Source organism: Meles meles, chromosome 3 (assembly GCF_922984935.1).
Source record: "Meles meles chromosome 3, mMelMel3.1 paternal haplotype, whole genome shotgun sequence".
NCBI classification, from domain to species: domain Eukaryota; kingdom Metazoa; phylum Chordata; class Mammalia; order Carnivora; family Mustelidae; genus Meles; species Meles meles.
In genome coordinates, this window is record NC_060068.1 from 62,363,231 (window position 1) to 62,435,319 (window position 72,089).

Genomic DNA, 72,089 nt, shown 5'->3' on the forward strand with positions numbered 1-72,089 from the left:
TTATAAATTAATATAAAGTGTGACCTATTCAAAAATACCTAGCTCAGAACAAATCACTGTCTGTATTCCAAGCATTTCCTTATCAGTTATGTTTTACTTAATACCAAAATTCATTTACACTCCAGCATATATCTCAAAGGCACTAAAAGACAATGGCCTACAGCAGGAATGGCAAGTGTGTGGCAGGCTCGGTGGTGTTTGTACCAGTCCTACGTTCATATTAGGTATTTCTAACTGATCATAGTACACTCTTACCTGAGCCCCTGGGCAAAGATTCAGATTCTTTCTTAACTCAGTATTCTAAGTAGCTACTATTAATTAAACAAACACAGGTGATCCTTGAGATAAAATCTATTTGCCCTCCCTGGCCTGGAGTAAATAGGCCAGAAAATAAGCTTGTATTGTTCAGCAAAAGATAAGTCAAAAAATGGTCAGTAATAAACAATAACAATATGCATCATTGATAATTTCTAAGACCAATGCTTTTTCATGGGAAAAGTTATTAACTTAGATTTGAAAAGTCATTTCTTCAAGTGATATGATAGTCAAATGATTTCAATGTTTTTCAAGCCGTATTGTCTAATCTTCTATACAGAGTTTTTATATCCATTCTTATAAAAGTAATATTCCATAAAAAGTAATATACTGTGAATACCCTTTACAATGCATGTTTCTGAAGAAAGCACATGTGTAAAATAGACTAACCATGTTGCATCATATTTTGACATGTAAATGTATACTTCTTTGGAAATATAAATTCAACTTAAAAAAATTACTGAGTTTCTACTATTGGCAATAAAGCTGTAGAGATTACGGTGTAGTGATTCAAAACACGTGCTCTGGAATCCTAATGCCTGGAGTGAAATCCTGACCCCAACACTCACTAGCTGTGTGGTCTTGGAGCAAGTTGCTTCTCCAAGTCTGGATTTCCCCATCTAGAAAATGTGGTAAAAATAATACCTATGTCACTCTAAGTTGTGTAGACAAAAGAGCTATGCAACAAAACTATAGCATCTACCTCTAGTAAACACTCAACAATTTCAGGTATCATTGTTATTATTGTTCTTGTTATTATTATAAAAGTTACTATCACTATTTTTTTTAATATTTTATTTATTTGACAGAGAGAAATCACAACTAGGCAGAGAGGCAGGCAGAGAGAGAAGAGGAAGCAGGCTCCCTGCAGAGCAGAGAGCCCGATGTTGGGCTTGATCCCAGGACCCTGGGATCATGACCTGAGCCGAAGGCAGAGGCTTTAACCCACTGAGCCACCCAGGCGCTCCTACTATCACTATTATTACACAAAGACCAATAGGATTCATTTATTATTTGGCTCCTGCTTCAAGAGTCTGGAAGTATGGCGTAGGAGAGTAGGTGGAAATTGAGAGATGGGAGGAAGAAATAGAATATGTATCAGAATTATACTGCTAAAATATATAACAATAATATTGGAATATTGGTACAAAAAATGGCTATGCCAATTCAGCCTGGACTGTAAGAATTCAAGAAAATAGGTAAAAGGATTAAGAAAGTCCTCACTGAGAAGATAAAATTTGAGAAAGACCTGGAAAGATGCACACGTTTGGGTTTAATGAACCAAGATAACAATAGCAAGTAGGGAAAAATGTAAAAATATAATTTAAAAGGCATACTGAACCATATTTTGAAGGGCCAAGAATGTTGTGCTGGATTGAATTTTTTATTGAAATATAATTAACATACAATGTTTCTTTAGCTTTAGGCATACAGCACATTGATTCAACAATTCTATACATTACTGTAATGTTATTACAATATTATTGACTGTATTCCCCACTCTGGACTTTTAATCTCCATGGAAATTAAGTTAGAGACTCAGCATGTAATCTGGACCTAGAAGTCTGTTATAATACTAAGCCATAATCAAGTGCCTTTGTGAGACAATGATGACCCTGCCCCCAAAATTTAAGAGGCCAGTCAAGTGTACCTTATTATTTCTTTACTTCAAATTATTAAAAAGTATTATTTTAATTTACATTTTATAATTACAGAGAGTCTTGTAAAATTTAATTTTATTTCAGAATTTTCACAATGATACTCAAATCTGTTTTATCCCTCTCTAATAATAACCAATAAATACACGCTCTGTAAAAACATTTTTCAAAACTGATATTTTAAGCATATTAAAAATACCTGGGTAATAACCTATATTAATAGAAACATCTTAAATACCAAAAGACAATCTCTAAATACTTATTATAAAAGTAATTACTGAGCTCTAACTTCTATATTCAGCTAAAAAGCAATGGGTTTGGCTTTAGAGTGACTACAAAATGGGTGAATAACTTCCCATTAAACAATTTATCTATTTCAGGAAATAAGATACACATATTTTTTAAAAATACCATGTTAAATGGTAAAATAAAGATGAAAGCAAAGGAAGCTATTTTTTTTTTGAGAGCTACATAATATACACCTTGTAGCTCACTGAATCTACCCACAAGCCCCGGTTTTGCAAGAAGTCACAGTCATCTTTGCTCTTGCTGGCACAGGAGGCTAAGGCTGGGCTATGGAGCTAGAAGTTCCAATGCTAATGCTGCCCCTTAGAAGTCTCATGATCTTGGGCAGATGATTAAACTTCTAAGTCTCTATTTCTTCATCTGTCAAACTGGGAAAGTAATAGAATTTAATAAGCAGAGATGTTGTGAAGAGCAACTAAGGAAGTATGTGTGAAATAATAATGCCCTATGAGAACATTTATACAAAGTGTTCTGTAAGGAAACCTAGTCCTAGAAGATTATGACCAGAAAGTTTCTATAGTGTTATAGACTCATGCTTGGAAAATCCTATGTAGAATTTCTACATAAACTGTTCTATCATTTGATAGGTAATCTCCCAAAACTTACAAGTAGAAAAAATTAGAAGTACAATGTTTAATAAAACAAGGAGATCTCTTCATACCCAAAATACAATGTAAGAAGAAAATAGACAGACCTGTAATGCATTTAGCAAAATGGTCACTGTTTTACCTCAGAGATTTCCAAAGATAATAATTGGAAGAAATTTGTTCCACAGATCCATGATGATGTTCATATTTCAAACTCAGAGGTGATAAAGTTAAACAAGTTGGGGTGGAAACAAGAAGTTTGGTGGAAAGTCTAAAAAGGAACAACTAAATATTGAGGCCCCTACCATTAGCTCCTTATCTCTAAGTGAATCATTGTAACCACCACCACCGACCATCCTGAGAAACCAGCCTTCTCTGTACCTGTTGAACAAGAGATTCAGAGACACCAGGCACCACAGTGGATAGCAGAGCAGGGGAGCAGGGTGGCGGAGGGGGAAGAAGAATGAAATATAGGGAATATGGGGTTCCAATATAGCACAACTGCCTGAAAAAGAAAAACCGAAATAGCATATTCAAGTTTAAATAAATATCTCAAAATCATAAATTGAGGATAGTATGATTACATAATTTTAAAATATGGAGGTAAATATTTAAAAATAGCCAAGAGCTGAAAGTGATACTAACAGGGAAGACTGTTTTGAGGACTAAAAGAAATACAGCAGGAGACTGCATTTTTAAGTTGTAATCCCTTTAATACTATTACACTTTATTAAGTACTGTTCCATGTATTTTTTTTTAATTTAGAAAGTTTTTGAAGATAAGGGGCAGATCACAGGAGTCCCTAACCACGCCCTTACTCTGTAGCCTTCAGACATTAAAAACTTGGTAAAGTGCATTTTCATTTTCTTTCTTTTTTTTAATTAAAGTATAACTGACATATAACATTCTATTACTTTCAGGTATACATCATAATTATTTGATATCTGCCACAATAAGCCTAGTTAACATACACCACCATACGTAGTTACAAAAAAATGGGGGATATGTATAAGGATTTCTAAGATCTACTCTATTGGCAACTTTCAAATATACAATACAGTATTATTAATTTTAGTCACCATGTTGTACATTATATCCTCATGACTTAATTGGAGACAGACAACTATCATATGATCTCCCTGATATGAGGACGTGGGCATTTCGTTCTTTTTGATCTCTTTTACGTATTTCACCACCGCCAACCCCCACCACACCACCACCCCCCCCCCCCCCCCCGCCACCCTCAGACTCTGGCAGCCACCAATCTCTTCTCTGTATCTATGAACTTGGTTTTTGTACTTTTCGGTTTGTTTAAATCCCACATATAGCACTTTTATTTTCTTATGTGACCTATGAGCACTTTAAAGGACTTCAAATTTAAAATCAGAAAAATGCAAACTATTTTAAATATCAGAGAACTCTTTCATGATGGCTGACATTTGAACACCCATACGCTCCACATTTTACGTACCCACTGTCCCAGTGATGACATCCAGGTTTATCTGTCCCTGCCCAGATAATAGACATCCAGGGTGCTTCCGGCTCACCTCCACAAACATTTCCACAGAGAATATCCCTTCAATTCTCCTTAGATATATACTCAGAAGTAGAATGGTGAGTTTACACTCACACTTCTTCTAAATAAGTCATGCTACATTGTTCTCCACTAACACCAGGAGAGCAATAGAATTCTTACACCTTCAGGTCTCAGTTGCTAGTATCCATCTTTCTAATGTCTGCCAGTCTAGTGATTTAAAGTCATAGCTTCAGTGTTTCTTTAATTGGCATTTCTTATGTTACTCACTATTATGACCATCTTGTCACAAGCCTCTTACTTTTTTAAATTTGCTCTTCTTTAAGTTTTGTGTCAATCTATTTTTACCTTTTTCTTGAGGTGTATTTTTCTAGTTGATTTGCAAGAGTCACTTGCATATTTTAAATATTAAACCCAGTTATTATTGGATTTTGCAAGTAGCTTTCTACTTCCAATCAGTGACTTTTGTCCAAGGAGTCCCTAATTGAACAGAATATTTAATTTCAGGCAATGTTATCATTCCCGGTTTTTAAGTTTAAGAAATCTTCTAAGTTCTTGACACAGACTACAGAATTGTATGCAGTGGTTAGAAGCTACATTAGATGCACAATTAACAACATGAACAATCTCAAAAAGGAAGACTCAATTTTAAAAGAAAGAAAATGAAAAATATAAGACAATACTACTTATATTGAGAATATATTCATATAAAACAATATGCTTTGGGGGGAACATATTCAAAATTAAAATACATAGATTAAAAATATTTAGTTTTCAAAGAGGGGGAAATGAAAGTTATGTATGAGAGAAAAATGAGAAAGAAGGAAAGAGAGAAAGCTTTGAAGAGACCAATGAGAAAGATAAGCCATGGACTGAGAAATAGCATTAGTTCAATTCACTGCACCTAAATTTCAAAACAAAGTTGATCCACATAAATGAAATCCAGAAGTCTGACCAATAGCTACATCAGGAGGCACCTGGGGGCTCTGTCGGTTAGCTTAAGCATCTGCCTTCAGCTCGGTTATGTTCCTGGGATCCTGGGATGGAGCCCATCAGGCTCCCCACTCAGTAGGGAGTCCGCTTCTCCTTCAGACCCTCCTCTCTCTCATGCACTGTTTCTCTCACTCTCTCTCTCTCTCAAATAAGTAAAATCTAAAAATTAATTAATTAAAAACTGTATCAGTACCGAGGACCAACTCTACCTTAGAATATAGATAAAAATGAGGATTTATAATTACTAGAATCAGAATTGAACATTTATTTTCAAACTGAGTTTTTATCACTATATGAACACAGATTTCCTTTAGGTGAGCTTTTTAGAATTTTTTTTCTTTGCTTAGGATTTTGAAGAACTACATAATAATTTAATTAGTAGTTCTTAATCCTCTAAGTTTGAAGGACTGGTGAAATTCCAAAATTAAATATTTATAGGTCTGACTAAGTGTTACAGACGTTTTATTTGGTCAAATAAGTATATATTATAAATCTATGCCAACCACCATCTATTATCACCACAATTTCTAAGTAACAGGACTATGGAAATTCATAACAGTACGAGTATAACCTCAAAATAGAGGCTACTTCATTAATCATATAATCATGTTTCTTAAATCATACAATCTCAAAATAGAGGCTATTTCTTAAATGTATGATTTAAGAAGTAGGACTATGAAAGAGTCCTGTTTTGCTGTATTATGAACTAGTGAAAATGTATTATGGTAGAATGACATTTAAGAAATACTGAATTAGAAAATATCCATAAAATCACACACTCCAGGAATGCAATTCTACATTACAGTCACAGAGAGAAAGAAGATGTAGCTTGTTTCTGTATTAAGGGTTATGCAAAATCCAAAGTGTATGCTAAAAATAAATGCTTTATCTATCACTAATACTTAAGTGAACTAATCATTAACTTTGAATATGTTAAAGCAATATAAAATAATTTTCAATTAATATCTTAATATTTGATCTTCAAAAATTCTTCTGAAATGAAACTTGTCAATATTCGGCTATTCTGAATTGTCCTTTAAAAATACCAGCAAAATCTCTAGAAAATGGGGCTCTGGGTGTGGCGCTACAGTGCTGGGAATGTCTGGGGTCCAACTAGCTGAGATGCATACTCCGCTGCACCCGGTGGGAGTGGTATCTGCACTGCCTGAGGCTGACTGCGTTCTGAAAGGGCTGGGCAGTTGGACCAGACTATCAAGTACTACACCCTGGAAAATATCCAGAAGCACAATCATAGCAAAAGCACTTGGCTGATACTATACCGTAAGGTGTACGATTTGACCAAGCTTTCACAGGAGCACCCTGGTGGGGAAGAAGTCTTAAGGGAACACGCTGGAGAGGATGTGACCGAAAAATTTTGAGGATGTCGGGCCCATTACAGATGCTCAAGAAATGTCCAAGCATACGCCACTCATTCAGATGACAGATGAAGGATAACCAAGATTTCAGAAACTCTCATTACTACTTGTTTCTAATTCCAGGAGCTGGACCAACTGGGTGATCCTAGCCATCTCAGCACTGCTGGTAGCGTTGATGTATCATTTCTACACAGTTCAAGACTAAACACATTCTCAGAAGCCAATGAAAGAAAAGACTGCTTTGGAGCAGGGAGAAAGAAGCCAATGTTAACTGTTTCAACTGAGAGAAACCGTCCCCTGACAAATAGTTTTGTTTTTTTAATTGCAAAATATGTTTTACTATTCAATTCTTTAAAGATTACTTTTGTTGTTCAAGTGAATTGCTGGAAAAATGCAGTTGAACCACTTACAAAAACTTCGATCAGAAGGTACTTAGACGGCAATAAGAATTTATAGTCTTTAACCCATAGTTGTTGACTCATGCCAGCCAGAGGCAAGGTTTACCAGATATCAGGCCTTTATGAAATGTGTTGATTAATTCCTGTTTAGTTTCCATGATTATGTATAGTTAAAAAAATAACCCAGGTATATAACTTAGTTTTTTAGGACACAAACAGTTATGCAACTATACACACATAATAGGTCAAACTTTGGGGTTTATATTTACGTACCTTTGCTAGATGAATGCCACACAAAGTAAATTAAGTTTGTAAAATCAAAAAGCACAGAAACCAACTTAAAGGTATTTCCATAAATAGTTATTTCTTAAATACAATGGAGAGAGTTAGAAGATTGACTTTGCTAATCTGGGGGGTCTCAACTTCTATTTAAATTCTAGTTAGTTAATATGTGGTATAATACTGGTTTCAGGAGTAGAATTTAGTGAATAATTACTTTCATGTAGGACACAGTGCTCAACACAAATGCCGTCCTTGATACCCATCACCCATTTAGCCCAGCTGCCTCCCACCAGCAACTCTGTTTATTCTCCATAGTTAAAAAGTCTCTTATGGTTTGCTTCCCTCTCTATTTTTTTCCCTTCCCCTGTGTTCATCGGTTATTGGGGGTTTTTTTTCTTAAATTCCACATATGAGTGAAATCATATGGTACTTTTCTTTCTCTGACTTATGAAAATAATTTTAATACATCTATTTCCCTTTTCTCCTATATTAAAAACAAACCAAAAAGAACTCTTCTGGGGTACCTGGGTGGTTCAGTTGGTTAAGCCGCTGCCTTCCATTCAGGTGATGATCCCAGTGTCCTGGGATCAAACCCCATGTCAAGCTCCCTGCTCAGCAGAGAGCATGCTTTTCCCTCTCCCTCTGCCTGCAGCTCTGCCTACTTGTGCTCTCTTCATCTCTCTGTCAAATATACAAATAAAATCTTAAAAAAAAAAAAACTCTTCTGTTCTTTCTACTCCTGAACTCCTAGAATATGCCTTTTTGTTCATCAACTATTTTCTGATGTTCTATCACTATACAATTTACTTATTGTTGGCATGATCTTTTAAAAATATATCTGCCTTTCACAATGTATTTTTAAAAATTTCTAGAAAATGGAATGATCATAAGGTTATTCATCTTTTAAAATCTGAGTAATCAATGATAGCTTGACAATATTAAAATCTGCTGACTTATTCTTAGACAAAATTGACCATTTACTTTGTGCTTTATTGTATTGAAGATGATAAATCCCACCGAAAAATTAATCCACTTAACTCCCATTTCGTCCTAAATAAAGATGAGCTAGATGTTCTCATTTTCCCATTTTCCCATTCATATCAGAAAGGAAAAAAGTCATTTATGTGGTACTCATAGGTTTTCTGTTTTAAAAATAAAAACAATTAGCAAAAAAATTGCTAATGTAAGTTACAAAAAATTAAAAATAACTTTAAAAAGGGGCGCCTGGGTGGCTCAGTGGTTTAGGCTGCTGCCTTCGGCTCGGGTCATGATCTCAGGGTCCTGGGATCGAGTCCCGCGTCGGGCTCTCTGCTCGGCAGGGAGCCTGCTTCCCTCTCATCTCTCTGTCTGCCTCTCTGCCTACTTGTGATCTCTCTCTGTCAAATAAATAAATAAAATCTTTTTAAAAAATAAATAAAATAAATAAATATATATATATATTGCTGAAATCTCATTTCTAGCCAGTGTAATTATTAAATAACCATTAAGGACAAACTTTATGACAATTTTTTAAGATAGATGGCATATAGATAAACAGATGACAGAGAGAGAGAGAAATAGATACAACACCTTAGGTATATGTATGAATAACTGAATATGTGCTAATATTGAATTTTGGCAATTTAAAAAAATAGGTTAATGTTTAAATTCACATTCAAAATGTATTTGAAAAAAATATTATTATTAAAGATTTGAGACACCAACAAACTTTCCACTTCAATTGTAAATGTTCAAAAATTCCACATAAAAGCGAAGCTGTCAGAAAAATTATGCAATTCAGTGAGATTGTCAACACAGAACAGAATTTTTCTTCTACTTTATATTTCAGAAGTCTTCTTACGAAGTTGAGTTTTATAGGTGACCTACATTTTGCAGTCACCCCAGTCTGACTTCTCACAATACAGAATAAAAGTGTTAGTCTCATATTTGAGCACTTTATAGTCAACATTTATAAGATGAAGAACTAGACTGCCTAGTATATCTGGCTCGAAAGGAGTATCAACTCACAGGAAGCGTTTTATAAAAATCATGGTATTACATCACTTTGAGTTCCATTTCAATGGGAACTAGTTTCAGGGGCACAAGAAATTCTGAATATACTCTGATCCTTATCACATCATGTCTCACCTACAATTGCTTCCCATTTAGCCTTTATTCATAAATATTTGCCTTCTGTCTACATTCAACATACATCTACAGTAACCAGAATGAGATTGATGAAATGCAAACCAGATGTGCTTCCTCAGCTTAGAAGTTTTCAGTGATTTTCCATTATCCTTAATTAAGATAAATCTAAAATTATCCACATGAACTGTAAAGCCATGTGATCTTTCCCCATCTCTCTCTCAAGCTTCATCGCAAGCTGCACACCTTCTCATTTCCACATTCCATCCACATTGGCCTTCCTTCACTCCCCATCCATGCTCCTTCTCACTCCAGTGTCTTGCACTTCTGTTCCTCCTGCCTGTAGTGGTCTCCTCTCTCCTCCTCTTTCATCAAGCTAACTCCTAGCCATGCTCACCTCAAGCTGCATTTCCTCAGGATGATTTTCCCATCTATCTAAGTCCCCTGTTGTAAACTCTCAGATTTTTCTGCAGTTCTCCATCATGGTACCTACCATCCTTGCAATTTCTTTTCTGATTTCCAACTGTTCAACAAAATTATGAATGCAAAAGGGCAAGGATTATGTCTATCATGTTCACTGTTGCTTATCCTAGTACCTTCCATGGAGTAGCCAGATGTTTTATGAATATCTGAAGAATCAATAAAAAGAAATGGAAGGTACTGATATTTCAAAGCATAGCTAAGAATTTATATAGTAAATGAAAGGGCAGGAGAAAAAATAGATTTAGTTTGTTTCAATGAATTTTACTTTAAACTAAACAAAAGGCTCAGTGGGTTAAGCCGCTGCCTTCGGCTCAGGTCATGATCTCAGGGTCCTGGGATCGAGTCCCGCATCGGGCTCTCTGCTCAGCAGGGAGCCTGCTTTCCTCTCTCTCTCTGTCTGCCTCTCTGTCTACTTGTGCTCTCTCTCTGTCAAATGAATAAATGAAATCTTTAAAAAAAAAAAAAACTAAACAAAAGGAAGAAATAACAAAGATAAAAGCAGAAATAAGTAAAATATTAAAAAACAGAGAAAATCAAGAACACCAAAGCTGTTTCTTTAATAAATAGATAATGTCCTAACGAGACCAATTAAGTATATTACCAACATCAAAAATGAAACAAAGACATTATTACAGATCATACAGTCTTTGAAAGGATAATAAGATGCTATGAAAAATTTTATGCTGATAAAATGGGCACATCTAGAGAATGGATAAATATATTTTGTTATGTTGACATTATGGGTGTATTACATGATATGTAGCAATATAGAGAGGAATGTGCTATTGATACATTATATTGAATGACAGAAACTATCACAAAAGAAAATGCAGTATCTATTTCCATTTATATGAAGTCTATAAACAGGCAAAAATAGTTAATGGAGATAAATAAAGGAATTATGGTTGTCATTTGGGGCTGGTATTGACTAGAAAAGGAAATGGGGAAAACTTCGAGGACACTTTTCCTCAACTAAGTGCTGTGAAAGAATCAAGTCTCACGTAAAGTTATCTGAGTGACTATTGTTCCAGTTCTCCTAATATTAGGAGATGCACAATGCCAACCTAGATGCACAAGAGGTAAGTTAATTCATTAGAAATAGTATATGCCATCAGCTTTAGGGTTTAATTCTCTCCTACAGCCCCAGTTGAGAACCACCTAGGGCCCTACAGTCCCATACCGTAACCACGAGTAACCACTGCAACCACTAGTACATGTGGTCATACAAATTAAATTTAAAATACTTCAAATTATATTAAACATTCAGTTCCTGAGGCAGACTACTACATCTCAAATGCTCAAAAATCACATGTGTGTCGTGGCTACTACATTGGCAGCACAGATACAGAACATTATCACCATCACAGAAAGTTCCGTTGGACAGTGCTGGTCTGTGGTGGGGTGATGGTTATTTGGGTTCTTACAATTGTCAATGTTTATTGAACGATAAACTTAATAACCATGCATTTAACTGTATGTCTATTTTACCTCCAATTAAAAAATTTTAAAACTAGTAAATATAGTTTTAAATCATGTAAGAATAAGATTTAAAGTTCAATGATAGTAATGTGTTATTGTCCCATGAATCATGGAAAACAAAAATCCATTTTCTTATTTTCTTTTATCAGTTTTCATAATATAACAAATCTAATGAACTACAGCATTTCATATGATTTCCAATCTTGAGTAATCACTTTCCATGAAAAGGGCAATTTGGAAACGTATATCTGAGCTTGAGTTCATTCTGTAATATAATTAATACCCCCAGGGCTGGTCAGATTTGTATTACATTCATTTCACCCAATTTGTCTGTAAAGGATTACAGGACCAGAGTATATTGTGGCAATACGTGGACTAAATACTTAATATTCAAGATAGGATTTGACACAGCACAGTTAGTGAAAAGCATCATTACCACTACATATAACAAAATATCTTCTATTAAATTAATATATCAACATTTTTCATAAAGTCAAGCAACCAGACTTAATATTATAAAACCACAAGACACTATTAATTGGACTCTAAAATGAACTTGCTAAATAAGAATTCCAATGGGTTAACCTCTCTCCCTCTGCCTGCCTCTCTGCCTATTTGTGATCTCTCTCTCTCTGTCAAATAAATAAAAAGAAAAAAAGAATTTCAATGGGTTAAAATTAAAGAGAATATACAGATTTCAAAGGTATTGGTTTAGACCAAAATGTCTTAGAAGCAAAAATCAAAGTCATCAGTGGTTGCTCTCATCAGTAAGTATCCAACTTAAAGTAAAATGTGATATTCATTCCAAATAAACAAGCAAAAACAGGAAAATGAAAGAAAAAATGTCTCTGTCTCCTGGATTATCCTACAGTTAATTTCCTATCGAGACCATATTCACCTTAAAAAAAAAAAAAATCCCGGTCATACAAAATTTAATAGCTGAATTACTGTCCATGATCTAAGCACATATGCAGACATACGATTTGGTGCCCATATGCCTAAGTCTGCCTTAAGACTCAGGAGGTGCCCTTAATATTGTAAAGATTAGTTCTAATTTACACAGCTCAGACACAGTGGGCTCAAGTGAACTAATACTGTCTCACAAGAGCCTACTACACACATCTCTTCCCTTATATCATCTATCAAGAAATTCAGTAGATGCTACTTTCAAGATATATCCAGAATTCAACTACTTGGCACACTGTCACTGTTACTGCCCTGGACCAAGCTACTAAGCTCTCCCTTGCTCTTCCCTGTTCTTGAGTCCTGACTAGAAGGGCATTCTAGCCCCCTGCTGTCTATTCTCAGAACAGCAGCTCCAGGGGCATATCGTTCATGTCACTGCTTTGCTCAAAACCTTGTCATGGTCCTTGATCTCATTCCTAGGAAAAGCCAAAGTCCCTGTAGTGGCCCATTCATCTCTTTCCTCTGAACACAATTTTAGTAACTTCTCTCACCGTTTCTACTCCAGCCGCATTGCCTTCTTGGATATGCCAGAACTCTCACTTCAGTGCCTTTGCATGAACTGTCCTAGTGGTTAGAATGCTCTGCCTCTAATATCTTACATCTTACATCTTACAGCTACCTCTTTCACTTCCTTCAAGCCTTTGCTCAACTGTCAGCTTCATAATAAGCCCATAATCAGACCATGTCTGATCATACTATTCCAAACTGCAGTGCCCTCTTGATCTGTCATCCCTTCCCCCATCCCAGCATTTCCACTCCCCTTTACCCGACTCTACTTTCTCTTTCTTCACAAAGCACTTAACAACTTTCAACATATTTTGTTACTTGCCTATTTCATGTAAAGAAAGGTAAATAATGCCCAAATACTTTATGAAGGAATAGGCTATTGTCTACTTTATTCACTCACGTTTCTAGAATAATGCTTGACACATTATAGATGCTCAAGAAATGGTTGTTAATGGATAAACTAATGGCTAATAAAACTCTAGAATACTGAATGGCTTCATAATTTCTCCCTTGATTTTAAAATATGACAACATGATAACTTGCTCTGAAAGCTACCCAGTGGGTTGTGGGTCTGAAAATATTTGAAATTGTTTAATCGTATCTGTGATTCCATTCTGTAAACTAAAATCTGTCAGAAATCTAATGCCAGAATTGTTATGGGATTTTTCTTTCCCACTGCATCACTTTCAAGAGAAGTTTGAATCATTTCCTGAGACCATGAAGGCTATAAATATTCAACCTGCTTTTTAACTGGTAAAGATACTCTAGGTTTGTGAAAAGGTTTTAACCAACTTTTAGGGACACAACGACTAAACCTCTGGGGCTAAATCTAACCTCTGGTTTACAGGAGTAAAGAAATAATTGAAGCACCTGGTGAGATTTTATGCTTGTCTACTACATTATCTTATACCCACACATAAACTACTTTCCATTTTCTCTACTGGATACTAACGAAGTATAAATAACAATTCAAAATTTAGAAGTGTAAAATTTTTATACCAAAGAACCAGTAGAATTAGTGTACTTTGTATTGTTTAATGGTGTAGGTGGGGATGAGAAAAATTATATCATTATCTCCGAATATTAAAATCCCAAAATTTTATGAAATGGTTAAAAATTATATGGAAATGATCATATGTAGTGAAGCAAATTTTTTTTAAGATTATATTTATTTATCTGACAGACAGAGATCACAAGCAGGCAGAGAGGCAGGCAGAGAGAGAGGGGGGAGGAAGCAGGCTCCCCGCGGAGCAGAGAGCCCGATGTGAGGCTGGATCCCAGAACCCCAGGATCATGACCCGAGCCGAAAGCAGAGGCTTTAACCCACTGAGCCACCCAGGCACCCCGTGAAGCAAATTTCTAAAATGCCTTCCAGACATAATTGTTTACATCTTCTAGAGCCATGGAGAGATGTAAACTAAAAAATAGCCTACCTCTGTTTAAAAAAAGGTGTTGCAAACTATGTATACTTAACATGTGCTTAAAAAGCTTACAGTTCATTGCTATCAGTGGCAACCACTACTCCCAGCTTTAGCACAAATTAAAGGAATAGAAAGAATTTTTATACCATCATGAATGCCTGAATGGGAAGAGGTAAGAGAAGAACAAATACAAGGGGATACTAACTTCTCCACGCTTCTGGAGGGTAAGGAGTTTGTTTCTGTTTGTTGCCATTACTCGGAAAGGAAAAGTAATGATGCTTGAACCACATTTTTATCTGCCAACTTTTGAGAGAAATATCTAAAATAAGTGGTGCAATAAAGAGTTTTGGATCCTGCTGTCATGGCTGATAACCACAACTATCAGCATTGCACGGTGACACAAGAAATAGACTAACTGTAGCAAAATGTTCATCATCTCTACCCAGCCCATCCAAATATAGCTCCACAGGCACAGTTCTCAAGGGCAAGATAAGCAGCCTTGGAGTACACGTGACCACAAAATATAATGGGACCACAGACTTTAAAGTGAATCTTTACTGGTTTGAAAGTTCAAATTGGGAATGAGTCAGCTAAAGGGGAAATATCATTAAGCAACAATGCATATAAGTAGCATTGTTCTATTATTAATTAACTCCTTAGATATTTATTAAATTTTCTGGTTGCTTTATATCGTAACTAGGAAAAACTTAGACTTCTCTGGGCTCTAGAATTCTTGTTTCACTATGAACAAAATATTTAGGTACAACATATGGAAGTTTTCCAGTTTTGCTATATTTTTCAATTAAGTAACAGATATTTAGTGACTGTCTACACTTTGCTAGACACATGGTGAGAATACAACAATAAAGAAGACAGGTAATGGGGCGCCTGGGTGGCTCAGTGGGTTAAGCCGCTGCCTTCGGCTCAGGTCATGGTCTCGGGGTCCTAGGATCGAGTCCCGCATTGGGCTCTCTGCTCAGCGGGGAGGCTGCTTCCCTTCCTCTCTCTCTGCCTGCCTCTCTTGTGATTTCTCTCAGTCAAATAAATAATAAAATCTTTAAAAAAAAAAAAAAGAAGAAGACAGGTAATGCCTGGGGTACATTACAGAGCATAAACCCATAAATATGTGGCCCTCAATGTAGGACCAGATGGGTCAATGTATACATTCATGGCTTTCTAGACCAAAAAAAAAGGAAACAAAACAAAACAAAAAACAAGAGTATATTTAAAGCCTGCTACTACTATGAAAGCAGAGCTCTGAAAAGTAAACACCTTAAGGTCTTGCCATAAAACCTTAAAACAAAAAGTGAGGGAAAAGCAGGTAAAAATACCCACTACATGTTACACTCAGTGTCTCAGGATGATATTTATCTCCACAGTAAATTTCAATTAAATCTCATTTTCTGTGATTTATATTCTTCCACCAAAACATCAAATAATATAACTTAGGAATTCATTGTTCAAACATACTTGTACATGTGTGTAAATGTGTAAATACAAAGATGTTTATTAAAATGATATTTGTAATTTTTTAAATAAGAGAAAAAACTTAGTATCTAAAATGTGGGTTTAGTAAATACTTATTTGTATAACGGGATATTAGATAGCTATTAAAAAGAATTGTGTCTAATTCACACAAACACATAGAACAGTGCCTTGAAATTTTGGAGGTTTTTATTTAAGATTTGATTGATTGATTGATTTTATTTGAGAGAGAGTGAGCAAGAGAGAATACACACAATGGAAGAGGGAGAAGCAGACTACCTTCTGAGCAGAGAGTCATACACATGCCCATCCCAGGAACCCAAGATCATGACCTGAGCCAAAGGCACACATTTAACTGACTGAGCCACCTGGACACCCCAGTGCCTTGAAGTTCTGTTAAGTGAAAAAACACAAGAAGCAAATTATATTCATAGTTACAGTGCATTTGTGTTTTTTAAGTATATGCATATAAACATTTATATACAAATAAGTAAAGTCTAGAAAGGCAGTATCTAAGCTGTGAACAGTGCGACAGTTTCAAATTTGTACACTTGGTGTACTATTTAAAACAGTGAAGTGAACATGGATTGTTTTTCTAATAAAAGATAATTTTTCATTAGGTAGGTCTCTCTATTCTTTGCCAACCACCTAATTATGAAGAAATGGCTTGAGATCCTAGTAAAATGAACTTAGAAAAACACCAATTATAGAATAAAACCAAACAGGAAAGACAGAAAGAATATATTTCTGACACAAACTTGCACTCAAAGGCCTGTGTCCTAAATGTCACACAGATACATATTTGCAAAGCACCCGCACACACACCAGCATGGCATTGCCAATCTGAATGCACAGGTTGGCCTATGATTCCCAATAAACAGAGAAACTGGTTCCCAACTTATAAGAACTAATCAGATAGTTCTTATAAGGCACTGAGGGGTGCCTCGGTGACTCAGTGGTTTAAGCCTCTGCCTTCAACTCAGGTCATGATCCCAGGGTCCTGGTATCGAGCCCCACATTGGGCTCCCTGCTCAGCGGGGAGCCTACTTCTCCCTCTCTCACTCCCCCTGCTTGTGTTCCCTCTCTTGCTGTCTCTCTCTCTCTCTCTCTGTCAAATAAATAAATAAATAAATCTTAAAAAAAAAAAAGAACTAATCAGATAGTGCCTTTAGCAGAAAATTGTTGTCATCTCTCACTATGAGACTGAGAATCATGATGGTACCACAAAATCTAGGCACTCACTGTAGCCTGAAGTCTGGTCAAGAACTTGACATCATTTTACCTCTTGTAACTCCCTTGCCAATGACTATGAGGACTGAGGTGATGAGGGGGATGGAAGTCTTTCAGTTTGGGGGAAATTATTAAAATGATATTCATAAAGAAACTGGTTGGAATCAACAGTTCAAAAACTTAATCTGTATGTGACCTCACCAACCAGGAATCAGTCTCTCACTTCCCTTCACTGGGTCAAATACCTAACTCATGATGATAATAGTACAAAGACAAAAAAGAGTGACTGAGTACACCAGTTCACGGGGTTATAACTTGGAGTCTACCTTTGGTCAGTCTGAAGAATATATGTATGTGGGTCACCTTTTTAGGTGACAAATGGTTGAGAGTTTTATTTTTGCCTTCAGTATGACTATAAAAAGGGGGGGGGGCCTGGGTGGCTCAGTTTGTTGGGCGACTGCCTTCAGCTCAGGTCATGATCCCGGAGTCCCAAGTTCGAGTCCCGAACTGGGCTCCCAGCTCCATGGGGAGTCTGCTTCTCCCTCTGACCTTCTCCCCTCTCATGCTCTCTCTCAAATAAATAATAAAATAAATAAATAATCTAAAAAAAAAAGTAAACCTATATTATCTGGTGAGGGGGACATAAGTCAAATACTAAGACCAGGACTTAATTCCTAAGCAGTCAGTCTGGTGCCAGTAAAGGAGGTCTGTGTTTCTCAATATGAGACCTCAAATAGATGGATGGATTATGAATAAATACAATAGATGGATTCAGCTTTCAATTCTTCAAGAAAAACATCAAAATTGTTTTCATAAATCCAAAACATTCTCATTTATTTGGCTGTTATTTATTTAACAAATATTTATTGAGCAACTATTTTGTGCCAAGACTATTCTAGACAGACAAGAAACCTCTCTCATGCTTCAAAGTAAGTGTTAATCAAGCAATATGTAAACAAACAGCTGTGAAGGGGATCTTGTCACCTCCCCCCACACACATGGATTTTGTTCTTCTTAACACTGGACTACCCCACAGTGTAGTACTTGGATCTATTTTCTTTTCTATCCACACTCACTTCCAGGGTTTATTTCTCTAGTATTGTGACTCCAAAATTTATAGTCAGGCCTGGAGTTCTTTTTGAACTCCAGACCGATATATCTATTAACATTTTCCCTTGAAATACAGTGGACATCCCTGACTTGACAAATACAAAACCAAGTATCTAATTTTCTCTCTCAAACCTGAAACTCCATGCATCCCTCCAAAAACCTGGACATCCTTGATATTCCCCTCACTCTCTGTCATTCAGCCACCCAGCCAGCATCCCACATCCAATTTTTTGAAATAGCTTGTTTCTATACCCATAAGACAAATCCAAAATCAAACTACTTCTTACCACCTCCACTGCTAAGTTCTTATTTCAAGCTATCCTCTACCTTCTACCCCTTTTCACTGGTCTCTGCTTCTACCATTGCTCCCCTCTCTCTTACAACAGACAGAGACAAGTTAACACTTGTCAGATAAAACCACTCCTTTGCTCAAAACCCTCCTCTCCCCATATGAGGCAAATCAGTGTTCCTCCAATATGGTAGTTCTGCCTTCACCTTAGATTGTTTGCGCTCTATTCCCTCTACCTGGAATGTTCCTTCCCTAAATAACAGCATGATTAATTCTCAAATATTTGCTCAAATGACAGCTTCTTTTTTTTGTAGTACTTTTTCAGTGCATTTAAAAAAAATTTTTATTCCAGTATAGTTAACATACAGTGTTATATTAGTTCCATGTAGACAGTATAATTTTGGGGATTTTTTTAATTTTTTTTTTCAGTTTTCCAAGATTCATTGTTTATGCACCACACCCAGAGCTCCATGCAATATGTGCCCTACTTAGTACCCACCACCAGGCTCACCCAACCCCCCATTCCCCTCCCCTCCAAAACCCTCAATTTGTTTATCAGAGTCCATAGTCTCTCATGGTTCATCTCCACCTCTGATTTCCCCCAACTCACTTCTCTCCTTCACCAGTGTACGCCATGTTATTCCTTATGCTCCACAAGTAAGTGAAACCATATGATAATTGCCTCTCTCTGCTTGACTTATTTCACTCAGCATAATCTCCTCCAGTCCCATCCATGTTGATACAAAAGTTGGGTATTCATCCATTCTGACGGAGGCATAATACTCCATTGTATATATGGACCATATCTTCTTTATCCATTCATGGTTGAAGGGCGTCTTGGCTCTTTCCACAGTTTGGCGGCTGTCGCCATTGCTGCTATGAACATTGGGGTACAGATGGCCCTTCTTTTCACTAAATCTGTACCTTTGGGGTAAATACCCAGTAGTGCAATTGCTGGACCATAGGGTAGCTCTATTTTTAATTTCTTAAGGAATCTCCACACCATTTTCCAAAGTGGCTGCACCAACTTGCATTCTCACCAACAGTCTATAGAGGGTTCCCCTTTCTCCATATCCTTTCCAACACTTGTTGTTTACTGAAATGACAGCTTCTTCTTCTTAATAATTTTTTAAAAGATATTATTTATTTATTTGACAGAGAGAGAGAAAGACCACAAGTAGGCAGAGAGGTAGGCAGAGAGAGAGGGGAAGCAGGCTCCCTGCTAAGCAGGGAGCCCAATATGGCGGGGCTCGATCCCACGACCCTGAGATCATGACCTGAGCTGAAGGCAGAGGATTAACCCACTGAGCCACTCAGGTGCCCCTGAAATGACAGCTTCTTAATGAGGTCTACCCTGAATAGCCTTTTAAAAATTGCCATATATGCCCTATTCCTTCATTCTACCCTTTTTTGATCCTTTTTTTCTATAGCAGTTATCACCTTTTAACTTGCTGTATACAACTATGTTGATTACCTATCTTGCACTACTAGAAAATCAGCTCCATGCAGGTGGGTATTTTTATGTCTTTTGTTTACCCAGGTATCTACAATAGCACCTGACACATAATAAACACCCAAAAATTATTTGTTGAATGAATGCATTAAGTAATAAACTATCCTCTCATCCAAAACCAATTTCTTTACTGGATTATTTTATCTACAAACTAAAATGGCAAGGGGTTTTGAATTTTTGCTCTAAATGTGTTGGAAAATCTTTGAAGTATTTTAAATATGGCTGTGCCATGAGCTAATCTAAATTTTAAATAGATTACTCTTGCTTCTTTATAGAGATGAGATTATAAATTGACTAAAATAGGAACAGGAAGATGAAGTTCAGAAGCCATTATTTTATTTTTTTTAATATTTTATTTATTTATTTGACACAGAGAGAGATCACAAGTAGGCAGAGAGGCAAGCAGAGAGAGAGGGAGGAAGCAGGCTCCCCGCTGAGCAGAGAGCCCGATGCGGGGCTCGATCCCAGGACCCCGAGATCACGACCCAAGCCAAAGGCAGAGGCCTTAACCCACTGAGCCACCCAGGTGCCCCCAGAAGCCATTATTAAATAAGCAGCAGAATTACATGCATAAAATCCAAAATGATTTAGAAAACATACTGACAAAAGTTACAGCATAACAAATTTGACTAGTTGCTTTATTGGTGTTTAATATTATACCAAGTCTTTAACCATGCTTAGCAATAATGATACCACAACATTAACACTTCCATTTGGTTACTGATCACAGTAAATGAACATATGACCTCAGCTACACTCCTCTGTATATTTCTCACCAGAAAACAAATAGATTCCAGATAGATACAACTAAAAATAGGGCACATTTTATTCTCATAGTTACTGATAATAAAATGTTTTCTCATATTTGTGGTTGGCATATTCTATGCTGATATGCCATATTCCATTTAAGCAGGAAAAAAAAATCTCCATTTAATGAAATGATCATCTAAAATTTCCAAGCTTCTTTTTTTCTTAAGATTTTATTTATTTATTTGAGAGAAAGAGAGTGCACGAGCTGGGCGTGGGGGGAGAGGAACAGAGGGAGAGGGAGAAAGAAGCAGACTCCTCACTGAGCAGGGAGTCAGATGCAGGGCTTGATCCCAGGACCCTAAGATCAGGACCTGAGCAAAAGGCAGATGCTTAATCAACTGAGCCACCTAGGTGCCCCTAAAATTTCCAAGCTTTCAAAATGCTGAAAATATGGGAAATGGACAAAGCACGTTACATTTTATTTCATGAAAACAATTCATGAATCTACTCCCTCAGAAGGAATGAGTAAATACATTATACATTTACCTTAGGGCTGCTTTACCAGTCAATCCTAACACTTATTTTATTTAAAAATAAAATTTCAGGGTGCCTGGGTGACTCATTTGGTTAAGTGCCTGCCTTCAGCTCAGGTCATGATCCCAGAGTTGTGGTGGGCTCCCTGATCAGGGGGGAGACTGCTTCTCCCTTTGCCTCTCCCCCCTGCTCATGCTCTCTTCTTCACTCACTCTCACTCTCTCTCTCTCAAAATACACAAATAAAATCTTTAAAAAAATAATAAAGTTTAAAAATAATAATAAAATAAAAATCCAATATGGATTTTTAAAAATTATTTTAAAAATTAAATTCTCCTACCTTTTCCAAAACTTATCTTTAAAAAAGAAAAGTCTTTAATGTTGCTATAGCTGATGTTAGAGAAATTACTGCCTGGGCTCTCTTCTAAGATTTTAATGGTTTCAGGTCTCACATTTAGGTCTTTATTCTGTTTTGGTTTTATTTCTGTGTTCGGTGTAAGACAATGGTCCTGTTTAAATCTTTTGCATGTAGCTGTCCAATTTTCCAAATGCCATTTGTTGAAGAGAGTTTTCCCATTGCATATTCTTGCCTCTTTTTTCAAAGATTAATTGACCACATAATCACAGGCTTGTTTCTGGGCGTTCTAGTATATTCTATTGATCTATGTGTCTCTTTTTGTGGCAGTGCCATAATGTTTTAATTACTACAGTTTTGTGGGATAACTTGAAATGTGGTATTGTGATACCTCCAGATTTGTTTTTCTTTTTCAAGATTGTTTTAGCTGTTCAGGGCTTTTGTGATTCCATACAAATTTTAAGATTATTTATTCTAATTCTGTGAAAAATGCTGCTGGTATTTTGATAGGCATTGCATTAAATCTGCAGATTGCTTTGGGTAATATGAATATTTTAACAATATTTGTTCCCCCAATTCATGAGCATGAAGTATCTTTCCATTTGTTCGTGTCATCTTCAATTTCTTTTGTCAATGTTTTATAGTCTATTGAGCAGAGATCTTTCACCTCTTTGGTTAGGTTTATTCCTAGGTATCTTTTTGTTTCACATACAGTTATAAATGGGAATGCTTTCTTGATTTCTCTTTCTGTTGCTCCATTACTAGCATATAGAAATGCAGCAGATTTCTGTATGTTAACTTCATATCATCCTGCAACTTTACTGAATTTATTTATCAGTACTAGTCATTTTTGGGGAAGCCTTCAGTGTTTTCTATATAAAGTATCATGTCATCTGCTAACAGTGAAAGTATTATTTTTTCCTCACCAATTTGGGTGACTTTTATTCCTTTTTCTTGTCTGATTGCTCTGACTAGGACATTAAGTACTATGTTGAATAAAAGTGGTAAAGGTGGACATCCTTGTCTTGTTCCTGATGTTAGGGGGAAAGTTCTCAATTTTGCCATTGAGTATGATGTTGGGTCTGTGTTTTGGGTTTTTTTTTTTTAAGATTTTATTTATTTATTTGAGAGAGAGAGAGCATGAGAGGAAAGAGGTCAGAGGGAGAAGCAGACTCCCTGCCGAGCAGGGAGCCAGATGTGGGACTTGATCCCAGGACTTCAGGATCATAACCTGAGCCAAAGGCCGTGGCTTAACCAACTGAGCCATCCAGGTGCCCTGGCTCTGTGTTTTTAATAAATGGCCTTTATTATATTGAGGTACATTTCCTCTAAACCTACTTTGTGGAGGATTTTTATTGTGAATGGATTTGTATTTTGTCAAATGCTTTTTCTGCATCTATTGAAATGATCATACCTTTTTTATCCTTTCTCTTATTGATGTGATTTATCATGTTCATCGATTTGTGAGTATTGAACTTCTGCATCCTGGGAATATATCCCATGTGATCATGGTGAATGATTTTTTCTATGTATGGTTGGATTCACTTTGCTAATATTTTGTTACAGATTTTTGTATCTATGTTCATCAGAGACACTAGCCTATAGTTCTCTTTTTTGGTAGTGTCTTTTTCTGGTGTTGGTATCAGGGTAATACAGGCCTCAAAAAATGAAGTTGGGAACTTTTATTCCTCCTCTATGTTTTTGGAATAATTTGAGAAGTATAGCTCTTAACTCTACTTTAAATGTTTGGTAGAAGGGCACTTGGGTGGCTCAGTTAAGCATCTGACTTTGGCTCAGGTCATGATCTCAGGGTTCGGGGATTAAGCCCCACATTGGGCTCCACGTCCAGCCCTGTTTTGGACTCCACACTAAGCAGGGAGTCTACTTTCCCCTCTCCATCTGCCCCCATCTGTGCACTCACTCTCTCTCTTTCTCTCTCTCAAATAAATCTTTATAAATAAATAAATAATTTTAAAAATAAATGTTGGTAGAATTTACCTGTGAAGCCATATAGCCCTGGAATATTGTTTGTTAAGAGTTTTTCATTTACTGATTCAACTTCATATGTCTCCTGAGGCAAGAGAAACGAAAGCAAAAATAAACTGTTGGGAGCATGTCAAAATAAAGTTTCTGCACATCAAAGGAAACTAAAAGACAACCTAAGGAATGGGAGAAGATATCTGCAAGTCAAATGGCTGATAAAGGGTTAGTATCCAAAATATATAAAAAATTTATACAAGTCAACCCCCAAAAAACTAATAATCCAATTTAAAAACAGGCAGAAGATATGAACAGACATGCCTCCAGAAAAGACATACTGATGCCCAACAGACCTATGAAAAGATGCTCAGCATCACTGACCATCAAGAAAATGCAAATCAAAACTACAATATCACCTCACACCTGTCAGGTTAGCTAAACTAAAAAACACAAGAAACAACAAATGTCAGCAAGGATGTGGAGAAAAAGGAGTCCTTGTGCATTGTTGATGGGAATGAAAACTGGAGTTTGCAAGTTCCTCAAAAAAATTAAAAATATAACTACTCTATGATCCAATAATTCCACTACTGGGTATCCATCCCAAAGAATACAAAAACACTAATTCAAAAGGTAATACATACCCCTATGTTTATTGCAGCATTATTTACAATAGCCAAATAAATTATGGAAGCATCCCAAGTGTCTATTGACAGATGAACAGATAAAGAAAAGTGGTACACGCATGCGCACGCACAAACACACACACATAGAGGAATATTATTCAGCCATAAAAAGGAATGAACTCTTGCCATTTGCAACAACATGGATGGAGCTAGAGACTCTAAGGTTAAATGAAACGAGTCAGTCAGAGGAAGACCACATACCATGATTTCCACTCCTATGGAATTTTCGAAACAAAACAAAGGGTAAAAGAGAGAGAGAGAGAGACAAAGAAACAAACTCTTAATTAAAGATAACTGTTGATTACCAGAACAAAGGTGGATGGGGGGAATGAGTGAAATAAGTGTTGGGGATTTCACTATATTGTACACCTGAAACTAATATAACACTGTATGTTAACTGTAATTAAAATTTTTTAAAAAACTTTATAAACACATAAAGTCTTTAAATGCAAAAATAAGAGTAAAAAATCAATGCATTTTTAAGTTTCTTCCTTATTTTGACTTTTATTCAGATTGCAGACTTGAATAGGCATTTTAACATTTTTAATGATTCTGGCATAAAATGATCTCTATCATTTCTTTCACAATTGCTAATTATAAAATGATGGTAAGGAATAATATGTACACAGAGAATGTGAATTATTCTACTATTTCAGTATCAAAGCATTTCCACAGAATGGTGGAGGGAGAGAAGGGTTTCACACATTATTGTGTATTTTTCCTCATTCATTTATTTCATTGACCTATACTCAAAACCAATGGCAAGAGAAAACAAAGGCAAAAAACAGCCCTAGGGACATAGACAGTCTTAAAATAAAACCTCTGTATGGTCTTTAGATATGACAGAAACTTGTCTATGGCCATACCACCCTGAACGCGCCTGATCTCATCTGATCTCGGAAGCTAAGCAGGGTCAGGCCTGGTTAGTACTTGGATGGGAGATATGACAGAAACTTTCAAGTTGCAAACACACAGAGAATAATGAAACACTTCCTGAATTACTGTATTATTTAGCTGGCAGATACACATATGCCTGCCTGATTCACCTGAGCAAAGTAGGCAGAATACCTGGAAGGAAAGGTTGATAGAAACCTGCTGTAAAGGAAGTATTCCACACAGGAGACCCAACTGGAATATACAAAATTTAAGGTGAAATCTGAATATTGTTATGTGAGTAAAGTTATTCTTTGATTAAAAAATAAGTCATTATATAAATCGTACATACTAGAAAAATGTTGAAAGTATATACAAGTCATTTTCTGCCATAATTTACATAGATGTGGGTGTTAATATCATTTTTTTTAATTTTTTTTAATTTTTCATTTATTTGACAGAGAGAGACACAGTGAGAGAGGGAACACAAGCAGGAGAGTGTGATTGGGAGAGGCAGGCTTCCCACGGAGCAGAGAGCCCGATGCGGGGCTGATCCCAGAACCCTGGGATCATGACCTGAGCCAAAGGCAGATGCTCAACGACTGAGCCACCCAGGCACCACTCAATATCACTTTTTAATTAAACTAGTTTAATGTGGATAAAAATGCAACCAAACTATGGTTTCAGATTCTTTAGCCTATGCATCTAGAATTCCTTTATACAATAGGAGTTTCCATTGAAACTTTTGGAGGTTAGAAGGGGGTTAACCTAAAATCTTATCTACAACAAAAAACTTTGTCAGGTGCTTATTTTTGTGACTTTGTTTTCTGTTTCTGTTTATAAAAATTCATTGTGCAACAATTTTTTTCTGGAAAAAGGTAAGATACACTTTCAAAAGAGGCACAACATTAGGAAACACATTTCCACATCTAGGATTCTTGTCCTAACTAACTCTTGTCCATCTTGGAACAAAATAACATTCTTGCTGTCTCTTGTCTGAATGTCACAAAGCAACCTTATTAATCCCCCTGATTTTGATCTTTTATCCTTCCAATTCATATTTCATAGTATCCTTCTATACCAGTTCACTCACAATAATCAAAAAGTATTAAAGTTTTGCTATGATGCCAAATTTCACTGAGCCTCATTCTGAATGAATCTGATTGCCTTGAAAATGTTGGGGGGAAATGAGTTTATCACCACAGCCATGAGATTAGCAGCAAATGAACACATGAAAAGAAAACATGAAGCCCATAGGATTATTAACAAATGTATATTTAAAAGAAAAAATATAAACTAAAATAAATGTGCTTTCTAGGTCATCAACTATTATTCATACATATTCCACAAAGTACACAATGTGTATAGCCCTGAAGTCAAGCATCAATATCAAGCATTCCCAGAGCTAATCAATCTTTACTAGGCTTGCCTCCAATTAAAAGGAAACTGTTAGAGAAAGGTTGCATTATCTGAAATCTATGTTGGTATGTGTTTCCCCCTCCACAGGGAAATATTTTATCTTAAAATAGCTTAGTAAACCCTATTAAAATCAAGATAGCTTAATAAAATTTTTGCTGCATAAATATATAATTCTACCCGTTTTATAATTTATTCCTGAGTAGTCTATTTTCTATTTGATTTTTTCCTTTCTAAGTGAAATAAGACATATATCAACCAGTGTATACCTGCACTTCACCCAGTAAGTACCTCAACATTTATTTTCATTTGGAAAGGAAGATTAAACAAAAAATGCCATTTTAGCTATACTTCTAAATGAAATGAAACAATTTAATGGGGACCTTTCTTTTTCTGTAGATCACAGAGTCATTTCAAAGAGAATGCTATGGAAAATGAAAAAGGGTCTGTGTGGTTTAACAGAAACTTCAATTTGGTAATCTTGTTAAAATTAATTTCCTTATGTGATACTGGAGTGTTTTTATACATATTTTAACCATCCAGCTAAGTAGAAATTATTCAACTCAAAAAGTGATGATCATTTTAAATGAGCTGGTTCTTTCTAAATAATGTCTGATTCCAATCATTTCACACCAAAATCTACAAAGATAGTGTGATTCATGTGTTTCTTCTATCTTATCCATTTACTCCTTTACCCACACCCACATTCAGTACTTCTCAGCTGAGGTATATAATAAGCCTTAACTCTTCTTTATGAAATCTCTCTCCTTTCTAATACACTTCACCCTGAGGTCTAATTAAATATCAAGAACGTCTTGTATTGAACAAATCTGCTACAGACTGATTATATCCTCCTCCCCAAATTCATATGTTAAAACCTAACCCCCAATATGATGGTATTTAGAGGTAGGGCTACTGGGGACAATTAGGTCAGGAGGGTGGAACCTTCATCAATGGGATAGGAGCCCTTATAATGTAGGTTCAGACAGCTCCTTGGTCCTTGCCACGATTTGAGGAAAGAGTGAGAAGATGGCCTTCTGTGAATCAGAAAGTGGTTTCTCACCAGACACCAAATCTTCTGACACCTTGATCTTGGAATTCCAACCTCCAGAATTGTGAGAGATCAATTTCTGCTGTTTAAAAGCCATCCAGTCTAAGCTGTTCTGTTATGGCCATCAAGCAGACTTGGACAATATTCCCATGTTCAAATCAAGTTCTCTGTTCCTCAATATCTTTAAAACAAAAGCTTAAATTTCATATCAAGTCATACAAATCCCATGGAAATTTACTCCAACTTAGTTTCCAGTCATATATTACTCTCTCTAGATCTCTGAACTCCAATCAGGCCCAATAGATCATTTCCCAAACACATCTTTGGCTATTTCTATCTCAGCATTTTTGTACAGTGCTTTCATTTGTATAATATGCCTGGCTGTTTTTACCTGTAATGTAATATATTCTAGCCCATTTAAGTCTTTGGAGAACCTATTCATCTTTCACAGCCAAACTAAAATGCCACCTGTCCTAAGAAGGATAACCTAATCTAGATTAGTCTCTCTTTCCATGTTACCAAACCATTTTGTTTATCATATTCTGCTTCTCCAAATCCATATCTTACTCAAAGTTTGTTTTGCAATAAAAAGAATGAAGTGCTTTTCAAAAATAGATTCTCAACACGTTTGTGAATTAATTATGCATACCGGCAATGGTTCATAGAATCTTAAAAAAAAAAATTGTGTCCAACCAAAATTTTGGTAAAACAAAGCCTGATGATTCTAATAAAAATACAACCCTCACTTCTCTTTTTATGACATTCCATAGCAAAAGCCTAGAGAAACTTAATTTGATTCTATTTCAAGTTTAACTTAAAAATTGGATTTAAATAAGTATAAAAAACATATACACATGTAATTATATCTATGTATTGAACAAACACAAGTGGTAATAAAAATGCAGTCTATCTTTTTGTTTCCTATCATTCCTTTACTTTTTAAAAAATATCTTCTTAAAATTTTCCAACACATTTAAAAGTAGAGAGAGAAGTATAATGAACTCCCATATATTCACCACCCATATTCAGTGGTTATCAAGATTTTGTCAGGCTTGCTTTGGCTATTCTTTTTTCTTCCCTTTCAAAATGTATTCAGTGAAAGTAATATGCCTGTGTCTGGATGAAACTATAGCAGACCCTTGGAATCTTCAGCTCATTCTTAAGCAATGGACAGTTCTGCAGTTGCAAACAATCTTAGCATGTCTCAATTCAGAAAATAGAAGGTCAGTTCGAGGTTTTATTCAATTGTACCTAAGATCTGGCTCTGTTCTGTTTCAGAGCTAGAAGTACAGAAGGGGATGGTCCTTTCCTTCCCACTCTTCCCCCACCCCATTCCCAGTCCACCTACATTCCCAGGTGGACAACTACTTTTGCAGTCTCTCTTTGGTAGCAAATGGAAGGAGAAATTTATACCACCTTAGTCAGCTCTATAGGAGCATTCCTGTATGTCTTGACTGGACAAACTCTCAAAGTAGGGCCTGATCCCAATAAGCAGCACTCTCCCAGCTTGATTCTCAAAGCAATTTGTCATCCCAGCCTCATCGCTCAGGTTTCCAGGCAGAGTCAAACCCCAGAACACCAGTTATCAGAGTGACGTTTTCAGCTCTCCATCTAGGCTTTTGAAAGATACTCTTCTAAATGTTAGGAGTTAGAATGCTTCTCATTCTCCAGAGACGGGACTTAAAACAAGGCATCGTCTGTCTATTAAAAAATCCCATTCTTTCTCTTCCACTCACTCACAGGTGACTTTGAGTGAAGTAGTTCAAGAGTCAAGAGATAATTCTTTTCAATATCACAGATTGTTTCATCTCACTTTCTAATTCACACCTATTGTATAAGATATCTAATTGAAACTTTCATTTTAATTTCCTTTAATCTCATTTAATTCCTTTAATTTCATCTTAATTTCCTTCAATTTATATATCTTGTCACAAATGCACACACATACACACAAACACATTAACTGTGTTTTATTTAACTGGTGATTAACTGTGAATGTGGTCATCCTTAGTTTACATCATCCAGAGAAGACTACAATTCATTTTCTTGAAGGAAAACTATTGGAAAAGATGAATTTCTGTACAACGTAGATACTGATAGAAGGCTCCTTGAAGGATATAGAATTCCATGATAAACTGAAATGAATTCCAGTCATACTTAGTAATTATTAATGTTCCTACATAATCTGTTTTGCCTAGTTAAAAACATTTAATGAATAACATTTATATTGGCTCAGTACCATCAGTATATTGGGTTTTATAGTGAACATACAGAAGACTAAGTCCCATTCTTGTGTCTATTTAATAAATATTGACTTCTTGCTTAGGAATCTGACAAGATTTATTGACATGGCAATTCCATATTTTCTGAGAAAGATTAAAATTTTTATTGGGCCCCAAAACTAGAAGGTAATGTCAATACTGGTCTTGGTTACATGCATTTATCATGACATTCATTCAAACACAGATGGAGGTTTCCATAAAACTGTTAGCCCTGTTTCTTTTTTCACATAATTAGGAGAGACAGAGCCATTCAAACATTCCTTTTCAAACCAGGAATGAACAAAGGACCCCCAAGTCTAGATGCAATGCTGAATCCAGTAACAGTGCACCTGCAATTAGCCAGGCCTCTCAAAAGAGCAAGAGTGAGAAAAGGAAAGCACATCAGTAGTCCAGTCGCTGGACAGTCAAGTGAGAATAGGAACCATCACTGTCTGGCCCACTGTTACATTACTGAGGAGGAAAACACTAAATTGACCTGCATTTGATTCTCATCTAAGAAATAATAAAGGAGGGCGCCTGGGTGGCTCAGTGGGTTAAGCCGCTGCCTTCGGCTCAGGTCATGATCTCAGGGTCCTGGGATCAAGTCCCGCATTGGGCTCTCTGCTCAGCTGGGAGCCTGCTTCCTCCTCTCTCTCTGCCTGCTTGTGATCTTTCTCTGTCAAATAAATAAATAAAATCTTTAAAAAAAAAAAAAGAAATAATAAAGGATACTATTAAGGAATTTTGTTTGTTTTTAATCTCCCACTTAACATAGAACAAAAGGGAAAAAATCTAAGAAAGCCTTGAAATATAATGTCAAACAATAACCAACAACTGATAGCCAAGAGAAAATAAGGGTCCAAAGGTGAGTATAACTAAAAATAATGGAGTCACCCTGGGCTTTTGCTTATTTGTTTGAGATGATATATGCAGTTTTTACATGGTGCCCAGCACATACTAAGTATTTAATAAATGAAAACAGTTATTATTATCACTTATATTGTTATAACTAATTTCTAGCAAAGAGATATTTACAAAGCAAATCCTCTTGATAAAGGCATGACAAGCAAGAATGCTCAGAGAAGAAATGACTTTTCCTCATTGAAACAGTTTTTACAGTGTCCCCTTATTGAAAGGGAAGGGAAAAATGTGGACAAATAGTATGATGAGAACAATACATTACGTATATAATATAAACTGGGATTAAGCTGGAAATAATCTGGCAATTCATTATTTAATAATTAGAGGCTTCACCAATGCCAGTATCAGATACTAAGTAATATATACATGATTCATATATATAAAATATGGTGTATATTACATATAAATTTCATACATATATTATATATATATAAAAGTTTGATTTTGTATGCTCCAGACTTCCATATCATTCAACCCAGAAACTAAAAAAGAAATAATTATTACGTAGTCAGCAATTCCGTCATGGCCTTATCAGAAAGATAAAGTCTTACAGACATCTTCAAAGCAAGTAGTTTGACCCTCCTAAGTTACCAAAGCAACAGGTACTTTTATGTACTCTAACAAAATAATGACTTACCCAGTACAGAGTAACTGCTCAGTAAATATTTGTTAAAATATTGAATAAGCCATGGGAACAACATAATTGCATTTTGTCAATGATCAGTAAATATATTCTTTTTTGAAAGGAATAATTCTGTTCAAACATAAAAGCTGTAAAGCCAGTCAATGAGAAGATCCTAATATAGTTTCTAGAAGACACTAAGCTTGAGAATGCAGATGGTATTTAGCTCTGGTTTGTTTTGTGATATGAGCAGAATTAAAACAACTTTAAGAAACTCTCCATGAGAACAATGTTGGCTCATTTCCTTCTCACTGAATCAAGTCTTAATTCATGCTGTCACTAAGATTACTTTTTGTATTGTGTTTTGAAACTTTTACATACATGCTTCCAGGAACGGTGACATGGTTAAATGGCTAATCCTGTGAACTACTGAAATAAGACAACACCCTATAAAAACACAGCTAGTGAAAAAGGTCACTTTAATTCAGTTCACTATCTATGTGTGAGCCCTAGGAAAAATATAGGCAAATTATAGGTGTTTGGGGGAGAATGCTATTTGCTTACAAAGGTATTTTTCAAATGATAAGTCAGATGTTAAAATTTAAAGTTTTATTCCAAATTCTGTCATTTTCTCACTTGAAAAATTCATTTGAAATCTAGGTTGCCATTTTCTACAAATAAAATAAGGTTAACATTTGCCCATGTCAGTGTGACATATCAAAATTTAGCAACCCTCAGAATATGACAATGTAAGTATATATAATTTAACTTCAAGAATACATTAGCAAGTAATTGAGAGCAATTTAAAGTCTAAATGGAGGTTTCAGGTTTAGATAAATGAAAAGAATCAAGCTTATTTTTTCTTCAAAAATATCTTTAATGGCTTTAGTCAGGTCAAATCCATTTCATATAGATAATCTATCATTTAAGTCATAGAGTTGATAATTTTGGCCTGAAAAAAACAGAAATTTGAATCTGAAGAGCATATTCCTTTTCTGGAACAACTGCTTCTAAGTCTATTCCAAGCGTATGACAAATACACAAAGATCAGATTAAAAATACGAAGATCTTTACAAAACAACACATATCCAATATTATTTTTGCCTACTAAAAAGAGATTTAGAAACTAAATCATAAGAATAAAATTCCTTATACTTGAATTTCACCTCGGAGAAAATATATCAGAATCTCCAGAAGAGGAAAAAAGGGGGTTATTTTGAAAATATTTTCTAGGTGATGCTGATAACTTCTCCAATCAATCAGCTGATAAATCCAACCAACCAATCTCATAATTCTAATAATAATAATAATAATACTCTTTTCATATTTCATTTGGGTACCAGGTATTTCCATCTCAATGCTTTGTCATGGTCTTAAAATATACATATTAAACTATTTTCTTCTTTTCCATTGTTAGTCTATTCCTCTTCATATAATCTTTACCAGACCAGCAATCTTCCTCAAAGACACCTTTCCCCCGAAAACATTTCATGAACTGGCATGTCCTTTCAATTCTCTCTCTAAAATTCCTCTCAAATCTGACTGACCTTCTGGACTCTATATTTACTTAAAATTGCTTCATTATCTCTCAGTGAGACTGATTCAATAGTCTCCTAACTTCGATTCCTGCCCACACCTACTTCCAATCTGCTCCCAAATTCTCCCAGAATTACCTTTATTAGAAAAAAATTATTATATAGTCATTTCTCTTCTTTTAAAATCTTCTTCAGATCACTATGGTCTTTTTAAGAAAAGCTTTCAAAATCTTTAACATGTCACATATTGTTCTTCAAGATTTGGCCCCACACTACAGCATCAACTTCTACTTCCCCAGATCCTTATACTTGGGAACCCTATTGAACTTCTCACAGATCCACCTACAAATTCTTTAATTGTTGAGTCATTATACATGCTATTTTCTCTGTATGGAAGAGTGTTTTCTGGAAAATTCCTACACCTTCTTCAAATCCAATTCAATTTTATTTCCTCTGAGAAATCTTCCCCAGTTCCTTCAGGATGGGACACTTTGCAGAATGTCCACTGAAACAAGGAACTTCACTATGAAAAAAGACATGGGATTGTAGAGACAGGAGATTTAAAATTCAAGAGAAGCAAAAGGAATTCCTAAGAAAATGATGAAAGGAACTTCCTGGAAAACATTTATGCAGCAAGTTGGGAGAACAACCAACAACCTAGTAAGCGGAAAGATGAACACTGTCAGAAGCAAAGGAAAGGGCATGGTAAGTTCTCAGGTGTTATGACCTACTGAAGAGAATTTGATAGTTTTTTTAGAGAATTTGTTAGAGACCATGATCAGTGAGCCTATTGTTGCCTCTAAGATAAATTAAAACCTGTATAAGAATGAGAATGTGATCAATTTCTATGTGATTGACCGCTGAATAATAATTCCTAGTGAAAGTAATACAATCTCTAAACATTGAATAAGCCAATTTTTGTGATATTTAAAAAGAGTAAATTGTGTATGGGTTTAACCCTCATCTTCCATAAGGATATTAGATAATAATCAAGTCTGAAAAATCAAGAAGTAAACATATAAACTTATTTTTTAGATATATGGAGGCAAAAGTCAAAAGAAATAGCAAAAGTGTTGAAATTGCTTGCTCTTAGGATAAACGAAGGCTCGTGTTCCTCAACTACCGGGGCATCAGTCACATCGTGTTCCTTGTGAGTGGTGCCCAAGGCCTGAGAGAAAAAATAAGGAGGGACTGGATGCCCAGGGTTCAATCCAACTAGAGGTAGTATGACCAAAGTGGAGTATATAGATCCAGATATTAGAGATACTGTAAAGCAAAAACAATTAACAAAATTAGAACAAAAAAAAAAAATATGGCAGTATAGCTGCTTTTAAAATTTTGTTTGTATGAGTAGTCAGAAAGTAGGATGAAAATAATCTGATAGTTTTCAAGCAAAGAATAGGAATTATAAACTAGACTTTTTTTTTTAATTTTATTTATCTATTTTGACAGCGAGAGATCACAAGTAGGCAGAGAGGCAGACAGAGAGAGAAGGGGAAGCAGGCTCCCTGCTGAGCAGAGAGCCCGATGTGGGGCCCGATCCCAGGACCCTGAGACCATGACCTGAGCTGAACCCACTGAGCCACCCAGGCGCCCCTAAATTAGATGTTTTATAAAATCAAGACGTTTATGATACACAGATGACAGAGTTAATGTGCCAAAATAAGTTATCCCTCTCTAATGTTCATTTTATTTTGTCATTTTAATACAATGAGAAGTTTAAAAATCAGAAATTTAGTTTTGTTTTAACAAAATATGGCATAATTTAAGGGAATTTTCACAGCACTGAAAAAAGTATTTTTTTGAAATCTACTATAGTATTCTCTAATTCTAAAAGTGAATTTATAGATATTTTAAGTTATAATATATGTATAAATATATATAACTATATATCATAACTATGAGCAACTCTCTAATATACCTAAATTTTAATAATTTTTAAAAGATGGTTTTCTTCACATGTTTTCATTTTCTCTCCATGAAGTTAAAGAGAAATCAATGGGTAAAGTGTTATAGCTATAATGCAAGTTCAGCCAAGTTAGCACAAAAATCATATCATTATTATGATAAAGTACAAATAGTCATTCAGAAAATGTAATATTAGTTTATTCAACACATTTTGAGAGCACACTATGTAGCAGGTCTATTCTAGGTACTAGAATACAGCACTGACTAAAAGAGAAAAATACCTGCGTTCTTAAAGCTTACACTATAGTCAAAAAACAGAAATAACAGTAATAATAGGAAAAAGAGGATGTCTAATTCACTATAGCAACAAAAACTATGAAGTACTAACAACAGACCAAAAAATTATAAGAAGTCTATAGAGAAAATTATGAAACATAATTGAAAAATATAACTCCTAAATAAATGGGGAACTATACCATGTTCATGCATTGAAACAGTATCATAAAGATATCCATTACTCTATAAATAATATAACTAAAATTAAAATACAGTAATTGGGCGAAAATGCTCTTAAAATTCATGTGGAAAATTTGAAATGGCTAAAAAAATAAAGACTATTTTAAAAACAAGGGAGTGGGCCAAAAGAAATCAAGCTTTCTAGACACAAAAACATAAAGTGTTTCATTGGTCAAGGATAGCAAAGTAAATCAATAGAGTAGAATAGAAAGCCCCATGTTGGGTATAGAGATTAATTAAAAATAAAATCTTAAAAAGTGTGTATGTATGTGTGTGTGTGTGTGTGTAGTTTACATTAGTGACTCAAACTACAAGATACCCAGATTTAAGTCAAAGGTGTGTGAAGCTTGTATAGAGAAGATAATCTTTCCTGAAATGTTAGATACACTATTGTCCTAAAGATGTTTGTTATCCCCTATTGATGTTAGTTTTATTGAAATGTCAATCACAATACCAAAGGTGTTTTTGTGTAAAACAAACTGATTTTAAAATCTATTTGGATGAGAAAAACCTAAATAGTCCATTTGAAAGAACAAGGGGGAGACCTAGCTTAGAAGATGTTAATGTCACAAAGCTATAGTAATCATGTTAGGATGAAATTAGTGCCATAGAATGTTCAGTTAATTAACAGACTTCCATATACACAGAAAGTTGTTAAATGACAGAAATGAAATCATAATATGGAGAAAGAATAATTTATTCCAGAAATGGATACATATAATGGAAAAAATTGTCTTATAGCATGGTACTGGCATAAAAACAGACACATAGACCAGTGGAACAGAGTAGAGAGCCCAGATATGGATCCTCAACTCCACGGTCAAATAATCTCAACAAAGCAGGAAAAAAATATACAGTGGAAAAAAGACAGTCTCTTCAATAAGTGGTGCTGGGAAAACTGGACAGCTATGTGTAGAAGAATGAAACTTGACCATTCTCTTACACAAAGATCGACTTGAAATGGATAAAAGACCTCAACATGAGGCAGGAATCCATCAGAGTCCTAGAGGAGAATAGAGGCAGTAACCTCTTCAACATCGGCCACAACAACATCTTTCAAGATATGTCTCCAAAGGCAAAGGAAACAAAAGCGAAAATGAATTTTTGGGACTTCATCAAGATCAAAAGCTTCTGCACAGCAAAGGAAATAGTAAAAACAAAGAGGCAACCCACAGAATGGGAGAAGATATTTGCAAATGACAGTACAGACAAAGGGCTGAAATCCAGGATCTATAAAGAACTCCTCAAACTCAACACACCTAAAACAGATAATCACGTCAAAAAATTGGCAGAAGACATGAACAGACACTTCTCCAAAAAAAGACACACAAATGGCTAACAGACACATGAAAAAATGTTCATCATCGCTAGCCATCAGAGAGATTCAAATCAAAATCACATTGAGATACCACCTGACACCAGTTAGAATGGCCAAAATCAACAAGACAGTAAACAACAAGTGTTGGAGAGGATATGGAGAAAGCAGAACCCTCTTACATTGTTGGTGGGAATGCAGTTTGGTGCAGGCACTTGGAAAACAGTGTGGAGATTCCTTAAGAAATTAAAAATAGAGCATCCCTATGATCCTGTAATTGCATTACTGGGTATTTACTCCAAATATACAGATGTAGTGAAAAGAAGGGCCATCTGTACCTCAGTGTTCATAGCAGCAATGACCACAGTTGCCAAACTGTGGAAAGAGCAAGACGCCCTTCAACAGATGAATGGATAAAGAAGATATGGTCCATATATACAATGGAGTATTATGCCTCCATCAGAATGGATGAATACCCAACTTTTGTATCAACATGGATGGGACTGGAGGAGATTATGCTGAGTGAAAGAAGTCAAGCAGAGAGAGGCAATTATCATATGGTTTCACTTACTTGTGGAGCATAGGGAATAACACAGAGGACACTAGGTGAAGGAGAGGAGAAGTGAGTTCGGGAAAATCGGAGGGGAAGACAAACCATGAGAGAATGTGGACTCTGGGAAACAAACTGAGGGTTTTGGAGGGGAGGGGGAGGGGGGGTTGGGTGAGCCTGGTGGTGGGTACTAAGGAGGGCACATATTGCATGGAGCACTGGGTGAGGTGCATAAACAATGAATTTTGAAATACACACACAAAAAATTAAATTAAATTTTTAAAAAATTACAAATTTGTACACAACAGACATTATTAAAAAAAAAAAAACTAAGTCTACCTGCTGAGAAAGATCATTTAAAATGCACACTGTCTTTAAATCCTTAGCATGCAGGAAACTTGAAATATGCCCACAAATCAACATAATAGACAATCCTATGAGGAAATGAGCAATTGTAAAGAGAAGTATGAATGGCTAATAAACAAAAGAAAAATGTACTCCTACAAATCAACATAATAGACAATCCTATGAGAAAATGAGCAGATGCAAAGAGATCAGAAGAAGAAATATGAATGGCCAATAAACAAAAGAAAAAATGTTCATATTCACCAGTGTTTGGAGGAATACAAAGGAAAATAATTCATCAGATTGACAACAACAAAAAATTTTAATTCTCTTAATACCAAGTGCTGGTGAGGATATGAAGCAACGAAACTTTCACAGTCTGCCAGTACAAGTATATATTTTTTTAATTACTTTGGAGAGAAATTTGATATTATCTAGTAATGCTAAAATTGTTCATTACCCACAACTCATATATTCTAATTCTAGGTTTAGAAACTAGGAAAACTGTCACAAAGGATATAATGAAACACGTATAAGGAAAATCTTGGCATTGTGCATTCATATTGCTTTTACAAACTTAGTTTAGTTCACTTGAAAAGTTTAAATCTAGATATCCCAATTCGATAAGTGGATGAAATTCACTAAGATGAAATTTTCAAACTTCCAAAATATGTACGCCATTCCATTTGAGTCATAATAAGAGACTTGTTAAGAAATATACAAGGTAAAAAATGAAATCTACATACATCAAGTTAAGATTAGTGAGATTTTAAATTCAGGAGCAGCTACTTTTGTGTTAGTGTTTGAGTCCTCTAATAACAAATTCTTAGAAGCTTTATATAATTACATTCTCAAAGGAAAAATATTGAGTAAAGATGTTAAGTTCTCCAGGTAATTTTTTAGGAAGAAATATTAACTGTGTAAATATATATATAATTACATACATTATAGATAGCATATAACATATATTATATACTATTTATTTATTATAAATTTATCTATATGAATTTATAAATTTATAGATTTTTATAAATAATTCATAATATAAATTTATAAATTTATTCATATAGTTCTATAAATAGAAATTTGTATATTATGCATAATCTATTATTTATTATATATTATATAATATATATTTATTATATTATATATAAACTATATGTATTATATATTATATAATATATATAATTTTAAGTTCACTGGAGGCAAGGCCTTTGTTTTAATTGTCAGTAACATAATGAATTTCACACAAATATAAATGTTATTATTGAGAACAATAAATTCCATAACTTTATAATAGCCACATTTGTATTTCAAGAAAAAGAAAGCTTTTTAAGCTTAGCAATAAAAAAATTAAATCTTTTTTAGCTTAGAGCAATATATGACTGAAAACATGCCACAAAAAATATGTCGTGAAGCAGAAAAATGTGACACATACTGATAATACACAGAATGATAATATACAAGAAAAGGTTTAAGATGTAGTGTTTAATATATTTTTAGAGCTAGGTTAAGAAATGACTTGACTTCACATCAGGTTAACATGGTGCTTTTCCTTCAGAGTTTATTCTACAAAATTATTTTTGCTTCCAGATAAATATGCTCTTTGTAAAAAGAAACAAGCAAAAGAGATAATATTACTAGTTCTAGCACACTTAATGTTTTCATACATTTCTCAAGTCAAAATATTGGTGGACTATTTTTTGCTCACAAAATTAAAGTTGAAAATTCATAAATTATGTCAAACCAATACTATATATTAGCTACTTTCAGCAATTTATTTCAATTCAGCTCTCAAACTACATGGGAAAAAAATATTCTAATATTTAAAAACCCAAATTCAAAAAAGTTCCCTAAAGTATGGTTCCAAGAATGTAATATGAGCTACTTGATGCCAATAGTGATAATATGATTAGAAAAATATAAACAAGAATAAGGGACACTTGGGTGGCTCAGTCAGTTAAGCGTCTGCCTTCAGTTCAGGTCATGATCCCGCGGTCCTAGGATGGAGCCTGACTCCAGGCTGACCCTGCTCAGCTAGGAGTCAGCCACTCCCTCTCCCTCTTCCTCTTCCTTTCCCTCTGCCTGGCCCCCTTCCTCCCCACTCCTGCTCCCTTGATCTCTCTCAAATAAATAAATAAAAGCTTTTTTTAAAAAGAAAAATATAAACAGGATTAATAATAAATATTTTAATAGTTTTGATAATTATATTAATTTTAAATTAAATAAAGTTCTCAAAATAAAATTGATCAGAACCTTAATCACTATAGCTATCAAGTGGAAAAAGCTTCAAATTACATCATAAACTGTCAAAATTATTTACTCCAGTACACAAATATTGTAAACAGACATGACTAAATGATGTATAACTCTTGAAAAGGAAATTAATTAAAAGAAGATTTAAGAGACAAAAACTCATCTCAATTAAGTAACATGCTATTTGCTTCCACGATTCAAAATATTTATCTATTTCACTTTCTTTTTTTTTTTTAAGGTTTACTTATTTATTTGCAAGAGAGAGAAAGAGAGTGCAAGAGAGAGAGAGCACGAAGGGGTAAAGGCAGAGGAAGAAGCAGACCTCTCCCGCCAAGCAGCCATGCAGGGAGTCGCATACTGGGCTCAATCACAGGACTCTGGGACTATGACCTGAGCCGAAGGCAGATGCCTAATCTACTAAATAACCCAGGCACTCCTCTATTTCACTTTCTTAATCCACAAACGAGTTCAGGGCCCTCTCAATTTTAGATTAGTGAGATTAGTCTGCTTATGGAACATGGAATATACCTGCTAGTACCTCCTTATCATCTCTCAGCTATTCCAAAAGAGAACTGATAAACCATTCGAGATACCATTTTCTTCTTAGCTATCCACCAGCCACCTAGAGGGCCTTTTTTTCCTCTCCTTGGAATTAACTTTTTTTTTTTAAAGATAAGGTATTTATTTGAGAGACAGAAAGCAGGAGTGGGGGGTCAGAGGGAGAGGGTAAGAGAATCTCAAGCAGAATCACACTGAGCATGGAGGCTGACAACGTGAGGCTGATTCCCTGACCCTCAGATCAGGAGCTGAGCTAAACCAAGAGTCTTGACAGGAAACCTACTGAGCTACCCAGACACACCTCCTTGGAATTAACTTTTTTTTTTTTTTTTAGATTTTTTATTCATTCTCTACAGAGAGAGAAAGAGAGATCACAAGTAGGCAGAGAGACAAGGGGAAGCAGAGAGCTCAATGCGGGGCTCGATCCCAGGACCCTGAGATCATGACCTGAGCGGAAGGCAGAGGCTTAACCCACTGAGCCACCCAGGTGCCCCTTGGAATTAACTTTTAAAAGGAATTTAAAATGAACAACTTTAGGGTGGGTCTCTCACTTCAAATGGTAATAGGCATTTACCATCTAATTCTTTTAAGAGCACAAGGCATTTAAACTTTTTCTCACTTTAAAATCACTAAGCAAACCAAAATTTTGGTTTAAAAATTTCAAAGGGTTTCTTATTTCATCATGCATGCATTTTTGTTAAGTTAAACTTTAACCAAAAAGTCCAACAATCTTACTGAGAAAAGTCTCAAAGTTTACGTTAGGAGATTGTATAAAAATGCTGTATCCCATCAATTTTACAATGATTTTTTTTCACATTTTAACAATTCAAAACTAGAATGAGACTTTCAAAGTAGGGTATGTCATGGTTTATTTCATAATGCTTTTTTTCCTTGCATGTACATAAATTAATAGTGAAATTTATAATCAATAGCATCTTAGATTTAATCAAATATAGTAGTTTTAAGCATCTTTATATTTCTCTATTCTTTTTATTCTATTCTTTTTATAAGAAAAGTTTATTTCAAAAATAAAACCCTAGCCTCATAATCTCAGTAGAGAAAAGAAGTAACTGACAGTTTCTTTGCAGTTTATTTTGTAGGCCCTAATACATTTCAGCACTTCATTATTTCAGATCAGGCAACAGAAACTTCACAAGTTGGGTTTTTCTAGCCAATTAAGAATCTCTTTTCGTAAGATAGGTGGAGAGTCCATTAACAGCATAATGGATACTTCAGATGTCAAGCTAATAACTACAAAACAATGTTTTCCAAGCAATTCAATTAAAAAGAGAATAAATTTCAAGATGATAAAGTCTTTGTTTTGCTTTAGATAAAACTTGGCTTTTTTTTAAAAAGATTTTGTTTATTTATTTGACAGAGATTACAAGTAGAGAGGCAGAGAGAGAAGGAGTAGCAGGCTCCCCGCTGAGCAGAGAGCCCCATGTGGGGCTCAATCCCAGGACCCTGAGATCATGACCCGAGTCAAAGGCAGAGGCTCAACCCACTGAGCCACCCAGGCGCCCCAGGCTTTTAAGTTCCTTTCTGAATGTTTCCAAAAACGACAAAACATTGATGACAAACCTATGTTAAGTTAAAAACTACATATCTGAGGTGGCTTAAGTCAGTTGAGTTAAAAATTAAATAAGAACAATTTAATATGTTTTAGAAATAGAAGCTTACAAGACCTTACTAAACAATGTTCTATGATTGGTTGTATAAAATTTACATCTTTAAAAAGCAGTATACATAGCTCCACTCTAAAAAACTCAAGTAAAAAAGCTTTGGAAACCACATCTCTCTCTCTCTCTCTTTTTTTTTTTTCTTTTAAAGATTTATTTATTTATTTATTTGACAGACAGAGATCACAAGTAGGCAGAGAGGCAGGTAGAGAGAGAGGGGAGGAAGCAGGCTCCCCACTGAGCAGAGAGCCCGATGCGGGGCTCGATCCCAGGACGCTGGGATCATGACCTGAGCCGAAGGCAGAGGCTTTAACCCACTGAGCCACCCAGGCGCCCCCACATCTCTCTTAAAAGTGGGATCCATCTGGGGCTGGAATTTTATCCCCACTTAGGTACAATTACTGTTATAATTCTTTACTGAAGAGTGGAATAATAGAAAGTTACTTTAAAAATCAAAATACTGGGGGCGCCTGGGTGGCTCAGTGGGTTAGGCCGCTGCCTTCAGCTCGGGTCGTGATCTCGGGGTCCTGGGATCGAGTCCCGCATCGGGTTCTCTGCTCGGCGGAGAGCCTGTTTCCCTTCCTCTCTCTCTGCCTGCCTCTCTTGTGATTTCTCTCTGTCAAATAAATAAAATCTTTAAAAAAAAAAAAATCAAAATACTGGGACACTGGGTGGCTCAGTCGGTTAAGCGTTTGCCTTCAGCTCAGGTCATGATCCCAGAGTCTTCGGATCGAGTCCCACATCAGGCTCACTGCTCAGTGGGGAGCCGGCTTCTCCCTCTGGCTCTGCCCCTCACCCTGCTTATGCTCCTTCTCTCTCTCTTTCCCTCTCTCTCTCTGACAAATAAATAAATAAAATCTTTAAAAAAAAAATCAAAATACTGCAGGGAACCAGGGTGGCTCAGTTCGTTGAGCATTCAACTTTTGATCTCAGCTCAGGTCGTGATATCAGGGTGGTGATATAAAGTCCAGCATTAGGCTCCCAGCTCATCAGGGAGTGTGCTTGAGATTCTTTTCCCCACCCTCAGCACCTTCCCCTCCAAGATAAGTAAATCTTTAAAAAAAATTTTCTTAAGTACGATAATGTTGAAGAGATTGTGATCGTATAAACAGTAGAAAAGACTGCCCATGTTGCTTCTCCATGTCCTCATATCAGGGAGATCATATGATAGTTGTCTTTCTCCGATTGACTTATTTCACTAAGCATGATACGCTCTAGTTCCATCCACGCCGTCGCAAATGGCATGATTTCATTTCTTTTGATGGGTTAGGGGGATAGGAGAAGAATAAATGAAACAAGATGGGATTGGGAGGGAGACAAACCATAAATGACTCTTAATCTCACAAAACAAACTGGGGGTTGCTGGGGGGAGGTGGGATTGGGAGAGGGGGAGCGGGCTATGGACATTGGGGAGGGGAGGCGAACCATAAGAGACTATGGACTCTGAAAAACAACCTGAGGGTTTTGAAGGGTCAGGGGTGGGAGGTTGGGGCAACCTGAGGGTTTTGAAGGGTCAGGGGTGGGAGGTTGGGGGAACAGGTGGTGGGTAATGGGGAGGGCACGTTTTGCATGGAGCACTGGGTGTTGTGCAAAAAGAATGAATACTGTTACACTGAAAAAATAAATAAAATGAAGAAAAAAAAAAAAAAAAGAAAAGAAAAGACTGCCCAGACGTTCACATCTCTTCTCCATTTCATAACATTCTTTTATCAAGAAAGATTCCCCATTAAGGGTCATGAAGTATAAGTGCATCTTCTTTTTAAAGTATTAATAATAAACTCATTTGGCTTCATTGCTGCATTCCTTTAAAGAGTTTTAGTATGTGAAGTAAGTAGGTAGAGGCATTTTTGAACTTACAAAATGACATCATCTTTTCCAAAATTTCTATTTGTTATAAGGAAGTCTCAAGAAATTCATAATATAGGCACCTGTATTCTTAAAAATGTTTGCAATGGAGGGGCACCTGGGTGGCTCAGTGGGTTAAGCCTCTGCCTTCGGCTCAGGTCATGGTCTCAGGGTCCTGGGATCAAGCCCCACATCAGGCTCTCTGCTCAGCGGGAAGCCTGCTTCCCTCTCTCTCTCTCTCTCTCTCTGCCTGCCTCTCTGCCTATTTGTGATCTCTGTCCATCAAATAAATAAAATAAAATAAATCTCTAAAAATTTTTTAAAAAATAAAAATTTTTGCATTGGATTTTCCAGCTCAACTTAAAATGTAGAGAAATAAATTAGAAAAACAACCTAATATTATTGCATCTAATTCACTCTGCACACATAGCTAATGCCAAATTCTCCACTGATTTGACAAATACATTTCATTTCCATTAATGTAGAAAGGGCCAGCATCTCTTAAAGTATACAGAATTTGGAAGAAATTAAAAGAATAAAAATTTTCAACTTTCACCTGAACTTACCATTTTAATGCAGTCCTAGTTAAAGTCAGACATGATTTAGGGTGGCAGAAACTGTAAATATTTTGGATCAAAGGATTACAAACATGTAAATATCCTCTTAATGAAGAAAAATTATATATTATAAAATAAACATATGAATTTTCTCCTGGTCAGGATTAAATAAGAATTTGGCTATCATGGTAATAAAGTATGCAAAAACAAGATGAAGCATTTGACAATTAGACGGAGTGAGTGCACCGTGTAAAATAAAGTCATTATTCCAGTTTGTCTAGTACTGAATAGAACTCCACTTTTCAGAAGAAAGCAAGCTGGAGAATGTTCTGACACAGGGATAAGAAAGATCAAATGGTTCAATACCTAAGGAAACAGGATAAAATAGCTGTTTCTGTTCAGTGATAAATGAATATAAAGAGGTTATATTCAACACACACTTTATATGAATGACTTCAACAAGACATTTGGAAAACATGTCATTGAACTACATATTCTTTTGCAACAAATAACATTTATAAAAAGTAAGCAGAAGGATGCTGAAGTTTAATGACACATTTCTATTTGTTGAAAAGGAAGAGATAATGGAATTTTCTGTGTATCTATTTGGAAACTAAAACCTGTTTAAAAGTAAGAGCATCTTGGGGCACCCAGATGGCTAAGTCAGTTGAGCATCCAACTCTTGATATGGGCTCAAGTCATAACCTCAGGGTTGTGAGATCTGGCACCATATGGAGCTCCACACTGATCATGGAGGCGGCTCTCTCTACCTCTTTCTAAAAACAAATAAACAAAATCTTTAAAAAAAATATGTAAGAACATCTTACAAATTGTAAGACATAAATGACATAGGATATAAATAACAGTAAGTTTTATTTATAAGAGTTTTATTCAGTAACCACATGATAACTGATGATTCATCTTACTCTAAAATAGATTGATTTCTAGATCTGTTTTTTTCTTCTCCATTTATGTCACATATGGCATGCTTGGCTAAAATAATTTTACTGAAAGAATTTTATCTATATAAGTTGTAATTTGTATTTAACTCATAGGCTAAATTCAGTCATACAAAGAGAATATTTAGAGGGGGACAGGAAAATATATTAGATTAAGTCACACAATTTTTTCCACGCAGTGTTTTTAAATTTTCTACTTACTAGCATATTGAATCATGAAAAGTGTTTTTCTATTTCTAAACTGCTTACTAAGTGTATTAATGAACCTTGTAGAAGCTGGAAAAGTTTACTTTTGGAAATGCAGAGCTTCCTTGCAACAAGCTCAGAAAAGTTTATAAGATCTTAGTTGAGATAATGTATAATAATATATGTACAATATCTTAACGAAAATATCCAGGTTGTTGTCTAAGTTACCAATGAGAAAGAACTTGCAGTAATCTTTACATTTAGAAGACTCTTTTAGTCTCCTAGGGGGAATGTTTCCATGGAGAGAGCTCTGTTACTTTGTGGTTAAAAGCAGGAGTCAAGGGCACTTGGGTGGCTCAGCCGTTTAAGCCTCTGCCTTCGGCTCAGGTCATGATCTCAGGGTCCTGGGATCGAGCCCCGCATCGGGCTCTCTGCTCAGTGGGGAGCCTGTTTCTCCCTCTCTCTCTCTGCTTGCCTCTCTGCCTACTGTGACCTCTCTCTGTCAAATAAATAAATAAAATATTTTTAAAAAAAAGCAGGAGTCAAAGAGTTAGGTGTCAAATCCTGCACTCACTTCTTCCCAGACAATTTAATGTTTTTGAACTTCAAATGTGTTGGCTACAAAATAGAGGAATAGAAACTCCCCCGTATTTTTGTGAGAATTAAATGAGATAATGCACATAGTTCACTTAGCATAGTGCTTAGTATATACAGTAAACAGTAATTAGTGTTAGCTAATAATAATTTACAATCAAATAATTATATATTGATAAGGCTATAATGAATACTTTTTTCCATGCTGTCAATTTTTCTTATTTTATTAAAGTACAACAAACTATAATAATATTGTTAATTACATAATTTATTGATATGCTGCACTTTCCCCTCCACTCATCCTAGTCAGGTAAAGCTTCATAAAGAAAGAATTTGATCTGGGAGTTGAGAGCTAAGACAGGAAACCAGACAAGTAACAGGAACTGTGTGAGTTAAGACATAGAAGTAGAGAGACAAACATGTTCACAGAACAGTGAGTGAAAAAACCAATTTAACTGAAAAAGACCAATAAAACTATGTCTGGTGATATAATGTTGAATAAATGAAGTAATGCTGGGTAAGTTATAAATAATGTTGGCTACATGAAAAGAATTGATGGAGATCCTTGCATTAAATCACACAAAGAGATCAGGTTTTTCCAGGGAACACAAATGAAAGTAACCATAGAGTCTTTTCTTCATGTTCATGATGAAAATAGTGCTGAAAGATAAATAGTCGGATGGTGGGATGCAGATTTCATCAGAAAGGAAAAAAACTGGAATAAAGGAGACTAGCGAGGCTCTGTGCTATCCACTATAGTAGCCACTAGTTATATGTAGTTATTAGCACTGGAAATGTACTAGTCTAACCTGAGATGGGCTCTAAGTATAAAATATTAACTGGATTATGAAGACTAGGAAAATTATATTAAAAATATCATTAATAATTTTTATGTTAATCACATTTTGAAATGCTATTTTGGATATATTGGGATAAATAAAATATACTAATAAATTTCACCTTTTCATGTTTTTTGCTGCTACTAGACAATTTAAAATTATATATGTTGGAGAATCTGGGTGGCTCAGTTGGTTAAGAATCTGACTCATGATTTTGACTTAGATCATGAACTCAGGGTTGTGAGATCAAGCCCACTGTTGGGCTCTGCACTCAGTGGGGAGTCTGCTTGAGATTCTCTCTCTACCTCCCCCATCCCTTGCCCCATCACATTGTCTCTAACTCACTCTCTTTGAAAAAAAAAATAAATCTTTTTAAAAAATTATGTATGTGTCTCATATTTCATTAGAGAATCAGACATTTATTGCAAAGATGCATCAGTGAAAAGACAGAATTGTGGACTAGTGTGGTAACTGTGCATATGGTACAAAATGAAAGGAAATATTACAAACAGAAAAACTGAATTGTTCAGTGGATAAGGAGAGGGATGATAAACTCAAGGATCTGAGATTGAGTGACCAGTTCCACAACTGGTAGAAAGAAGTTCATGGATGGAAAATTGATGTGAAAAAAATATTAGTTTTAGACATGCTGAGTTTGAGATGGTGGTAGGATATGCAAAAGGAGAGAAAGTAAGAAGAACACAAAAGAGAAAGACACTTAATTTAGAAAGAAAGGTAAGTAAATAATTTCAGTAAAATTATGAAGAGGCAGAATATAAAGGGTTGAGCATAAACAAAAGCAATGGATTTTACATCACTCTTTTTAGAGGTTGTCACCAAATTGAAAATAATAAAATTAGGATGAGGGCAAAGAGTGAGCATTGTCAAGAAAAGGATTTCAGTTTGGGTTTGGGTTTCCAAGAGGGAATGGAATCCGCATGCTTATCTTTTCATCTGGTCTGTCAGTTAATCAGTCTTTCAAAAACCACATGATACAACAGTTTCTATATGTCAGGCACCCAAGTCATTCAAGCTCCATGATGGAAGTTGGAAGACACATAAAGAAAGAAATGGTAATGGAAAAAGAGGGTCAAATAAGTGGAATACACAAAGGTGGACTCTGAAAAACAACCTGAGGGTTTTGAAGGGTCAGGGGTGGGAGGTTGGGGGAACAGGTGGTGGGTGATGGGGAGGGCACGTTTTGCATGGAGCACTGGGTGTTGTGCAAAAAGAATGAATACTGTTACGCTGAAAAAATTAATAAAAGGGGGAAAAAAAAAATATCAGCTCTAACCTTAAAAAAAAAAAAAAAAAAAAAAAAAAAAAAAAAAAAATAACCCAGCCTTTTAGGAGAAGTGCAAGCAGCTGGGGTGGCCGAAGCAAGGATGGATGGGTCAGGAGGAGAGACCAGACTAGGGAATAACTCAAGTGCAGTGAAAATGGCTGCACTTCAGGTACCTGGGTGGCTCAGTCAGTTAGGCGTCCACCTTCAGCTCAGGTCATGATCCCAGGGTCCTGGGATCGAATCCTGCATCAGGATCCTTGTTTGGTGGGGAGTCTGTCTCTGCCTCCCCCTCTGCCCCCTCTCCCAGCTCATCCTTCTTCTCTCACTCTATCTCAAATAAATAAATCTTTAAAAAAAAAAAAAAAAAAGGCTGCACTTCATTCTTAGGATCAGTGTGAGCCCTTAAAGAGTTTTAAATAAGGAATGACATGACCAGGCCTGTACTTTTTCAGTGGATTTGCCAAAAGATTGTAGAAAAGACTGGAGAAGACAGAAAGAAGAAATACCAGTTAGGAAACTATCACAGTCCTCCTCATGCTAGGTTAATGAATGCCTTAATTTGCTTGGGAGGAGTTTCTTCCCAGTCAGAACTTCATCAGCTTGCTCTGGACAATCGTAGTCACTTCCTTACTCTCTATAAGTCAAAAGGATGCAGAAAAGGTTTGGATATATAAAGAAACTGGGCAATGGAGTGACCCTAGCCATACCAAACCAGCCCCTTGAGTCAGATTCTTTAGCTTTAAAGAATGTGATGAAGCAGGAAGAGAATGCACAAACACAAGTCATTTTGAAAACTACTTTAGATGGACCCAGAATCCTATCCACGCATTTCAATTCAATTCAGAAACTATATATATATATATATATATATATATATATATATATATATATATATACTAGGCTCTATATGGCTGTAACTTAGAGCATAGGGTGGGAAAGGAGTGGTAAAAGATAACTGAGAGATTGCACAGATGTTTGTAATGAATTTGGGCTTCAGCCCAAGGGAAGCAAGAGCCACTAAAACGGTTTTAAGAAGAATGACCTCATCAAATTATCATTTCACTATATAGCAAAATGGTTAGAACTGGGAAACTTACAGAGAGAGAATCAATTTGGATATTTTTGGCATAAGCCAAGTGAGAGATCAGCTCTCGGGCCTAAACTGGCAGCAGTGGAGATAAAAGGAATATGGATATTTGTGAAAATACTTAGAAGGTAGAGATAACCAGGCTCTTGTGACTGATAGGAAATGAAGGAGTCAAGAGCCTAGGAAATGGGGCACCTGGGTGGCTCGGTGGGTTAAGCCTCTGCCTTCGGCTCAGGTCATGATCTCAGGGTCCTGGAATCAATCCCCACATCGGGCATTCTGCTCAGCAGGGAGCCTGCTTCCCCATCTCTATTACTGCCTACCTTTCTGCATACTTGTGATCTCTCTCTCTCTGTCAAATAAATAAAAATCTTAAAAAAAAAAAAAAAAAAAAGCCTAAGAGATGCCCAGATTTCTGAGTTGGCCAGAGGAGATGACATGTTCAGTAAGACAGGAAGTGCAGGAGTGGAGTAGGTTGGGAGTAATGAAAAAGGGTGAACTCATTTATGATTATTTTGAGATTGTAATGCCTGTGGAACATCAACGGGGGAAAAAATCCAGCAGGTAATCTGATATTTGGGTCAAATGTTCGGTGGGTTCTGGACTGAAGATAATGATTTTGGAGTAAGCATGGAGGTGGTAACTGCTGCCATGACCTCAGTGAATGAGGTCATACAGGAAGAGTATAGAGAATTATAGAAAGAAAGAAGATTAAAGAAAGGAAAAGGCAGAAGGAAGGGAAAAGGAGACAAAGAATAAGCTACCATATAAGAGGAAAACTGAAAGAACATGGTACCAAAAATAATAATAATAAGTATTTTGAAAAAGATGAAAGAGTCAACAGTGTCAAATGCTACTGAAATGCAAAGTAAATAAGGATTGGAAAGTGTCCAATCTAACTGAACTCTAATTATAGGTACTTAGGTTGAATGAACTTGTCCCATAGTTTGCTGATGTTCTGCTTATTTTCTTTTTATTCTCTCATTTCTCTGTTTTTGTTTTAATCATTTCAATTGCCATGTTTTCAAGTTGACGAATTTTTTTCTGCTGAATGTCTAATCTGTTGTTAATCCCATCTGTGACAGTTAATTTTACATGTTAACTTTGCTAGCCCATGGTGTTGAGTTATTTGGTAAAACACCAGTCTAGATATTGTTGTGAAGATATTTTTTAGATGTGATTAACATTTAAACTTTTAGACTTTGAGAAAAACAAATTACCCTCTATTAGGTAAGTGGATCTCATTCCATTAGTTGAAGATCCGAAGAGAAAAAAACTGAATTCCCCTAAGTAGGAAGCAATTCTGTCTCCAGATTGTAGTCTGGAGTCAACAATGCAACATCAGTTACTGCTAGAATTTCCAAGCCTGCTGGCCTGTCCTGATAATTTCATATTTGCTATCCCCCGCAATCAAATGAGTCAATTCCTTAAAATAATTATAAATAAAAAGTATATATATTAATATGTGTTATAAATAAATAATATATACATTTACACACACACACACCCTATTGATCCTGTTTCTCTAGCAAACTATAAAACACCAACCTTTGTATTTTTTAACAGATATTGTTGTTTTCATCTCTAGAAGTTCTATTGGATCTTTCCTATACCTTCCATCTACTTAACTTTTTGAACATATGAAATGCAGTTATATTAATGGTGTGGAATGTCCTACTAGTTATAACATCTATATCAGTTCTCAATTGGTTTCAGCTTATTGATTTTACTTCTCATTATGGGTCCTCTCTTCCTGCTTCTGTGCATGTCTGGTCATCTCTGATTGCATACCACTCTGAATTTTGCCTTGTTGAGCACTTAATATTTGTGTATGCTTATGAATCTTTTTGAGTTTTGTTCTGAGATGCAGTTAAGCTTCATGGAAACAACTTGAGTCTTTCAGGTCTTACTTTTAAGATGTGTTAGCTGGGATCAAAGCAGCACTCAGTCTAGAAAGAAATATGATGGAAGTTGGTAATTGATTTGAATTTGAGAAAAAGGAGGGAAAATGGTCAGATGACTCTGAAGTTCTGGACAAAGACAAGTGGGAAAGAGAAGAGCCAGAAACAGAGGTTAAGAAGGACCATCAAATCTAAAAAAAGTTTAGCTATGATAAAGCACAACATGAAAATAGGAAAAAAAAAATCAAATCCTTATGCTTATGATGAAAATTAAAAATCTCCCATTCTGCCCCTCCTCCTTCCAAGAGTCCATAGGTAAACTCTGTTGCTTCTGTTTGGGATCTTCTGGTAGTTAGTTCCACAATTCTAAATAATATGTGTATTACTCTTCATGATTTATGAGATTGAGGTTCCATCCACTGACTTTGGTATGAAAGATAAATCTTTGGTTCACTTACACAAAACCTCTCCCTTCTATGCCCCAAACTTGGTAACTACATTGTTATTCTTAGCTGGTCCACCCATTATCTTGGTAACTTTTCTTCTTTTTTTTTTTTAATATTTTATTTATTTACTTGAGAGAGAGAACAAGCTATGGGGAGGGGCAAAGGGGGAGGGAGAAGCAGACTTCCCACTGAGCAGGGAGCCTGATGCTGGGCTAGATATGGGACTCAATCTCAGGACCTACAGATCATGACCTGAGCCAAAGGCAGTCACTTAACTGACTGAGCCACCCAGGTACCCATCTTGGTAGTTTTCAGTAAGTCCAATGTAACTACTTTTGAGTTTCTCAAAAGAAATTCTTCCTAACATCCCAACAGTAAAATGTATTTTCTTTTCTTCCATTATACAAGTACTTAAAAATCAAGCCATATTTTAATTAGCTTCATATCTGGACTATGGCTTAATTTTTCAGCCATTTGTTTTTTTCTGAGAGTTTCTGAATGCCTTTCATTTTTCTGGGAAAAAAAATGGGGGGATTACAAGCCTTCATTATATTCTCACATTTATCTTGCCTTCCTTTCAATTCTATTTGTTATATGGAGTTCAGTTTCCTGCTAGAGACATCCATTCCAGAACTTTCTGCTTTCCTGCTTCAATACAGCTGAGTTTCTATCTTAACCTGCTACAGAGTCTTGGGAATTCCCTTATTTTTTTAGTTTTGGGACAATATTTCCTGCATCCTATGTATTCTCTTTCTTAGTTTTCCCCAATGCTCAAATTTCTCTCTTATACTTTATCTTCCAGCTATACCAGATTTTTCTTCAGTATCTAAACATGCCATGTTCTCTCTTGTCTCCAGTATTCATACCTCCATCAGAACACTTTCTCATCCACTTTAGTAAGTTCATTCATATGTGGAGTCTCTAAAAGAACACTTGTTCTGTGATTTTTTTTTTTAGATTTTTATTTATTTTATTTGACAGACAGAGATCACAAGTAGGTAGAAAGGCAGGTAGAGAGAGAGGAGAAAGCAGGTTCCCTGCGGAGCAGAAAGCCGGATGTGGGACTCGATCCCAGAACCCTGGGATTATGACCTGAGCCGAAGGCAGAGGCTTTATTTAACCCGCTGAGCCACCCAGGCACCCTCTGTGATGTTTTATAACCCTCTCTTCTCTCCCATACCCACACCATTTACACTCTGCCCCTCTTTTGTGGAAACTACAAAACTCTACATTTTGTCTGTCATGAAATCCTTCACTATGTATTACAATTACATATAAACTCAAAGCAGACAAGAAACTATGTTTACCTTATTTACAGAGTTGCTGCCTTGTAACCATGGATTTAACTGATAACTAATATTTTAAAATAGATGACTTAATGCATAAGCAAAAAAAATTCTACAAAGAATAGTTAAATAACCATGGTTAGATCAAGTTAATGAAATATTTTACCCAATAATATAACTTTAAAAAGATCCATGATCAAAATGACATATGTCAAAGTTAAAAAAGAATATACTTTGAAACAATATAAAATAGGAAGTTGGGCGCCTGGGTGGCTCAGTGGGTTAAGCCGCTGCCTTCGGCTCAGGTCATGATCTCAGGGTCCTGGGATCGAGTCCCACATCGGGCTCTCTGCTCAGCGGAGAGCCTGCTTCCCTTCCTCTCTCTCTGCCTGCCTCTCTTGTGATTTCTCTCTATCAAATAAATAAATAAAATCTTTAAAAAAAAAATAAAATAAAATAAAATAAAATAGGAAGTTTATGAGTGTTTTCCACTTTTCACCTCAAACTTTCTTTAAATTAGTGCTTTGAAATACAGTCTCAGGGTGCCTGGGTGGCCCAGTCTGTAAAGTGACTGCCTTTGGCTCAGGTCATGATCTCGGAGTCCTGAGACTGAGCCCCATGTCCGGCTCTTTGCTTAGTGGGGAGTCTGTTTCTCCCTCTCACTCTCCTGCTGTGCTCTCCCTCTCTCTCAGATGAATAATTAAAATCTTTTCTTAAAATGTAGTTTCAATACTTTTAATGTCGACATCAATTATAAATTAGATACTATCTACTACGAATTCTTGATAGTTAAAAATATTTGCAAATATAAAAATGTTATAAAAAATTAAGCAAACTAGGATTTTTCTCTTAAATTTTTATAATTTTTCTTAGACCGCAATTATAAAAGCAGTTTTGAAGTAGCCATTATGAGAGTTCGTCTCACACTTACCCATAGCTAGCCTTTTAAAAAAATTTTAATATAAACACTCTTCTAAATACTATGATAGGTGGAAGTGTTAAAATATTCTTCTAGTTCACACTTTCCTGAAGTTCCTAGGAAGGAGGGAAGGAAGGAAATAAGTAAGGAAGGGAGGGAGGCAGGGAGAAAAGGAGGGAGAGAAGGAGGGAAGGAAAATAGGAGGAAAGGAGGAAATAAATACAGCAGGTTCAAATTCTTTTAAAAAGTAATGTAAGTGGGGCGCCTGGGTGGCTCAGTGGATTAAGCTGCTGCCTTCGGCTCAGGTCATGATCTCAGGGTCCTGGGATGGAGCCCTGCATTGGGCTCTCTGCTCCGCAGGGGGCCTGCTTCCTCCTCTTTCTCTGCCTGCCTCTCTGCCTACTTGTGATCTCTCTCTCTGTCAAATAAATAAATAAAATCTTAAAAAAAAAAAAAGATTTTCTTTAAAAAAAAAGTAATGTAAGTAAGTATCATTCTGTGATTAAGTACTAAATTTTTTGAATATTAAATAATATTTTCAAACATTTCCCTTTATATTGACTTCTTAGCCATCTAGCACTTGGCTATTAGACAAGCACTAAGCTTTGGGTTAAGAATAGCTCACCACAAGAGCGAGAATGCCAGACACGCACTTGTAATGTTGTGTGCAGTTTAGCCCGTAAAAAGGGGTGAAAGGCAATACCCCACATCAGAGTGGTAGGCAAGGGTGAGGAGTACAGCAAACACAGTCTAAGCATAGAGCCAAGTTGGCTGAATGGTCTGGAAAAACAACAAATTGGAAAACAAACCCAAAGCTGAGCTCTCAAGTCAGAATGAGAACCAAGTCAGGCATGAAGAAGGCATAATCTGAAGACTTGTACACAACATGGGCAAGCCTGGCTTTCCCTCCCCTCTTTGTGAAAAGAAATGTTCTTCCCCCCTGTCCACAGACAAGTCCAAATTGGGCAGCACACATGAGTAACTTAGATGTTCTGATCCTACAATCTAGTTGCTCGTCCACCTACTTCAGAAAGGAAATTCAAATCTTACACACTTAAGAACAATGCTATGTTTATGTATATCTTCATTTCAAGGAAAAGATATCAAAACTATTAAACTGCTGAGTTGTTCTCTAAAGTCATAATATAAGTCAAAGTTGAATCACAGTATAAGATCCATTTCCTCACTCCTAGCATCATTACATCTGCCCGTTATGCTATTTCCCATCAAAATGATTTAAAGATATTCTTTTTTTCCCCTAATGCTACACTCCAATGATGCCACATAAATCTCAAGATAATATTGAAGTTATATGTCTTTTTAGAATGTAAAGGCAATCTCTAGTTGATAGCAGACAGAAAAATAACATTAAATGAAGTGAGTTTTTTTAACTTAAAGAGATAAGTCCTAATATCATTCATATCAGAAAAATATACATCTTTTTAAACTATGAGCAAAGTCTTAGCAGCAATATAGTATGGTTCTTTATACACATGCAAACTCATATATAGTGGTCACAGCACATGAATTAATTAACACTGGACAGTAAAGTCAAACACACATACGGTTTAGTCACAATTCTAACAAGCCATTTGAACTTCAGCAAGTGACTTAACTTCTTAAATCATAGCTTCTTCATTCATAAAGTGGGATAATAACAGTAACTCCCCGAGAGGGCAATTGTGAGGATTAAATTTTAAAATCACTTAAAGGCTTAGCACATTCCCTAGTACTACAGTTAGTGCTTAATTAATGTGGGCTAATAATAGTAGTAATAGTACCCTCTCGGATTTACATCAGGAAACTCACAAGATGGACTTAAGGCTCTCCTTTGAGCTCTTCTGTTATGCTGGCATCCATGATATGAAACGTATGAGAGCATGTCAGGGAGGATGGCATGCCTCCCAGTGTTTTCCAGGAGCACTGATGTTGCACTACACACACAGCTATGAAAATCTAGGCAGATTTCAAAGTTGCTTAAATAGCTTTCTTGGCCAAGAGTCATGTAAGTTGCCAACTGGCAATGAAATGATTTTCCACTCAAACTTGGCAGCAGCAGGATTAAAATAGAAAACTGGGGGAGGGCAAGGGAAGTAATATGCTTCCTTCCTCAGGGTGGTTTTGGACTCCTTGGCACCACAGAGAAAAATTATAAAAAATTGCATGAGTATTACAATATTTTTAATGTATCAAAAATAAATTGCTACCTACCATCAGAACCCTCTTTCTACCATTTTTTCATATTCTGCAAACTCTTTTTCAGAAAACACAGAACTCTTTCATTTGGATGCTCTCATTCAAGTGGAGTGAATATGGATATTCTGAGTCAAATAAGAGACATTTTTACTTCAATGATCCTAAATAAGTTTTTCTCTTCTTTTAAAATATAAAATAGGGCACCTGGGTGGCTCAGTGGTTTAAGCCTCTGCCTTTGGCTCAAAGTTAAAAAAGAATATACTTTGAAACAATATAAAATAGGTTCTTGGGATTGAGCCCCGCATTAGGCTCTCTGCTCAGGAGGGGCCTGCTTCCCTGCTCTCTCTGCTTGCCTCTCTGTCTACTTGTGATCTCTGTCTGTCAAATAAATAAATAAAATCTTTTTTAAAAATAAAATAAAATAAATAAAGTATAAAATAGAACACAAAAGGAAAACAAGTCAATCCATATTTCCATTATTCTTCAGAGAAGATGAAGAGGAATCAAGGTAAGTGCCAATGGATGTTTATATCTTAACTAAGCAGAGTATTCTAATGGCATCCTAGTCAAACTAGGATGTACAAGGATAAATGTTCTATTTGTTTCTTCAGAAAACACTACTCCAAAGTACAAACAGGAAATATTTTCTTATTTATGTGTATATAAATTCTTTTAAGATTTTATTTATTTATTTGACTGAGAGATCACAACTAGAGAGGCAGGCAGAGAGAGAGGAGGAAGCAGGCTCCCTGCTGAGCAGAGAGCCTGACGCGGGGCCCAATCCCAGGACCCTGAGACCATGACCTGAGCCAAAGGCAGAGGCTTTCACCCACTGAGCCACCCAGGCGCCCCTATGTATACATAAATTCTAAAAAAGATTTGAAGCAAGCCATAAAGACATATGCAGTATACTGAGATGGAAAAAAATATAAATGAGAAAACCAGGTGGGGAAAAGCAATTGCAGAGATAAATAAATAAATAAATAAATAAATGTCAAATGTGGGGCATAAATTTGTTTTAAGCATTCTAGTCGTCAAGTGCTAAAAGGTCAGTTATATTAATGGATATCTGTAAGATCAAAAATAACAATAACAATGATCATCTGCTCAAGAAAAATTACTTTTACATAATATATTCCTCCTGCTAGAGTTAGCAACAAATTTCTAATACTTGTGTGTGAAAAGGAACACTGTTATATGGGCTATAGAGAATACTCTTATATTTCAGAGATTTCTGCTACTATATTTAGGGAGAAGATGTTATGATATCAGCAAAAATAAATAATTATATCTAGTTAAGAGAAAAAAATCACCTAGTAAACATATTCTATAGTAATATTCCCATATAATATTTAGCGGTTGATGTTCCTTTAAAAATTCTGTAAGAAAAGATTGTTTCATGTCCAATGACGAAACTGACTTTCCCTAAGAAGCTTTAGATCAGAGATTGGTAGTTCCAAACTTCATGGAACTATATGTCTGTAGTAAACAGAGTAATGGCCCTCCAAAGATGTCTACCTCCTAATCCCAGAAACCTGTAAATGTTACCTTACATGCAAAATTTGACTTTGCAGGGACTCGTGGGTGGCTCAGTTAGTTAAGCCTCCAACTCCTGATTTCAGCCCAGGTCATTATCTCAGGTCCTGGGGATGAGCTCCACACTCAGCAGGGAGTCTGCTCTGGATTCTCTTTCCTCTCCCTCTGCCTCTCCTCCCCACCCTTGCTGGTCTCCTCTTTCTCAAATAAATAAATAAGATTATATTTTTTAAAGTGACTTTGTAGTAAGTTAAGGACCTTGAGATAATCCATAAAATATTCTGGAATATCTGGATATGTTCAGTAATCACAAGGGTCCTCATAAGAGAAATAGGAGGGTTAGTGTCACAGAGAGGAAAGGTGATGACAGATGCAGAGCCTATAATGATACAGAGAAAGAACCACTAGCCAAGGAATGCAGGTGACCTCTAGAAGGTGAAAAAGGCAATGAAATCTATTCATCCTCAGAATTTCAAAAGGAATGCAGCCCTGCTGATAACCTGATTTTAAGACTTCTGATCTGTAGAGCTATAAGATATTAACTTTATGTTGTTTGAAGCCACCAAATCTATGGTAATTTGTTAGAGCAACATTAGAAAACTAATTCAATAATTATGAACTAAATATATTACTTATTAATCTCATGAATTTCTCTCAAAAGTAAGCAAAAATGAATATAATTTTGGGGCGCCTGGGTGGTTCAGTCAGTTAAGTGTCCAACTCTTAATTTCAGCTCAGGTCATGATCTCAGGGTTGTGAGATCAAGTCCTGCCTTGGGTTCCATGTTGAGCATGGACCCTGCTTAAGATTCTCTCTCCCTCTCCCTCACCCCTCCCCTCCTAAAAAATGTGTTATTTTTGGAAATAATGCTTACCTGAAAACATACTTCCTATATTTTAACTAAACCATAAAATGAGCCGCAGGTGTATTTAGGTACTTCAACAGTTTTTTAAAGAGTCCTTCACAGCACACTAGTTCTGTGGAGTACTAATAAGTGTTAAGCACAAAAAGAATTTTAAGGTCAAAGAAGTTGGCAAAACTGTACTATTTCTTAATAGAATAAATAAATAAATTTTTAAAAAATCATCCCAGGAGCCTAAATTTACTAAGAAGCTTTCTGGATTTTTCAAAGGTTCCACATAAAACCAACTCCACTATAAGGAGCTGGAGGAAGATGAAGGCATAGTAGACTAAATGTACTAATTTATTATGAGATGAAAATGGCATTTCAGGCTTAGAAAGTCTTGCTTATCAACCCTTACCACAATTTCACACTGCTTAGCCCAGGCCCATGAAGCCCTCTCTGTCATCCCAGCTCAGAAAGCACAAGGCCTGTTCAACAAATAGACACTTGGATAAGATGGCCACTGACTTTGATCATGGGAGTTAGTTTAGATTTTTATTTGGAGAAATGACATCAGGACTACTTACCAATCAAAGCGAAAAAAGTAAGCTATTTATCTCACTTACTTAACCCACCATCTTACAACTCACTCACCCAGCATACTCTTACCACCCTCCCTCATCCAATTCTCTCCATCAATAGAGAGAAAGAAACTGGTCATGAATATTAATGGACCACAAACCTCAAACACGGGCATTGCATAAGCTTCATGCCTACCCCTAAATAACAAGATTTCAACAGACTCAGAGTTCCTCAGGCACAGAAAAATGACTGCTAAGATTGTCAACAAGAGTCAATCTTGCCCTCTCACAAAAATGCTACGCTAAAAATTTTAACAGGTTTATTCATTTGAAAATTAAAGGCTACCATGAATCTTTGAGAGAAAAGGAAAACGATACAGTGTATTTTACCCATTTATGACCCAAGAACTTTATTCTCTGGAACATCCACAGAACATTTAGAAAACAATTTTCTAGTTAAGTATGAAATTTCCTACATGGACAGAACTTTTGAGGATTAATATGGGGGGGGGCAAACATAAAAAAATTCTACATGGTGGCACCAGGGTGACTCAGTTGATTAAACGGTTGACTCTTGGTTTTGGCTCAGGTCACAGTCTCAGTGTTGTGAGATTGAGCCCTGCGCTAGGCTCTGTGCAGAGCCTGAGTCTGTTTGTCCTTCTCCTTCCTCCTCTTTTCCTCTCCCCACACTCTCTCTCTCTCAAATAAAAAAATAAAATCTTAAAAAAAAAAATTCAATGTGGGCAATTTCATTTCAAAATCCATCTTGGCCAAATCACATGGTAAATTAAAGAAGCTGTTTCTAGATATCACAGAGGATGTTGGGGGCCTTTATTGCTGGATAGCCAGGATAGACTAAGCTATCCTAAGATAGAATAAAAATGTCCAATTGTCAGGCATGCTATTAAATCAGAAATTGAGGTCATGAGGCCAAGATAGAATTAAAACCAGGTCAACATGTGGCATGAAGTTGACACAAATAATAGAAAGACAGGTCACACTAAGTCACCCCTACCTGTCAACTCAAACACAAAGCACAGAAAGTAAGATAATATGATTAAAAATTAGTACCTTGGCAATACCCCAAGTATTAAAGGTTAAAATTAGGAGAAAATAAAAATATTTCAGGCAAAATAAATAATATCTTGAGATATAACTATCACTAGAAAATCATAGCATATATATGCATACACCCTAATTTATTACATCTGCAAATTACTTTTCCAAAAGTGTTGGTGGTCTTGACCCAAATATGATGATTAGACTCAGTATTTCTTTGAAAATATTATAACCGTTGAATTAAAAGAATCATGTTTTTACAACTAGTTATCTCTTTAATGCAATGTCTTATATAACATAATCTCAGTATACAAAGAAGGAGCAATGTCACTGTAAGAGTAGTTAAAAATAACATTATGTAATTTCAGCATCATTTTCAGGCAAATCTATTACTGACTAACACAGATATTTTTCCTATGCAATAACATTACATTACGGATGAAAATGTTATCTCTACTCCTATGAATCCTAAGTACTGAGGAGGTACTTAGGATTCACTGTTTGTTTTGGGGGGTTTTTTTAGCATGTTAGTTTGTAGGAAGTTTTATTTTTTACATTTTGCAAAGGTAAAATTGTCTTAATTCTGAAATTAGTCACTGCAAAGAACTAGGTGCATTAATAGTGATTTCTTTTAAAATAAGGTTATTTGGGCATAGAATGTATGTGGAGAAATTGGATCACATATGCAATTCATTTAGTCTAATAATTTGCAAACAACCTAACATGCTATGGGGAAAGGACATAATTTTTCTCAACATTATTATTCATATCATGCATATTATGAAACTGAGATTGAGAGATGTTAAGTAACTAGCCCAAGATCATTCAGTTTATAAATGGCAGCACTGGGCCTCAACCACCACAGATAGCTAAGACCATCACCAGGGCCTTTCTAACAGATTGGGTCCACCAAAACTGCCTGTTTCATGCCACACTGAAGTTCCACTTTCAGTGGTATTCTGAAAAGAAATGAAAACACAGAATGCATACTTGTGCTCAGCCATGCAAAATCACTATTGGGAATATTTCTGTTTTCTCATGCTACAAAAACCTTCCACAATTCAACTAATTTTGATTTTAATAAGCTATTTTATACATAAGTTTTCTTACAGGAAACATATACATATTCTGATTCAGGTACAGAGGAAAGGCAAGTTAAGAGAACTAACCATGTATCCCCCCCTCCCAACACCAAATCTTCTAGGGATAGATTTTCTAGTCCCATTTATTTTTTGGCCTCTCCTCAGACACATCAGCCTCTCATATCCAACCATAATTCTTGTATCTAGTGAATGATGTCCTTCCCAAGCCAAACTTCTTGGCCATATAACATGGTCACGGAAGTAAGCTCACAGACACATCAGTGGGGGAAAAACCCCCGCAATAATATTCTTCACTGATTTTTTTAATTAAAAAAAAAAAGAAGAGCATTCTATAGAAAAAAATAATTATCCTTTCCTTTTTATTCAGAAGTTTGTTATGCTTACTCCAAGCATAAATTAAGCATTCCTATTATAAAATATTTAGGGCTTCATTTAAAATTCTTTTTTGTGCTTCTAGTAATTCATATTCAGGCAGTTCCAGGCCCTTAAAGCAGCATGAACTCATTTTTAAACTAATTTCCTTGTTTTGCAAAAAGTCAGAGAAGGTCCAAACTGTTCATGTAATGAGATTTTTATCATTAGTACTTTTTAAATAAATAAGATCTACTTGTGTTTTCCTAGTAATCTTAACACTTTTAATATGATGCTTACCTACCTTTCTACAGAGTCTGATAGAAATGTTAGTGTGGGCTCATCAACCTACCCTGGCTTCCTTTTTACCTGTTTAGATTCCCGTATTTCTTTTTTTTTTTTTTTAAAGATTTTATTTATTTATTTGACAGAGAGAGATCACAAGTAGGCAGAGAGGCAGGCAGAGAGAGAGGAGGAAGCAGGCTCCCTGTGGAGCAGAGAGCCCGATGCGGGGCTCGATCCCAGGACCCTGAGATTATGACCTGAGCCGAAGGCAGCGGCTTAATCCACTGAGCCACCCAGGCGCCCCTAGATTCCCGTATTTCTTAAAGACTAAACCCTCTCATCAAAATCCCCCAAATTCCTCTGCTATGCAGGATAGGTTTACTCTCAACTGCCACCACAACATTCTTGGAAAAAGGCTCTGTATTATCATACTATACTGTAATAATATCCTTACACGTTTATCCCCACTTCCAGAAGTAAATCTCTAAAAGGCAGTAACTTTAGCTTATTTGCCTTTTAACTGCATTTAATAAATATGTTTGGAAGAAAAGATGATACAAAAATCAAATATAGCCCTTTCCCTTCTCCCTTCCTCTTCTTTCTTTTCCAAACAATTCAGACCATTATTACGTGGGGCAGAATGACACAGGAATCTAGGTGCAAAACCCAAGCACAGTAAGGGAGGTATCCAGGTAGGAGGGCTGCTCAGGCTACCCAGTACCTGACTGAAGTAGGTAGGTGATCCAGGACAGGAAGTCAGAAACTAACTGGGGTAACACTAGGGGTTTCTGTGGAGGTTCAACTCAAAGTAGGATATCAGAGCAAAGGCAGGGTGAGGAAGGAATACATGGATTATGGGAGCCCAGTGTGAAGTATCAGAGCCCAAAGAGAAGAAAGGCAGCATCCACCAAACACAGAGTCCTAGCTGGGTGAGGAGGGTGCCCTGGCATGGAGTGTCAGAGCCCAGGGAGAGTGAGGAGGGTATCCCTGTAGAGGGTCTGAGCCCAAGTGCTATGATGAGGACCTCTGTACAAGAGTGGTAGCCTTATATGGAGCAGACCACCTAAGCCAGTGAGCAGGGCAAAAGGGGTGGTAATCAGGCACAGGGGTTCTGAGCCTGAGCAAGGAGAAATGAGGCTACCAAGCAGGGAGCTTGGTGGCAGGTGCTGCCTGAGCATGGTGGTTGAGGGGTACTGGCCAGGCCCCCTCAGTTCTGGATGCTAAGACCTGGCGTGGATGTTGGAACGTGGATATGGTGAGAAACGCATCCACATAGAAAGCAGAGACATTGGATATATCCAGAGGGAGGGAACAAACAAATAAACTGAACAAAGATATAGTAATTATAATAGGAACCAAGTTTCTCACTGTCAGGGAAAAGTAACAAATACAGAAGAGGCCAAAACTCAAATGAACCCTGAGGAATTTTGTTTTGGAATCTAAATTCATCTGGGAGAACAAATGGGCAAGTATATCTTAAAATTGTTCTATATTTTAAAATAGTCTGAGGAACTGATTATTAGCATACTTTAAATATATTGATTATAGTGTACTTTAAATAATATAAAATTTAAATAATACATAGTATATTAATCTCAGTATATTTAAAATTTTGATATAAAGATTAAAAAACATCAGTGGGGAGAGAGGATAATTCACTAAAGGTGGTAGGTCCTCATCTTAGGGGGTCTAGGGTGGCTCTACCTTCTTCTAGCTCCCCCTCCTCTCTGGCCCCATACCCTGCCCCTGTAATACAGGGCACTTATATCATGAGAGTGCCCTCACTACCTGAGTGCTGAATGTCACAGCAGTTTCCTCAACCAGCAGACCACCCTCTGATTAGGTACTGAAAGGGTGGCTTAAGCCCATCCACCTGCCATGGTGTCCAGTTGCCCAACAGAATGCTCACAGATCACTGCCACACCAAACCAACAGGAATACAGGCTGACTCCTACAGCCTCCTATCTGTCCATTGTCTCCCCCTGCTCAAATAGGATGCAGTAAATAAGCCAGTCAGCTGCCAGCCAACTCTTCTGCCAGGAATTCATCTTCTCTATAAGCAATTCACTTGGAAGCCAAACATAATCTGTCTCTCTCTCCCTGTCTCTCTCTCTCCAGATATATTCATATATATGTCCTCCCTCCCTAAGAGTTCTTTTATATACACTGGAGGGACATAGAGTTAAAAGGAGGGTCTGGTATGTAGTTGGGAATTGCAGGTCTGGTTTGAACCCTGGAGGGACTGTCACACTGTAGCTCCTCTTGGAATATGAGATATTGGCTGTCCAATATGTCCTTGGTTTTGTCCACTAGTCCAGAGCAATGGGAAAAGCCTATTTTAAGTAATATAAAATTTAAATATGACATGGTATATCAATCTCAGTATATTTTTTAAAAATTTTTTAAAGATTTTATTTATTTATTTCACAGAGATCACAAGTAGGCAGAGAGGCAGGCAGAGAGAGAAAGGAGAGGAAGCAGACTCCCTGCTGAGCAGAGAGCCCAATGCGGGGCTTGATCCCAGGACCCTGGGATCATGACCTGAGCCGAAGGCAGAGGCTTTAACCCACTGAGCCACCCAGGTGCCCCTCAGCGTATTTAAATTTTTGACTGAAGATTAAAAAACATCAGTTGTGAGAGAGGAGATATATAGATAGATATAGATAGATAAATATCTGTATATATAAATTTATATATTTATATATAAATATAGATATATAAATATCTATCTATATATATATATGCTTATCTCCAAATAGACTTTTTAAAAAAAAAAACATTAAACCCTAATGATTAAATGAGTTAGAAACATGAATCAACTATTCATAAAAGAAGGAAAAAAAATCTCTAACTATATTTGAAAATTAATCAATATATTGGTTGCCTCAGGATATGGGATTCTGGGGAGACTTCCCCCCTTCCTTTTTCTTAAAAAATTTCTACAATGAACATCTCTTAAAAGTTAGGATAAAAACAACTTTAAAAAGAGCCACTCTCACTCCAAAAAGTATACATGTGTATGAATACCAAATATATATTTTTGGTAAAACAGAATCTCAATTCTAGTAAAGTAAGTAGAGAAGTACAGAAACTCAGAACACAGTACAAAAAACCCAGTGAATTATCCTTTTCCTAAAGAGAAAAATATTTCCTAAAGTGACAGATTAAATCCATCTGATAGATTATAGTTAATTTATATTTCAAAAAATTATTCAATCTTTATTACAGCAATCTTTCAAGAAACATCAATACAAAGAAATTTAAAAGTTGTTGACTTATCCAGTAAGTATGTTGCTTTTTTGCAATTTTAGAGGTTTCTGTGAACATTTCCTATAGCTTCCTAGCTCTTCCTTCCCTTCTCCCAAAAAGTTAACATACTAAAACTCCTTTTTGATGAAAAAGAAAATTTCTCTCCTCTGGGCTTCAATAATTCTGACATTTGATACAACTCTTTTTTACTTTAAACTGTATATGCTTTTTCTGCCTTCACTTAATTTTTGTACAAGGGAATGTACAAGATATCATAAATTATAAAATTAAGATGTCAATCTATTTACAGAATAAGCATAATGAAATCTCAATACATTCATGACATTCATGAAACATGAATAACCATACATAGTATATTTCCCTAAGAATAAGTGAACTATAATTTTTGAAAAATTTTTATAATGCATTTTCTTTCAAAAAGAAAAATGCACTAAGCTTGTAGACCTAATCTTGTATGTAAAACTAACCTGTTAATCAACTAGCCAAATACAAGAGTATGGTCTATATCCACGGCAGAGAATTTTCTTTAAGAAGCTAACTCAGAACAAAATCAAACACCAAGACACTTGCATCATTCAGACTACCTCCCTGCTCTAAGCAAGGAAAGCTGGAAATGGAAGAAAGAAGCAATGATCAAACAGAAGGCAAGGGAGCAAGGGAGCACTCCTGTGAATACAAATGGAGAAGCCTGACTTAACACCCAAAAGCATTCTTTGACAATTCAAAGGCATGAGACCTGCCAGTGGATTCAGGAACTATAACTTATATGTGATCTGAAACAAAGATAAAAATCAAAGTAGTAATGTAGTTTTCTGATACCATTTTAATAGTTAAAACCAATCTTGGGTTATATAAAAATCAAAAGGAACAAGTTTTGTTTGGGGGATGGGGTGTCAACCTAATATGATATATTGACACACCCATTTCTAACAGAGTGGGAAATGTTACCATTTTCTCCCCACATTTGAAAGTGTTTTGTTTTTTTTTTTTCATTATTCTAGTGTGGATTCAACTTTACTAAAACTGAAGAAGATAAATTAGATAGTATTACACAAAATCTTCTTGGTGAACTACTGAATATCTCATCCCATGCTACTAAAGAGCCTGTTAAAGAGGAGTTAGAATTTCAGCAAGTTCAAAATTTGTCACATAAAAAATAGCAGGCAGTCCTTTCCAGTGCTGGACACTTAGTGAGCAAGCAACGTGCCCCTGATCACAGTGGGAAGGCTCGCAGACATGACACATTCAGTGCCAAAGCAAGGGCTCTAATTAGTGAAGGGTTCCGGTCTGACAGTAAAGGTCTTAACCTTTCTTGGAAATAATGAGCCAGACAATGTTTGAAGCCTCCATGTAAGTTTTAGAGAAAAATGGGGGTTGTTGAGAACTGCTTAAATGTGCTAAACGGACAGACACAGGTGACCGAACAATGAACTGTACACTTGGCAAAGGAGAAAATACTTGATATATGCTAGCGTCCTCCAAAGCAGCATTCCTCTTTTGTCCCTGAATTAAGATGAAACAATCTGATAGGCCACATTATTTGGTTGAATTACTTTAAAGAAAATAGAAGGCTTGGTGGAGGAGATATATTTTCTGAAAACTTCCTAGATACCAACTTTTATGATAAGGCAACATCTGGAAACTTCTCTGAAGATCAGAGACAAATCTCAGTTTAAAAGCTAAAAGTTCATTAGCAAACATGAACATTCAGTGTTTAGAACGACCAAGTATGAAGTTCGAAGCAAGGACCCAAACATTGGGTAAATGAGGACATATCTTTTTTTTCTATTCCAAAAAATTATTACTGCTCTCAAAACTTGCTTGCTTTCATGACTTTTTACTCTTAACTGCACAAACTGTAAGAGTAAAAGAGCCAATGTACTAACTTTTTGTTTAATGTGATTGAATCTGAGAAAAAATACTCATTTTTTATTGTTTACCAAAACAATATGCATTTTTAAAATAAACTAAGTAGATAACCTTTGGTTTCCCCTACTTTACCCACTCAGTTGTTACATCTAAAACACATAAAAACACTTTAAACTGAGATACACACATGCATATAGACATACAGACATATATATATAAAATACATATATACATATTCCATATATAAAAATACAATATTTTACACATCCTAGTAATGTTGAGTTGTGTTCCACTATTTGTTTAGAAGGCACAAAAACTCTTGACTCAGTAATTAAATATTAATTGCATTTGCTAAATTAATAGCATTTGAAGAATTATAAACCTAAGTAAATAAAGTTAATAAACCACCAATAATAGTATTAAAGCCATGAACTGTCAAGGTTAGAAACCTTAAATGAAGACCACTGCAAAACAAGTATCTAGTATAGGTATTATATCACTTTCTAAATGTTGAAAAATTCTGAATTCTAAAATACATCTACTCCCAGGGATTTCAGCTTTATGGAACTGAAAGATTGAGAATTGAACATTCATTTTCCCAATCAGGACACAAGGAATCAGGGTTTTTGCTTTTTCTAACAGCAATATTTCAAACAGCATGCATACATAGACTCCGGAAATAAAGTAGAGAGAAATTTAAGACTTGCATGGAGCTATGTTTATTTCCTTTTCCTTCTCTTTTTGCACAGGCAACAATTTTCTCTTAGGCAGAATTGTAAGGGCTCTGCTGTACCATGACTCCAGGGAAAAAAGAAAGGCACTTTATCTGCCCCATCTCTTGTCAGGTGAAGGGAGAATTATATCCTGGTGAATATTCAAAAGCACCTTGTCCTTCCAGTAGGCCTCAATGTCCAAAGATCTCATAAAACAGAGGTTCAGGTTAACTAGAAAGTTGGTCAAATGGCTTGGTAATTTAAAAAGAAAAATAGATGCAAGCTACCTTATTTGGAAGAAGGTTACTGAATTTGAAAACCAATTGCTTATAGGGAGTAAATATAAACATTGAAGAGCATCACAATGTTTCCATTTCTCATGCTTGTAAAATTGGCTGCTTTAACTTTATACCATATATTTTATTTGCCAACATAGTGTTCCAAATCAATGTTTATATCTAGAAAAATAAAGTGCGCCTTTTTGTGACCAAAGAAGTCACAAAGAAGTAAAATAATGTAGTCTGCTAGAAGGTGATAAGGGCCATCACCTTCTAGCAGACTACATTATTTTACTTATTAACTCTCTCTATAAAAAATGAAATAATTATGTTGGTTGATATAATAACATTATAATATTAAATATTAAATTAATATTATTTTATTATTAATTCTCATTTTTCTTCCCTGCTGGAATGTAGGCTCTAGTCTGGTAGAGATTTTCATAATCGTTCACCATAAAACAGCCCGTGACACATTCCACAATTGTGCAACAAATAATTAAAATTTAATAAAAGTAAAAATTTAAAAAAGAAAAATAATTCCACTGAAAACACTTTGCTATAAAACAGAATCAGATACTATTTTTTTTAAATAATCTAGAAGAGCTATTCTGTTATCAGGAAAGAAGAGATGCCATACAACCAGGCCTTTGGGCATCACCCTCAGCTAGAAAAAGCCCTCCCCATGGTGATCAAATCTTACTACCTGGGTCTCCCCTCTCTTGCAGACCTTGGCCTTAGTTCACCACTCTCGGGTAGTAATCTTATACCTGGCTCTGGTCCTTTGCATGGGAACAGATTCTACCATAAAATTTATACTGCCACTTTTTCAAGGAAATAAATATGGATTAAATATTTAGCCCCAAAGTCCTGGAAACAGATTTGAATAAGACTTAGAGCCAAAAAATTAGACATGGATTGAGACTATAAGGATTCTATGTTCTCTCTGCTTACCCAAGCATGGAATTTTGAAGTAACCAATGAAAAGCACAACGGCAGTTTTTGGTTTAATCATAATTTGATCATTAAATATTATTTAAAATACAAGTTATGAAATGCGAGGCAGTTCAAAATGTTTGGTAAGGTATAAAAAACAAATACGCATGTTAGACATCTTAGAAAACAAATAAGCATGTTAGACATCTTAGAAAAGATCATGATAAATTTTGTGAAGGGTAAAATTGAACCTTTTCTCACTAATTACAATACCTCTCCATCTCAACATATACTGACTGCAACCCCACCAACATCCCCATCCTCACCAAACAAGACATTGTCTTAAAAACATCAGTGACCTCCTATTTGCCAAATCCCCTTAATTTTTCTTTGGCCAGCATTTCATGATTTTTACTTTCTTAGTTTAGGTGGCACTTCACAATCCCAGATATTTTCCTGCCTTAGAAAAAGATCTTCTGAGACATTTCACACCACTCCTCAGTGAAGTCAGCCCATGGAGCTAAATTTTCTCTTTTTTTTTTTTCTTTTATTTCCACTGACAACTCACATTCTTATACATTACCTATTAAAGAGTATTCTTCAAACAGGTACCGTTTGATACTCGATGAGTGTTTGCTCAAATGAATGATTCCTCTTCTGGCTTATTATCAAGCCTATCATGTTTATTACACAGGATTATGAGATGTTGATTAGAAATATGCCAATGGAGAAATATAAGAGGGGCATCTGGGTGGCTTAACTGGTTAAGTGTCCAACTTGATTTCAGCTCAGGTCATGATCTCAGGGTTGCAGGATCAAGCCCTGCATCGGGCTCCACGCTGGGTTAAAGCTTACTTAAGAATCTCTCTCTCCCTCTGCCACTCTCTACTCTCCCTCTCTTAAAAAAAAAATAAATAAACAAGAAATATAAAATCTAACCATCAAAGAATATGGAAATTTACAGAAATAGTGACACAAGGTGAGAAATAACATAGATAAAGGAATAGGCTTCCCCTACTCTCAAGTCCCCATAAAAACAAATAGTATAACAAAGAGTTCCATGAAGGGTGAGTAGTTTGGTCTTGCCATCCTCATCACTACCTAAAATGATTCTTCTCTGTGCTTACTTGCCATACAAGTAAGCTTGTTAGCTGGTGTTAAAATCTCCATTGACTGTTGGCTAGAAGAAATGAAGATATAATGTTCCTTAGAAGGCCCTTGGTTTGTCCTAGATCCATTTCTCCAGGCCTCCAATACCATTTATCTATGGAACAACTTGAAGTCCTTCATTGCCTTAAAAGTAACAGGTTCAAATATATTTTCCTGTCAAAACAAGGTTTTTCCTTTTCTTGTTTATTTTTTTAATTTTTAAATTTTTTTTTAAAGATTTTTATTTATTTGAGAGCGAGAGAGAGAGAATGAGAGGGGTAAGGTCAGAGGGAGAAGCAGACTCTCTGCTGAGCAGGGAGCCAGATGTGGGACTCCAGAATCATGACCTGAGCTGAAGGCAGTAGCTCAACCAACTGAGCCACCCAGGTACCCATTTTTGGCTTTTTTTTTTTTTTTTAAGTTTTAGAAAGATACATCTATCCTGCATTTAAATAATTCACCTTAATGATTCTTATTTCTATTCCCACAGCTACCATATTAGGCTAATTCACAGTCAGCTTGAAGTAAACATGCCTGTTAGGGGCTGAACTGTATCCCCTCCCACCACAAATTCATATGTTAAAGTCCTCACCCCTAGTGCCTCAGAATGTGACTGTATTGGGAGTAGGGCCTGTAAAGAGATGATCAAGGTAAAATGAGGTCATATGGGTGGCCCCTAATCCAATATGACTGGTATCCTTGTATGAAGAAGCAGGACAAAGAAACACATGGAAGACCATATGAAGACACTGGAAGAGGAGAGCCACAGAGAGAGACTCTCAGAAGAAAGCAACCCTACTGACACCTTGATCTCATAATTCTAGCTTCCAAAACTGTCAGAAAATAAATGTCTATTATTTAAGACATCAAGTCTGTAACATCTTGTTATGGCAGCTCTAGCAAGCTAATACAACATCCATCTCATTATTTGATCCATTAACTTAGCCAATGATTCTTGTTCTCTGACCACAATAAATATCTAACATGTTTGTTCTTGGTTATGGATTTTTATCACTTCATGAAATTCCCCTGGTCTAAAAACACCTTAGGTGTCATCCCTTCTGCTCCTCTGCCTCTTCTTGCCATGTCTTCAACCAAATCCATTACCTCAGGAATCTTTTACAGATGCTTCCTCCTCAGTCATGCCACTCCAAATCAATTCACCCTACATTCCCTCTTTAAATCAAATCCTCCTCTATAAATCCATCTTTGCAATTGAAAAAAAAGAAAGAAAGAAAAGAAAAGAACACGATTTGGCTCCTCCTAATCCCCATGTTGATAATAAACCCTTCTCACTCAACTTATATTCTACTTTATTTTATAAGAATAGTCAAATTTCATTTCAAAATTCACATAATGAAAATATTTTTCCTTATGCCAGAAGTTCTCTTCATGGTCTTTCTTTAAGAAATCTGAAAAATAGGTGAAATATCTCATATACATTTTATTCACCCAAAAATTGCTTCTAAGTATTTATAGAAATGGATTTTTTTTAATTTTTTCCATTTTTTTTTTGCTTTGCTCTATTTGAGTCAAGTCTACCTGCTAAGATACTAGTATTTAAAACACTCTTGAAGAAGAGTTAGTTCAGGTAGGAAAAACTTAAAACCAAAACAGTCAGTTGTCACAACTATATTCTGGCAAAATAACACTTGCAAGCAAAAGAAAAGACCTTAAAGCATAAAAAGCAAGTAAACAAGCAAACAAAAACCCACAAAGTTTTCAAAACACACACATACATTTAAAACACATACATTTCAAGGTACTTTAAATTATTAAAAAGGAACTATTGTTCTATTAAGATTGTTCTTAGAAACACTGAATACTATTCTTAGCAATATAAACCAATTAT